The 72,089-nt window shown below is 35.4% G+C and overlaps 3 protein-coding genes and 1 long non-coding RNA gene across 5 annotated transcripts; 1 reads left to right on the top strand and 3 right to left on the bottom strand.

Moving 5' to 3' along the window:
* Window positions 1–20,273: 20,273 nt before the first annotated feature.
* On the bottom strand, window positions 20,274–21,743 carry LOC122606547. Its single transcript, XR_006324937.1, has 3 exons — window positions 21,504–21,743; window positions 20,696–20,757; window positions 20,274–20,292 (listed from the first exon to the last, which is right to left on the bottom strand). It is a non-coding gene; the product is annotated as an uncharacterized LOC122606547 (long non-coding RNA).
* Window positions 21,744–36,215: 14,472 nt separating this feature from the next.
* LOC122607029 (transmembrane emp24 domain-containing protein p24delta3-like) lies at window positions 36,216–40,415 on the top strand. Its single transcript, XM_043779949.1, has 4 exons — window positions 36,216–36,632; window positions 39,138–39,347; window positions 39,772–39,848; window positions 40,122–40,415. The coding sequence occupies exons 1-4, from the start codon at window positions 36,414–36,416 to the stop codon at window positions 40,264–40,266; spliced, it is 651 nt and encodes a 216-aa protein (XP_043635884.1). The 5' UTR covers window positions 36,216–36,413; the 3' UTR covers window positions 40,267–40,415.
* Window positions 40,416–41,065: 650 nt separating this feature from the next.
* On the bottom strand, window positions 41,066–42,000 carry LOC122607031 (protein PHOTOSYSTEM I ASSEMBLY 2, chloroplastic). Its single transcript, XM_043779950.1, has 4 exons — window positions 41,837–42,000; window positions 41,665–41,724; window positions 41,543–41,589; window positions 41,066–41,240 (listed from the first exon to the last, which is right to left on the bottom strand). Exons 1-4 carry the CDS (start codon window positions 41,966–41,968, stop codon window positions 41,153–41,155), a joined length of 327 nt encoding a protein of 108 aa, XP_043635885.1. The 5' UTR covers window positions 41,969–42,000; the 3' UTR covers window positions 41,066–41,152.
* Window positions 42,001–43,153: 1,153 nt separating this feature from the next.
* LOC122607118 (phosphatidylinositol-3-phosphatase SAC1) lies at window positions 43,154–54,757 on the bottom strand. 2 transcript variants are annotated; one of them, XM_043780034.1, is made up of 15 exons: window positions 54,366–54,757; window positions 53,283–53,448; window positions 52,926–53,148; window positions 52,707–52,783; window positions 52,231–52,418; window positions 52,061–52,158; window positions 51,335–51,468; window positions 51,122–51,256; window positions 50,212–50,596; window positions 49,054–49,175; window positions 48,789–48,899; window positions 46,450–46,644; window positions 45,751–45,942; window positions 44,204–44,315; window positions 43,154–43,594 (listed from the first exon to the last, which is right to left on the bottom strand). In XM_043780034.1, exons 1-15 carry the CDS (start codon window positions 54,700–54,702, stop codon window positions 43,346–43,348), a joined length of 2,724 nt encoding a protein of 907 aa, XP_043635969.1. In that variant the 5' UTR covers window positions 54,703–54,757; the 3' UTR covers window positions 43,154–43,345. The 2 variants fall into 2 exon arrangements, with proteins under 2 accessions (XP_043635969.1, XP_043635970.1); XM_043780035.1 differs by having other exon boundaries at window positions 52,926–53,043.
* Window positions 54,758–72,089: the final 17,332 nt, after the last annotated feature.

The following is a 72,089-nucleotide window of genomic DNA, read 5'->3' as shown; positions in this document are numbered from 1 at the left end:
GACAGCTCAAAATCCACGAAAAGAACTATACAACCCACGATCTCGAACTCGGAGCGGTTGTTTTTGCCTTAAAGATTTGGAGGCATTACCTATATGGTACCAAGTGTACGGTATTTACTGATCACAAAAGTCTTCAGCATATCTTCGATCAGAAAATGCTGAATATGAGACAACGGCGATGGGTAGAATTACTCAGTGACTATGACTGTTGTAAGTCCCAACTATTACTAGATGGGTGCTGAAGACACCTCTATGTCGATGGTGAGTGAACTTTGCAACACGATCAATTAATCTGGATGTGACCAGTTTAGATTGATCGTGTACCAGGTTAACTGGAATTAGGTATTAAGGTGACAGAATATGAAAATTAATACATTGCAATAATATAAATGACGAGTATATAAACTGGTGAGACAATATGTAATTTTCAAGTGTATTTTATTTATTACTTGTTTAAATAAAATACAAGGTTGTTGCGGAACCAAGATAATACATGAATGTAAATATCCTAACAACCCATGAATTACAATTGATCTAAACTTGGAAATTCTCCTAAACAATCGAAACACTTAGAGTTGTGAAATGTTCCTTTTTGCGATTGAGAGAATATTGCACAAGTTCACCAATATTGCAGAATATATGTATTTGCAAAGTTGTTGAAAATGCTTGTGCAAGGACCTCTATTTATAGTCGAAGATTGAGCATAGGGATCTCAACTTCGACATACAAATATGGTTGACAGCACACAAAAGTATTGTTAAAATAATCCTTTGTGTGTGTTAAATAAAGTAAGACAAAAGGTTACTTTATTCAACCACTCTACATCTTTGCATCTTTATCCAAAGACAATATCATTGTCCGGTTAAAAGGATGTAGAGTAAAAAGGTCCTCCTCGTAATCAGTGTAAAGCTTTGTAAGAGCATTTACACTGGAGGATTCTCCAGTTGATTAATCTGGTAGATTGTCAACTTGGCTTCGCTGCCATTGCCAATCTCTATCTTCCATTTGTTGTCTTTGACTTCAACTGGAAGGTCTTCAGATTCTTGTCTGCTGATCTCAACTGGAGGAAGTCATCAGTTGCTAAACCTGTACAATGCAACTGGACTTCTAATATTTCGGACAATTCCTCATGCTCTCCAGATGTCACTGGAGAGCTCCAGTTTAGCTTAAACTGGACCTAACAACTGTGAACTTAAATATCATCCCGGTAAACCAAATGTTGTTGCTGACGCGCTAAGTCAAAAAGATAGAATTTCCCTATCTGTCATAACAAGAGCAAGTTCTTATCTTGGCTCATCATTAAGGGATAGAGTCTTAGACGATCAAAGCGAGGCCCTACAGCCAGGGCGTATCGAGAAAGAAGCATTATGGAATGCTGAACGTTTATTTGAATTGGATGGTGATGGGATCCGCCACGTTAAGGGCAGAGTATGGATTCCCAAGTACAATGGACTTAGAGAACTGTTAATGAACGAGAGTCATCGATCTAAGTATTCAATCCATCCTAGCGCTGACAAAATGTAACATGGTCTAAAGGAGTTTTATTGGTGGCCTGGTATGAAAAGAGATGTCGCCACTTATGTCTCAAAATGTCTAAATAGTTCAATGGTCAAGGCGGAGCACCAAAAGCCTTCTGGGCTGCTCCAACAACCCCAAATTCCTTACTGGAAATGGGAAGAAATCACTATAGACTTCATTACTAAACTGCCTCGAACCCTAAAAAGATATGATACCATTTGGGTTATTGTCGATCGATTAACAAAGTCTACTCATTTCATTCCAATACGGGAGAGTTGGAAGATAAGGAAATTGTCTCAAATATATATTGAAAAGATCGTGTCACTCCATGGCGTTCCTTTGTCTATTATCTCTGATCGTGATGGTCGTTTCACTTCACAGTCATGGAGATATTTTCAAGACGCCCTAGGCACTCAATTGAATCTGAGTACGGCTTACCATCCACAAACTGACGGACAAAGTGAACGTACCATCCAAACGTTAGAAGACATGCTTCGGGCATGTGTCATCGACTTTAAGGGTAGTTGGGATACCTTTTTGCCGTTAGCTGAATTTTCGTATAATAACAGCTATCACACTAGCATCAAATGTGCTCCTTATGAGGCTTTATATGGAGGAAAATGTAGATCGCCTATTTGTTGGCTGGATACTGGCGAACGTCGTTTGTACAAATATGGACTAGTTCAGATGACTAATGATCAAACTGTTGAAATTAGAGCACAAATGAAAGCGGCTCAAGATCGCCAAAAGAGCTATGCAGACCGTAGGAGGAAACCACTTGAGTTTCAAGTGGGAGACAAAGTCATGTTGAAAGCGTGGCCTTGGAAAGGCACTGCACGTTTTGGAGTGCGAGGAAAACTTAGTCCTCGTTATATCGGATCATTCGAAATTGTTCAAAGAATTGGTTCTGTGGCTTATAAGCTCGATTTAACGAAAGAGCTAGAACACGTTCACCACACGTTTCATATATCAAATCTTAAGAAGTGTCTGACCGATGAAACATTAGTCATCCCTGTTGAAGAGCTGCGAGTGAACGACTCTCTTCAATTCGTCGAGGAACCTGTTGAAATTCTAGACCAACAGCTCAAACAACTTAGACGTAGTCGTATCAAGTTAGTCAAAGTTCGTTGGAACTCAAAACACGGACCCGACTCGACTTGTGAACGTGAAGACTATATGATGGAACATTATCCTCATCTTTTCTGATGCATCTACACATGATCAGGAAATGGCTGATGCATCTACACATGATCAGCTCCCTTCCTTTTCTGATCAACCCCTACTTCAATGTGACAACTCGTAATTTATTTTCATCGGGTTAGTCTTAATCTCGTTTAAGCTTAGTATTATCATAATCTCGTCTAATTTAGACGGTCTTTGACGTGGAAATTGTTAGACTTTTGGACTTTTGACTTAGTCCAGTTAGACGTATCTTGACGACGTAGACTATTAGCTATCTAGACGAATGCACAGTCTTAAAAATAACTTTAAATGAATATTTAAAGGTTATGCCTTGTACGGAATAAATAGACTGTCTAGACTTAATATTATAAAGTTCACTTTGACGAAACTTTATTGACTTGTCTTAATTTAAATAACACGAGAGAAAATACCTTTACTTTAATTTATAACCTTTTAGTCATGCGGTATTTAATCGTAAGCATTTACCAAGTTAAGGGTACAAAATATCCTAAATTAAGGCCACTAGGCCAGCCCCCCTTTGTGGTGAGAAAAAGAACAACAAAACACCCCCTGCCCTCTTTCTTTTGTCTCGTCGAACACACACACACACACATAGTACCATTCATTTTCACCAAAAAGTCTATTTGCTCTCAATCTCTTTATTTTTACGGTTCATCAGGGGAAATCCAAGGGAAAATTTCTTTAAATTGGCTACAACAAAAATCATTTGGCAAGAAATCATCATCATCTTCCTTATCATCTTTCAAGAACCATAAAGTGGTAAGTAAACTTTTCTTTGAAACTATTGATCTTTCTAAATACAATTTTTATGGTTTAATTCCATTTATATTAGAATGAATCTGTTGGTAATGATGATGAAATGAGTTTTGGGTTTTGATGATAAAATGAGATTTTATTAGAATTAGGTCTTGGAATTTGAAAGTGTTAGGAATTGTGAAATGGATAGTTTTTCAGGTTTTGAAATTTATAGTCATTGTAATGAAAAGGCTTGATTGGAAAACGATCTGGATTGCTAAAAATGGATAGTTTTTCACGCCACAACGTTTACGGTTGTTTGACATTTTCAAAATGCGACAATTTGAACACTTAAACTTGGTTTATATGGATCAGTATTTTAGACTACATTATAATGTCAATGACAACAACATTAGAAACTTGAGTCAAATAAAATGGACATTTAAATCACATTCTTGGTCGTGGCATTCTAGGGTTGATAGCTTAGTAGTTGTACGTAGGATACTTGACGTCGTGAGATTTGATCCTCACCATTGGTACTCATATCCTAGGTTTTGGATAGACGTGGAGACTAGATTGCTTATTCTCAAGTTTTCTCGCCCTTTTAGCTCTTTGATCGCTAAGGTGAGTTTATGGCGCCCTTTTCCTTTTTACTTTGGGCCTGAAAAGCATGTACTACTGTATACACGACTACTTTATAAATGATTTGTCTTTGTCTATGCCATGAGATTTGGCTACTTAAATCATTTGCCTTATGTTTGCCAAGTTGACGGCTGTCTGAAAATGTGTATACATGTCTTATGAAATTTTGTTCTATATGACTTAGACTTGCCATGTAGTCGGCTGACTAAATGTTTATGTGTTTGACAGACTAAAATGTTCCCCTTATGTAGTTATTACCATTATGAGATCCTAATGGTTGTCTTGTCAGCTTTCGTATCTGACTGTCATAGTTCTGGTCCGCACCCCACTCTAGACGGGAAATCCTGTGCGAGGTATATTGGCCTTATTGTTCTGGTCCGCACCCCACTTTAGACGGGAAATCCTGTGCGAGGCATATTAGTCATATTGTCGGACGTAGGTCTGGACTGTCATTATATATTGTGGGATTTTGCTCCCGGTTGTCTTGTCTTAAATAACTACATGTCATTGTATACTCTCAATGACGACTAAACTTTGGTCAAACACACTGTAAACTCACCAACTATTTCGATAGTTGATCCTCTCAAATTTCATGCTTTTCAGGTAACTAACAGTAAGTCTTGGAACATATTTGGCATTATAGGGCCATCTTTTGACTTTGGACGTACAAATAGCAACAGACATTTGAGGACTATCATGTTTTTAGTTCTAATTATACTAGTCTGTCAAAATCTTGAACTTGTATTTAGTGGGCCCAATTCCAAATAAGGATGACTTGTATCCGTATTTTGGGGTCCACCTTCTAAACGATTGTACTTGTATTAGACTTGTATTTGGTATTAAATGGATGTAATTTTCTATTAACTACGGTCAGTACGCAATTAGTTTGTTAACCCTGTATTTTCGTTACAACGGGGTGTGACATTCAACAAGTTTCAGTTTCACCTCCTGACTTCTCCATACTTCAAGAAATTCCACAGTTCGCCTCCAGACAACTACTATCTTCTATGAATGTGCCTAAAAATAGACACATTCTAACACTGTCGTCGCCGACGTACATACCTGAGCATTCTCAGCCTGTACGTCAACTTGAATCTCCTCCCATACTTTCTTCGACAACTCCTCCTGTAGCTTTCAAAACTGGTCCAGTGACACCTTCCCTTCCGTCACTGGATAGCCAGTTTGTATCTTTTCAATCCGATATCCAAAACTTTCTTACGAGGGTGGAAGATATTCAAAAGATACTTGATAAGAATACCAAGTCCCTCTCCAGGTACCAGAAAGAACACATTACAAATGTCAAAGTGGTTGACCTGGGGATCAATAAGTTCTCTGCAAATGAGGACTTGGTATTTAACAAGCTCAACGAGTTAGTCAATTCGTCCAATCAACTGGCAACATCTTTAAAAGAGGCTTTTGAACTGACTCAATCTGGAGTCACATCTTCAATCACCAACCTGCTGAATACAACTGTTAGATCATCAGAGGTTGATTTGAAAGACCTCGAAAGACAGGTTAAGTTGTTATCTGAAAAACCTGGTCTAGATGTGACAGAGCTTGGAAACCAGTTGGCCTCTTCAGTTGGTCAAAAGATAGAGGATATCTTGGCTGCTAGAGAATAATTTTTGGAAAAGGTGATGTCTGAGATCACCAAGACTGCAGCGCCCCAGGTTGATCTCACCCTCATTACATCTGAGATTGATCGGTTGAGGTGCAGTCTGGACACTTTAGCTAGCCAGGTATCTGCTCACTCAACTGCAATAACCAATCTGACAACTCAAGTTGGTAAAGGGAAGGAAAAGAAAGTGGTTAGGGAAGCAGTTGCAACTGGTCTCTCTATAGATGAGTTGAATATTCTTAAAGCAATACAGCTGAGTCAAGACACAACCAATGGCAATGTTTTGGTTTAGTCCCAAGAAATTGTAGATGCAATTCCTGAGCACCTTTTATTGTCCGTCGTAATGCAATTCTAAGGGCTGATTATGATGAAGAGAAGGCATCATCAAGGTCGTGACGATGTCATCATCACCTCGTGATGACGTCAGCACGAGGCAACTAGTTCGTGTGAAGATATGCGCAGCCCATGAACGAGATGGAAGCCCAGCCCATGAAGCAGCCTATATACACTAGAATTAGGTTACAATTGTAGGTTAATGGTTTGAGCTGCAACAGAAACTATTCAACACGCACGGGGTAGAGATCTATACCCTGTGCCAGTCAGATGTATACTGATTTGGTGATTGTAATCTTATGATTAATGATATTCACGAGTTTTACATATGTTCTTATCTTTTATTCTTCATGTAAATCGTGTATATATGTCTTGATTTAATCAGAAACCTCAGAGACGAATCTAAGTGGATTCCGCACACTTAGATGTTGTGGTTTAATCGGTCCAAACCGCACTTTCAATTGGTTTTAGAGCGGGGGGAACGATTTTGTTCTCAATCGCGATCTGAATTGAGGAAATTCTGTTGAATTCGTGTTCAAATTCGTGAAGATGATGAAATTCGCGTGTTACTTCATGCTTATATCAGCACGAAGAGAGTTCTGCTTAGTGCTTACATCAGCATGAACCCTCTGTTTAGCGTGTAATTCACGACTTCGTGCTTCCATCAGCACGAAGTGGATCAAGTTCACTATGACGTCACCACGAAGATGTTTGTTTCGTGCTTACGTCACCGCGAGTTCATGGACAAATTTCGGCACATTTTGGATGAAAAATTTCGGCAATTATCAAAATTTTCCCACAACCTTATTAATAAAAATTTACGTGAATACCAATGTTTCACGTAAATAGGTTTTCCCATGAAAATTTGGAGGGAAGACGAGTATACCCTATTTGGCATAGAGCTTTGACCGTCGTGAGCTCTAAACATTTTGAAAAATCTCAAGAATAGGAGATACAGTAACCTATTATAGGCTGATTTTTACAGTATTTGCAGAGAAAATGGGGGAATAAAAATTTCAAGAATGTTCTTCGGTTTTCTCAGCAAAACTCTGATATACTCGACACAAAGTGGTGATCAAAGTGTTATTCTGTAGAATTAACAATTGACAGCGTTTACACTTTTAAAATGCTCGAGTAATGAAGATCATAGTGTTTTCAGTCTTGATTGACACTGTTCAACAAATGATCTTCTATATAGCAGTTATGGAAACTTTTGTCGAAATATTGGAGCAATGAAGTTGATCACTTGTGGTTGAAGTACATGCAGATTGTACCTTAGTGAGATCTCAGATAGAAAAGACTCTGGGTGATTGATAAAATTGTGAAGATACGAGACATAGTTAAAACTGTGTTGAAGTATTGAAATGATGAAGCTGGTTATTTGTTGTTTGAGTATTTGAAGATTGAACCTATGTATATTCCATGATGTAAGGATAATAATCAGGCAATATATAAGTTTCATTGCGAGATTAAGATCTTTATGTGATTGGCGGTTTATATAACTGAAGGGGAGATCCGATAAGAAAGACTTCAGGTGATTAGTAGAGTTGAGGAGATACAAAACGGAGTTTGATGCTGCTATAGTTGAGACAGGGTCTATGGTATTACATTTTGTGATGTAAGGTGTAGAGTTTCTTATCTTTGTGATAGCTGGTTGATTTGATGCTGATCGTTGGAAATTCAACTTCTCTATTATATGCCGATTAGGCAAGGAGAGCGATGATCCTAAGTGGAAGGTGGCAATGCTTAATTCGGAGGTGGTTAACAGTTGAAGGGGAGAACTACAATGAGATGTGTTGGGTTAGTTGGTTGTCATAGAGGGACAGGGACTTTGCAGTTTGAAGATCAGGATGCGATGTCAGAAGATCGAGTTTCAACAAGAAGACTCGATATCATGAGTTAAGGGAGAGCCAGTGGATTCAGGTTTTTTGGTAACTATTGATTATCGGAGTTCATCTAGAAATGATTGCAACGGAAAAGGGGGAGTCTGTAGATGCAATTTCTGAGCACATTTTATTGTCCGTCGCAATGCAATTCTAAGGGCTGATTAAGATGAAGAGAAGGCATCATCAAGGTCGTGATGACATCATCATCACCTCATGATGATGTCAGCACGAGGCAACTCGTTTGTATGAAAATGTGAGCAGCCCACGAACGAGATGGAAGCCCAGCCCATGAAGTAGCCTATATATACTAGAATTAGGTTACAATTGTAGGTTAATGGTTTGAGTTGCAACAGAAACTATTCAACACGCACAGGGTAGAGATCTATACCCCGTGCCAGTCAGATGTATACTGATTTGGTGATTGTAATCTTATGATTAATTATATTCACGAGTTTTACATCTGTTCTTATCTTTTATTCTTCATGTAATTCGTGCATATATGTCTTGATTTAATCAGAAACCTCAAACACGAATCTAAGTGGATTCCGCACACTTAGATGTTGTTAGATCATGGTTTAATCGGTCCAAACTGCACTTTCAGAAATCAATCATCTATGAAGGACCGTTCGCATGATTTGTGGAGTCTTCAAGGAGTGCAAGAACATGGGGTCGTGGCAGCCTCTAGATCACTTACCATTTAGTCACACTGATTTTGAAGCTATAAGAAAAGGACTAGATGCTGCCAAGGGGGAAAGATTTGTTCATACACCTAGCACTCTTATTGAAACTCCAGGTTTAAGTATTGGGAAAGAATTAGTTGTTGCTGCCAGTACTGATGTTGGTGAGCACATAATTGAAGAATTTGAGGATGTAGGTGATAGGGGGAAGAAGAATAAGGGCAAGGCACTTGAAACTGATGAATGTGCCCAACCGGCCACTAATGTACCTTTAGTGGAAATCCTGATCAACTTCCTCCAGTGACTGAATCTGACAGCAAGAGATTGGTTAGAATTGGTAATGCTATAAATGAAAGAAAGAAACAAAAGAAAGCCACTTTGCTGGTCTCAAGGGTTCAACTGCAAGGATTGGGCATACTAGATGTAAATGATGCCAATCTGTTGGGCATCACACTGGAACAATACAGGAAAGTCAAAAGTGACCCAAGGATAGTGGGACTGGTAAATGATATGATTGAAATCAATCTGGACCAAGACTATCTTGATGATGACGCTGAACATGATGCCAGAAATTTAAACATATCAATGGAGAAGGCCAAGGAAGTTAGAGCTGAAAGGATTCTGAAGAGGACCAAGCAGATAAAGAAAAGTGTCAAACAAGTGTTGAACCCACCCAAGTCCAAGAGTAAATCAAATCCAAAACCCTTGCCAAGGGATGCAAACTTAAGGACTTGGGTGGAACCCAATGAGCCATCCACTGAAGATATCCGAGCTGCTATACAGAAACTGAGCACTGCCCAGATCAAACTGGTCAATGAGTCTGATGCACGTACATATTTAACTGGAGTTCTTCAGCAAAGATATCATCTAGGAAAAATCACTGAAGTTAAAGTTTTAATCAAACCTGGATGAAGGCAATTTGTGGTAACCTTTCAATACTTCAATGGACCACAGCTCACGACTGAGAATCCTGATGTTCATCAGTATGGACATTCTGAGCAGGTTGAGATGTTGAATCTGCTGGAGGCAAGGCAACATAAGAACAAGATTGAGAAAGGTTGGGTTTATGTACTTCAAAGTCTGATCAAGTTCAAAGAAAATGTTGAGAAAAGACTGAACTATGATCTTGAAGATAGACAACCCATCTCTTCAGTTGCAAAGCGAAGGAGAACTGGCGATGGGCCATCTGATTAAATTCTTCTTCAGTTATCTATTTTGTAATTTTATTTATCTTCTTGTAACTGTTGTAATTTTATCATGTATATACAAGTTGCCAGATTGTAACCACAAGATTGATAACAGATTAAATCTATATAAAAAAAAAAAAAAACCAAGGCATTTGATGATCTATAAAAATGCCTTGGAAAACTAGATTAGATTTAGTCATACAAATCTTTCAAGTTCATACTTGTATAGTTACAAGAACTTGAACAGACTTGGCAATATTTCAGGACAAATAGGGGGAATTTGTTAGGACCAGTTTTGACTAAAACTGGCCAGTCTCCAGTTGCATCTAGAGACCAGAAGATTTGTCCAGAAATATATTATAGTCTAGTTGCAGCGTACAGTTAATGCAACTAAAGACTTCCTCCAGTTGAGATCTGATCAGAACTGTAGACATTCCAATTAAAGTCGAAGACAACAAGTGGAAGATAGAGAATGACAATGGCAGCGAACCCAGTTGGCATTCTACTCAGATAGAAACTGGAGAATATCAGTTTAAAGCCCTTACAATGCTTTACACTGTTTACGAGGAAGACCATTTTGCTTTATGCAGCTTTATACAAACAATATCATTTGTCTATGATTAAAGTACAAAAGTGCATAAAGCAGGTTGGATAAAGTAACATCTTGACTTACCTTATCAAGCATTTCAAAGGCACTAGCTTAGTTTCCTTAAATGCTGTCAACCATATCTATACGACAAAGTTGGAATCCCAATGCCAACTTTGTCTATAAATAGAGGTCATTGCACAACAAGAATATAACTTTGTATATTCAGACTTTTGCAATATTCTTGGTGTACTTGTGCAATATTCTCTCAATCGTAAAAGGAAACATTTCACAACTTTAAGTGTTTCGATTGTGAAAGAGAATTTCCAAGTATAGATCGTTTGTATTTCATAGGTTGTTAGGATATTTACATTTATGTATTATCTTGGTTCCGCAACAACCTTGTATTTTATTTAACATCAATAAATAAAATACATTTGAAAATTACAACTTGGTCTCACCATTTTACTTTGTTGTATTTACTTGTTGCATTGTCATTTGCTTATTGTCACCTGTTAAATAATCTAACTAAGGACTTGGTATACATTCACTGTAACTGGTCGTCTCCAGTTCAGTGTTTATATTGCAAAGAAATCTCACCATTGACATAGAGGTGTCTTCAGTTATTACCATCTCTTGAGTTGGGACTTATACCCTTACTACCCCATTTTAACTACCTCACTTTACTACCTCTAAAACAACAAGTTTTATGGAAAAACAACATTATTTTGTTTAGATTTAGCATCAACAACAGAGTTTTTACATCCTAAACATCATCACAAACATCTATTTTACAGATTTAAGGTATAAAATCAAAACCCATTTTTATGCTCTTCTTTTGGTATTTTTCGATTTTTCTTTGAATACACACACTACATACACCAAGTATTGAACTTTTTACATCCAAAACGTTTAGAATCATATACTACAACTTTTCCCAAAGTTTCGTGTGATTTCGGTAACAAAATCTTGAGATATAGAAATTTTTATACACTTTTTATAAACTTTGTTCAAATGGGTTTTCGGGTTTAAGTCCGTTTTTCGAGTTTTCGACTTTAAGGTTGTTTTCCCATCATATTAGGGAGTCTAAAAGTAAAACCTGATGATAAAAATACCTTCCAGATCGAAAGATATGATTAGGGTTTTCTAGAATGAATTTTGGGGAAGAACAGCCAGTTTGCGACCCCGTCGATTTGCGACCTCGCATTTCCAATTACGACCTCGCATTTCTGATTTAGCCTCGCATTTCCCATTTACGACCTCGCGAATCTAGCCTCGCAAATCTCATTTTTGTCTTTTAGTGAAATACTACCCAGATTACTAACATCTTATTTTAGCCTCTCAATTTAGCCTCTTATTTTAGCCTCTCAATTTCATTTTGTCTTTTAGTGAAATACTACCCCAAATTTCAAATAAGACCTCGAATTCAATTTAAGACCCCAACTTTCAATTGAGACCTCGACTTCCGATTACTACCTCGATTTAGTCAACTTTGGTCAACTTTAGTCGTTTTGGTCAACCTTGGTCAACTTTGGTCAACCTTGGTCAACTTTTGTCGATTTGGTCAACATAGTCAAACTCGTAATTTGTTCAAACTTGGTCAAACTTATAAAATGTCATCAAACTCAAACTAGTACGCTTTTGGACAATTTAGTCGATACTTGGCGACACGTTAAGAGCACGTTTACCTATATGGAATGAATACTTAAATTATGATAACTTGTAACAGATTGATTGCGTAACGGTTACTTGCTTTCTGATATCCTTTATAGCTTGATCTTATTGCTGGCATTCAGGTGAGTTTCGTATCCCCTTTTTATATGTTTTCATGCGGCTGAAAGGATACAAATTGCTTTTCTAAAATGTATATGGTGTTCTAGAACTATTTGCTTGGATTCACTTATGATTACATATTTCAGTTACATTTATGATTTCATACATTGGATTACATTTTTGGTTACACTACGTACACTCTTTTATTATCTTGATTATAGACTGTACTGCATGATACCTTGTGTGTGCTTTATAGACTCTAAAGGCTTTGCGAATTGATGAATATCCTAAGAAGTAGCCTTCATCAGCTTTTGCATCAAATTTTCCAAGCTGACTGGCGTTGTTCAGAATATATACTGGACATCCAAATACATGGAAATATCCAATATTTGGCTTTCTTTTTCTGAGAACTTCATACGCAGTCTTCTTGTGTCTTTTAACATACACAGATCGATTCTGAGTGTAACAAGCAGTTGATACAGCTTCAGCCCAATTACATTTTGGAAGACTAGATTCATTAAGCATACTTCTAGCAGCTTCAATCAGCGTTCTATTCTTTCTTTCTACAACACCATTTTGCTCTGGTGTGTGTGCTGAGGAGAAGTTCTGAGTAATGCCAGTTTCAGTGCAGAAGGATTCCAGAGTTGAGTTTCTGATTTCAGTGCCATTATCACTTCTGAGCTGACAAACTTTTCGCTGATACTTGAGTTCAATTTGTTTGATGAGAGAAATGATTTGAGCAGCAGTTTCACTCTTTGATCTGAGGAAATGAGTTCAATTTGTTTGATGAGAGAAATGATTTCGCTGATACTTGAGTTCAATGGCATCCTCAAACGTCCCATAACTGTAGAAATAGGAACTGTAGCCTGAATGGAAATAGAAGAAGGCCTAGCAGCAACTGTTGGCTCTAGCTCTTGACGAACTGTAGACTCCGGAGCAGTTAGGAATCGTAACAGTTGTAGCCTCAATGACAACTTGTGCTCGAGAACCACTTCCTCTGATGATAAACTTGGGTCTCGACCTCTTCTCTCCAACAACAACACCAGCGGAAGTAGTAGACACAGAAACAGGAATCTCATAAACAGAAGCTCTTAAAGCAGCAACTGATGGAGTACCACAAACATTAGGTGCATGAGACCTCTCCATAGCAGCTTGATATGCAGCAAAATCTCTATCAACTTCAGTCTGAGATCCCTGTAATGGCTCAACAGCGTCAACTCCTTTCCCTTGTCTTTTTCTTCTTTTTGGCAATCTTTCTTCTTCTTTTTCATCATCTTCTAAATCATCACCAGCATTAACAGTAACTGCAATTCAGAAGTACAAGCAACATCACCAACTGGAGCAGAAGTAGAAGTAGAAACTCCAGTAGTTGGTGGAACAAGATTTGCGGGATCATCAACATCCTGCATAAGAGCATCCATATCTGGATCATTCTCCAGATCTCCAGCATACAGAGGAACATCATTGAGTCCCTCAAACTGATCAGCTCGCTCTTCTCGAGGATTATATTGAGCCTGATCAGCAGCAGAAGCAACGGATACTTCATTTTCCTAACCTTGTCGAGGAGCAACATAGTTAGGATTAATCAAATGTCCGAACAATAGTGGATTATCAACATGATCCGGAACATTTGCACCCGACAAGTGTTTCATGCTTTCAAGAAACACTTTATGAGTAAGACGACCTAATTTAAACGTAGGACCGTCTTGTGGTAAATCAGCTGCAAAATGTTAAATGATTATCATCACAAATCTTGGAAACAAAAAAAACTTCTTGTCGCTTCCAAATGACCTCAAATGCTTGACAAAATTATCAAATATGTACTGAGAAAAGCTATACGGCTTTTTCAGCACAAGAGCAACCATCTGAGAAGCAGTATAAATGTTCATCGGGTCATGTCCTGTACTCCGGTGACTGATGGACCTCAAAAGATATGTTAGGTCAAAAATCGACCAAGTATAATTTGTTCATAAATATTGATGTTCAGAGAAGATACTTGTACAGAAATTCTGAGACATCCCTCAGAATTAGTTCTCTGAAGCTTCACCTCAGATCAAGATCAATACATCTGAAGACGTTCATTCTGAAGTCAAAGACTGAAGACTGAAGAAGGGAAACTTATGAGAAGCAGAGCTCTGAGAAGATTCCATCTGATTGAAGATCTGAAGGCTCTCAGTGAAAAAGTATTTACAACACTTTTTCACTGATTACGAGGAAGTCTTTTTGCAGCCTTTAACTACCTTTACCCGGTTAATAACTTTATACCTGGTATTATGATAGTTTTAACAAAAGGTTGGAAATAAAGTATGTCAAGTCACATCAAAGAAACTTACATACTTTACCTTAAACAAACATGTTATGGATTTGTCCTACAAATCCATAAATGCACCCAACTATATTTGTACGGCATTTGCCATGTTATCAAGACATGTTTGCCTATAAATATAAGACTTCTCACACTTGCAAAAATGCTTGGAACTTTGGCATTGCAACGTGTGATATATACTCTAAGTATTCTTACGAGTATTTCCTTGTTTAGATCATTTGTATTTCAAGGTTGTTTAGATATTTTCACAAGTGTGATTATGTAACACCCCACCGTTGGCGGAAACATGAGGTGTCATGAAAAGTACAGCACGACATGGAATTACATAGATACTGCTAAATGAAATAGAATATAATAAATATATTCCCAAAAACATAAGTTCAAAGTGATAACAGTGCTAAAATAGCTTATTACAATCAAGTCCATAAAGCAATAAACCAAGGCATGTAGCCTTAAAGTCTGACAATTATTAAGGAGTACTAATCTCCGAAGTCCAGCCTGGCATAGCAGTCCTTATCCCTGATTAGCCTGAGTACCTGAAAAGTATACTAAAACGTGTCAACACAAAGGTTGGTGAGTTCGTAGGTTTTAGTCAAAAGTCTAGTCAAAGAATAAGTCTTTTGTCGATTATTTTAAGTCTAAACCAGTAATAGTTCAATATATAACGAGCAGAGTTACGCCATAATAAGTCCAAAGTCTCAATGTCTCAAAGTCCGGCCTAACGGTACCTGCCTTAGTCCAATGTCTCAAGTCTCAACACACACAATAAGCACGTCCAAAGCACAACAAACAAACACATAATCACACACGTACAACAAGATCAAAGCATGTCAAATGGCACAAGTAACTCTATACGCACAGACTCAATATTGAACATAAAACAGAAACCGACAAAACTGTTTGAAAATAAGTATACTTTCCACCCCAAAACTTGTATAAAGAGGGGCTACGAAACTCACCTGAAAAGTGTTATGATAGTTTAACGAACGAGCACGACAAGCACAATCAAAGTCCACGACAATCAACACCTATCAATAATACATGACAAGTCACAGTGAAAGTCTTTGGTATTAAGTCTTAGCCTATTAGAAATGCCTTTCAGTCCATATGTCTTTATTTAACTTTTAAAACGACGTTTATCAAAAGTGACGAGACTCGTATTAACCGAAAAGAAGTCTGGCTTTGACACCAATGTCCTTTAAGTTCAAAATACATTATTTTATCAATAAAACCTAATTTGAAATCATTTTATAGCCCAGAAATAAGTTTCACTCGAACTTAACCAAAACTAGACGAAACCGAAGGTTTTAACCGAAAAGTTTGCGAAACCGAAACGAATAGAGGTTGAGCTCAACCTAGTGGTTGAACTTGACCTTGTACAGCCCAAAATGTCATTTTAGAACCATTTAATCATAAACTAGTCAAGTTTAAGAACCGATTAAGCGCGTACGGACACGAAAGGCTAAAGAATTCGATTATATGAGTTGGGAAGTGGTCAAACTAGACCATGACAGGTCTAGTTAGACCTGGACAGAGGTAAAAAATGAGTTCTTCCCAATACTTAAGGGTCCGAGAGTTAAAACAAGTCATCTGGAGTCAACTAGGAGTTCAAAATACATTATTTTATCAATAAAACCTAATTTGAAATCATTTTATAGCCCAGAAATAAGTTTCACTCGAACTTAACCAAAACTAGACAAAACCGAAGGTTTTAACCGAAAAGTTTGCAAAACCGAAACGAATAGAGGTTGAGCTCAACCTAGTGGTTGAACTTGACCATGTACAGCCCAAAATGTCATTTTAGAACCATTTAATCATAAACTAGTCAAGTTTAAGAACCGATTAAGCGCGTACGGACACGAAAGGCTAAAGAATTCGATTATATGAGTTGGGAAGTGGTCAAACTAGACCATGACAGGTCTAGTTAGACCTGGACAGAGGTAAAAAATGAGTTCTTCCCAAGACTTAAGGGTCCGAGAGTTAAAACAAGTCATCTGGAGTCAACTAGGAGCTTTACGAGTCGTTTAAGCGACAAAAACCCATGGAGGTCGAGCTAGACCATTAGAGGTCGAGCTTAGACCAGCCTAGGTCGAGCTAAGCCTTCCTAGGTCGAGCTTAGACCAGCCTAGGTCGAGCTAAGCCTGGCCGGATTCGGATTCAAACGCGATTTGTGCAAAAACGAACGATTTTGATGCGATTTTGTTAAAATAACGAGATCTAAGGCTAGCCAATCCATATCCATGAGTCTTGATTGCTCAAAAGTGTCACAAATCAGTACAAAAAGGGTGAAGTTCGACCGATTTCATACATCATGTGCCTGACAATTGCACAACCTTCATCTTGGATGTGAAATCGACTAGTTTTAGAGTCTTTTAGCCAAGTGAAGGATATTTTCAATTTTTGCAGTTGCACAAGATCCAAATTACAAAAGTGCATAATGTATCAAATCAAAGCCTTAATCAAGGTTCAATTCGTTTCTTACACACAATTGTAACCGAAATTGCACAATCAAAAATCAAAGACATGATTCGCTTAACTTTTGATAAGAACCGAAAAGAAAACATATACATATACATATAAAACGACTTGAATAGATTAAGAACAGAACTTACACAAGTTTTGATGTAGAAAATGATAATATTTACTTGTTTCTTGATCGGGGATTGAAGCCTTGATTGATTTGCAAGCTTTTTGAACCGAAAACAAGCGATTTTTGCAAGATAGAATTTGAAAGAAAGCCTTGAGTGTGTGTGTGGCTAGGTGAACGACCAAAACAAGGGAAATGAGAGCAAAAGGCTTGTCTTGTATTTATAGGCATGGCCAAGGAAGGGGGGGTTCGTCAGACTAACGGAACGCCTGACAGTTTTAGTCCTTTTCGCTTACCGGACAAACACCGAAAGTCATAGAAATAATTTAACCATATTTTATGATATAATTTTGAATTACGAACAATACGACTAGTCACATGACCATATTCGACCCACGAAAGTATTTTAAATCTTTATTTAGGCATTTCTATTAGACAACTCGTCTTCCTCAAACATTCGCACCAGGTCTTGAAAAGTCTAGAACACTAGTATACAATAAATATTACATGTCTTAATCATAATGTAATCCATAGAATCTCACGTCTTTAGACTTGATTCGAACGAAAAAGTATAGTCAGACGGACTCTCGGGTGACGGTTGTTACAGATTATCTTTGTTCCGCAACAACCTTTGTATTTTGTTTATAGAAATAAATAAAATACTTTGAAAAATACATCTCGACTCTTTGCCATAATACTTGATTATATATTGTATTTATATAGTTTCAAGCACTTGTTCTTTATTGTTCATATCCATTATCTGGATCGTAATTCTAAACTAGTCTTCATCTAGATTAAAATTACTTGACAGTCGGGTTACTTGATATATTTGTTATCATTGTTATACTTTTGTTATATCTTGTACTCGTCTAACATCTTGTGTAGGTGGACTCACAAGATAATAGGCAAGAAACTTCCATTTGCCTCTAAGATGATTCTTATAGTATGGGTGGGTAATGTCACCAGTGTAACCCATACATCATAGAGCACCATCACAAAAAGCCTCTGAAAACTCTGTCAGACCTTGCTCTATGTCGACATCTCCTAACTGCAAAATCGTCCGTAAGTCTCCAGCTGAGAACGTGAAAGTACACTCTCCAATAGTGGTGCGAATATAAGTATGATCACCCATCTGCACTGGTCGAGCTGAGTTCCAAAACTCTCGAATGAGACTTATCACCAACGGAGGGTTCTCGGTCAAAGCAAATCGAATGCGAGAACGTGCGAGATACTGAAGGACACCGTGAAACTCTGGTGTGCATCCCGACTGAGTAATGCTGAGATCGATCGCAGCATTGTGCTCCTTGACGAACACTCGAGCATTAGCACCTTGTCCTGCTATACCTGCACAAAAACAGACAAAAACGACAAGAAAATAAGGTTAGAAAAATAAAAATTACACAATTTTCTAAGTGTCACGACTTGGTTCGTGGCGACGTCAGCACGAGGTTGAAACCTCTTCGTGATGACGTCAGCACGAGATCCACCTCGTGTACCCAGAAATCATCAACAAAACATCTTCATATTCATGTTCAATCGAGTTAAACAACTTGTTTAGCATGAATCTTGAACTTGTTTTATGAATTACATGCCCAGAAATCAAATATCGAAACGAATTCGATGAACACGAGCCAATTCGTGTGGAGCGTGTTCTTCGTTTGAATAGTGACCGAAACACAAATTCTTCAATTAATCTTGATTTTAGTCATATTAATACGAACTTATGTTAGATTTAAGGTGTACAAAAATCAATTAATCCAATTTTAAGTCCAATTTAAGTCCGAATCATCAAAAATTGAAGATCTAATTCATGGTTCGTCCTAGTTACTGTTCACACAAAGAAGATTCAAAAACTGGGCATTATAACGACTTGTAATCAACGATTTTGATAGTTAAAACATCAATTAATCATCCTAGATTGGAATTATACCAACAAATCTGGATGAAAATCACAAAAGAAGGATGAAATCGATCGAATTTAGGAACGGATGAATAGTGGCACGAAGGAGGCGAGTTCGTGTGGTGATTAATTAGGGTTAATTTTCGGATTAAAGTAAATAATCAAAAGGTTAAACCCATATTTATATTCGGAGCTTCGTGGGCCGGGCCGAACACTTAGTTCGTGGGCTGCGTGATGACGTCAGCGTGAGCTTGCTGACGTCATCACGAAGGACTTCAAATTTTCAGTTTTTAATTCACACGAATTGCATTCCTTAGCCAAATTTTGTCAAATTTTCCAGAAAACTATCATAGAAAATTTACAAAAATTCCAGCAAACATAAACATGTAGATACTCGTTACTAAAAACTTGTATCTGCTCGAATATGCAATCGTAAATCATCCGTACTAACTTGTCATCAAAATAATGTATCAAATGAATCTTACATTATTATCTTGACATAAAATCGATAATTTCTTCATTGATGTTTAACTCAACAAATGCAAACTTACATCAAAACATATTTAATGATAATGCATTACAAATATATCAAATTATCATATCAACAACCTATCACATTACATCTTAGTTTGTGATATTGATAACAAATATAACCTATCACACTAAGTCTTAGGTTATTAAATACAAGGCTATCTATCCTTGTAGCACATTTCGTGCATAGATTATTGTCCGCTGCAATGCAAATCAAAAAGCAAAAAGGAACAATTTCGTCTTCAATCACGATCTTAAATTTTGATGTCATTTACATGTAAAAAGAATTTGTTATCTGTAACCTGCACACTTAAAAAACTTCATCAATGCATCAAAATCAAGAAAATATCATAAATATGCAAAACAATCAAAATCTTAACCTTGTAATCATTACAAGATCTAAGGGAAGTCCAATCTTTGTCAAACATACTTATCAACCAAACAACAACTAAAATTTCAAAAATTTACTTGAAACACATTCAAAAATATTTTGACTTTTCAATTTTCAAAATCATTTCATTTTCTAAATTAGACAACTTATGTATTAATTAATGTCACACCCCAATCTCGTGGTGCGACTTCTTGAGATCATAATAACAATTTATAACAAATGACCTCTAAATAGGACGTTTTTATTTATAAAAACTTCTGTTATTCAATACAAAGTTATTACAATGAGTTCACAATTATTGCAAAAGATTCCCTAAGCAAAGTAAATATGATACATGAAAATCTCCATATGTGCGAATGTGACCCTTAGAGTATGCTATTGTTGATGTACCTTAGTTTCCTGAGAATACACGCTAAAATACGTCAACAATAATGTTGGTGAGTTCATAGGTTTACTATATACAAAATTTTTAGTAAAAATATATAATAGATAATAGAACAATAGTTTTGCATACTATGCCTTGAGTGCCGATGCCTTAACATATTGTTACCCCTTAAGTAGTGTTTCACTCCAACACTAGTTCAAATATTATATGCCCGTTTCCCCAACTAGCATGACTAGCCCGGGCAGGGGTGTCAACCCCGATAGTACTATCCATAATATTCGCACGATGGTTTCACGGCATCAAGTTACCAAGGGGATTTCATGAGTGATTGTTACATAGCCATACATAACTATTAAAGTACTTTTGAGCAATGTATTCTCATCCCAAAAATAGTTTAAAAGGAATCCATGAACTCACCTTATCCCCAAGGAGTATAATAACGACCAAAAGTTAGCCTTGTAAAGTGTTTCTAGCGCATCCTAAATCAAGTAAAAATGATTTACAATTTAATAGTACAATATGATAAATTTGTCATGCTGCTTTTATTAATTATGACACAACATGACTTTCAAACGTGTGGCAGTATACAATAGAATTTTATTAAGATTATTTCTAACATGCTAGTATCTTTATTTTATATAAATTTCATCCATTCTATAAGTCAAATATACAAACCTACGTTTAGAAGCATGACTGAGCACACACCACTTTTATAAAATTGTGTAGCTTTTAAATATGGGTTTGATCAAATTGAGATTTGCAAAATTCATTTCTGTAAAAATTTGTATTATACGTAAATTTTAAACATAAATATTAATATTGTCCATAAAAAATATATATATTTTATCAACTTGTAAGATCTTTTAAAAACTAAAAAGAGGCCATATGTAGTCTAATATATTAGTAATAAATTTATAGAAAGCTTTATGGTATTCAATTTGAATAAATGTACTTTTATGAACATGCTTCAAAAACCCAGATTTCCATTCTCCTAAACTCCATGTTTACGCAGAGAGCAAAAACAAGTATTTGTTAACTTCACAATTTCTTCTTTTAAGCATGATTTTGACAAATAACTACTCATGGCAATTATATAAATTTGATCACATATACTTCTCGAGGAGCATGTCTAAGATAGCAGCTTGTATGTGTTTCTATATTTATCCTAAACATGGCAACTAGACAAAATATAAGATAGTAAATCAAATGGGTCGATGAGATATACCTCCAACGGATGATTACAATTTTTTAACAAAACTTGAAACGAACACAAAGAAACCTTGAAACAACCCAGAATAAACCCGAATAGACCTCGAAATAAACCCGAATGATTTTGAACAAAATGAACCCCGAAATGATTTTGAACAAAATGTCGACCCTTCAGCTTGTTAACTCTACTATATTTCCAGCAATTCCTCCTTAGAAACTTAATATTGATTCCTTAGAAACATGCTTTTAGAACTGGAAGATGAGAAAGATTTGAGGGTGAGTTGAAATGAAGAGATGGAGAGCTTATTTATAGGGTGCCAAGAAGGTGAGGGTGATGTGTTGGAGACTTAGTCAAGAAGGAAAAGGGATGTGATACTTTCTGTTAAGTTACACTTGAGGATGGTGATATGTGTCAACGTGTTCAATTTTTGGTGAAGAAGAATGGCAGTCTAGATGTAGGTTTAGAAGATAACAAGCATAGCTATGCTAGAGTGAAGATAAGCAAGTGACCAAGCAGCTTGTGATTCAAATCTTTTTCACAGCCAATATTTTCAAAGAATAAAAGAAGGGTGCTTTTGTCCACCTACTCATGTCAACCTTTGTCAAGCTTAATTAATTTCTAGTGTGTTTTAATTTATATTAAAAGTTTATTAATTTGATATTTCCAACATATAAATTATAATCATGTAGCATGCTAATCGAGTTTATTTTAGAAATAAAATTACAAGTAGCTAAATTTTAAAATGTCACATTGTAATATACACTATATAGTATATGCATTGCAATTATTTTTGACAAGATATAATATAACCAGTAAACTTTTATTCAATTTGAAAGCATATATTACATAGAGTGAATTTCATATTTCCCTTTATTAAACTCTACAAATATCAAATATACCCATCTCATTTTAAATATATCAAATTTATCCAATCTAATTACTAAAATATCAAATTTCCCCAAATCATAAATTTAATTACAACTAAAACTAAAAAATCAATAATAATTATCTCCAAACCATAAAATTACTACAAAACTCTCTCAAAAGTGTTAAAAGTTCCTGTTTATTTTCATTCTAGTAGCTTACCTGATCAAATCACCAATTATATTCACAATTATGTTAATACTTATCTCTATAGTTTAGTTAATTTTTTTTTTTTGTTATTATTTTCATTAGAATAATTGATAAGTTCTGAATTTACCATTACATTGTCGACCACTGATCTATAATATGTTGTCACAAACATATTTGTTAAAGACGTACAAGATAATTAATTTAGTAGTTTATAAAAGTTTGGGTACAGTCGTGTAGATTTCATGATTAGGCCAACAAAGAGCTTTTTTTTCAATCACATAAACCAAGTATGTTCTCGTATTTGGCATTTCCATAATTATGGATTTTAGAATTCTTTGTATATATACATGGTGCCATTGAAAATAAAGAAGTTGCAGATTTATTATGTTGAGTGTTTCTTTTCTATCAAAATAAGCAGATCGCTTGGCTTTTAACAAAATAAGCAGATCGCTTGGCTTTTAAGAAGAAATTGTAGTAATTTCGTGATTAAAAGATAAATATTATGGATTTTTTATATTTAAATCTAATTAAATTAGTGATTTGGGGAAATTTGATATTTTAATATTTAGGTTGGATAAATTTGATATTTCTAATGTTGAATGGGTATATTTGATATTTGTAAAGTTTAATAAATATGAAATTCACTCATTACATATACCTTAGCTCGACTAGATTAAGCTAATGGTAGTAGCATTGTATCTTATTTGAGGGTTGTTATAATTAGAAAATCCATACTTCAAACATAAATACCATAAGCAACAAGATTCATACAATTTACTAAGAATCATAGTTTTCTACGGAATTATCAGATGCTTATCAAATCTCTCGTACAATAAGAACTAGTTTGACACACAAACTCACACTTATGATTCAAAATAAAAATAAACAAGATAACAACTAAACTACTTTATTTATTTACAAGAAATTTTCAGTTTCTGCGAATTAGATCAGGTTAGCATTTACATAGACGCAAGTGAGAAATAATTCTCTTATTATTAGTTATAAACAGTGTCCCAATCACGATTGTAACAACCGTCTTAGAAATGTTCTAATTAAGTTCTTGAAACGTACTTTCGCCACTTGAACGGCCAGACAGTTCAATTTGATTAAGTTCTTGACGTGCTTTAGACCTCAATTATGTGCTTATATGAGGTCAATTTGATCTTAAATCTTGATTGATATGACGAGTTCATAATTATGTACAATGAAATATTAAAATTCGGTTCATAAACGTTCATGTTCATTAAAGTTCTAGTTCAAAATGTTCGCAAATTGTCCTTGCATTTATTGGGTTCATTAAATATGGAAACGTATATATAGAAAAAAAGATGGAAACCTAGAGAGAGAAGTCACAACACTATTCATTCTCTTCTTTTCTCTACTTTCTCACACTAAAACACATAGTGCAGCCACATTTTCACACACAAAATTCATCCTTTGATTTTGGATTGTTAAATCAAAATCACTTGTACTTTTAGCATCCTTGTGATAATCAAAACTTCTTTCTGGAATCAAATCTCAGGTAACAACAACAAATTATGAGTTTTTGATCAAATTAAAAGTGAACTTTTTATACTTTATGTTCTTGATGATTTGGTCCAATTTTGATATGAAATCGTGTTAATGATTGATGGGTTTATGTCTAAATGTGTCTAATATCATTTATGTGAATAAATTTGGGTCATAACATGCTTTAATTTACAAAACCCATTTGTGAAAATGAAAGGAAACTTGTTCTTGATGTGCTACACCTTATTCATGTTATAGATGGTCTTGAAATCGTCAAAAGTGTTAATGGTTAGTGTTTATGTGCATATATGTACAAGTTTCATGTTCTAACTTGCCCTGGATTCGAGCTAGATCTTTGTGCAATGACCTTGTTCTTGTTTCAGCCGTGTTTGGCACCTAAGACAATCTTGGTGGGACGATCTTGAGCCCAGGATCATCCTGGCCAACCTCCTTGGTTCATAGTTCATGCTTGTTCGATCTCGTGTGGTGTGTGGTGTTGTTGGTACGTTTAATGGGTAACCGATCCTTTGGATTGGTTTAGCTCAAACACTTGTTCTTGAATCGAACTTGTGCCTTGTTCTTGCCCTTAGTATGGGACGATCTTCATCCGTGGTGGCCAAAACGATCTTGAGCCTTACCCATCAAGATGATCTTGAGTTCATGTTTCCTCAAAACGATCTTGAATATATACCTATGAAAAGACCTTAGTTTTGCAACATTGAAGACGATCTTGTGCTTAAGAACTAAGACGATCTTGACCCTATGAGAACCTAGGACGATCTGGAAGTGCAATCAGGACGGTCTTGGCTAGCCAGTGGGACGATCTTGGCTAGCCAGTGGGATGACTTTGACATCCAAAACCCTAGACGACTTTGTTTACTTCTATAACAACACGTACTTGTTCTATATCATACCACACTTGATCCATTAACACCAAAACAAGTTCTTAACAACATTATCACTTGATTAAACACGTCAAAGGCTGATCATTAACATTTAAGATAGATCAAGGTTTGATCTAAGACAACGTACAAAGTGCAAACCCTAATTAAGTACATTTAAGACTATCTTGATTATCAAAGTACGAGTTCTATGAACAACTAAATCAAGTTCTAGAGGCTAAAGTTCATTAATAAAGACATGTTCAACTCATCAACACAATAAATACTTATGTGTGAGATCAAAGACGTTTAGTTCGAGTCCAGTTCATGTACTTAAAGTTCATTTAAAACTCTTTTGAGTCAAAACGTTCAAAGATCTTCAAAGGACCAAATCATTAGTTCATCAAGGACATTTCAGTGATTGAATAATCACATGAACTAATATACGTACTTATTTATGATCTATGATATGTACTTAGGCATTCATCAAGACGTGCTTGGATTGTGATAGATATAACTATCTATCTCTGTACTTGTTCTCTGTACTAGTTCTCTATGCTTATACCAGATCACTGTGAGTTCACTAATCCCCCTTTCGTACATTTGTTCAAAGTTCTTTATCGGGGACTGAAAAGCATGAAAACTATTTTGTACTAGTACATATGTTCTTGAACTATTTTACGTACTATATTATGAGCTTGATCTTAGACTACTTATGATATGATTCTTAAACTGTTTGAAATGGTATTTAAGACTTGAATGGGCAAGATTTTGAATACATCTATAATACTGTACTTGATCTCTATTATGTTCTAGTTCGTACATGTACTTGTTCAGTTCTTGTTCATCTATATTAATTCATGTCCCATGGTTCAGGGAATGAATGTACCAGTTCATATTAGTTCTTGTTCAGTATTTGTTCACTGCTATCAATTCATGTCCCACAGTTCAGTGAATGAACCGTAGGTAATTATGGACAGCGCTGTTTAGGGTAGGCTCACCCTCATTCTCCACAGTTCAGGAGGATGCATATTACTTGTTCTTGTTCATGTCATTGTTCTGACATAGATCTTACTTGACGTACTTGAGTTATACGAGCATACTATTACATTAAGGTTCAGTTCTGGCCAATCGGTTTAGCAGTGACAACTTATAACTAAAGTTTATTATATGTTCTTGTTCTGTTCATACTATTGTAAAGTGCTTGTGTTCAAAGTCCGGTTCTTGACCTAGTTCTTACTATCATAAAGTACTTATGTTCAAAGTGCAGATCTTGATCTAGTCCTTATTATTACAAAGTACATTGGTTCGACGTACAAAACTTATGATCGTGTTCTTACTATACATATATACATATATGTAAACTAAAAGTACAATATGTGAATCTCACCAACTACTTTTGTAGTTGACCTTTTGAACTTACATGCTTTTCAGGCTAGGTTCATAGTTCTTTAGCATAGGAGTCTTCCTTTCTAAGCTCATACTTTTGGCGATTGTTCGAGCGTACAAGTTCAAGAGCTATGAAGATCTTCCTTGCTACATCAGTTCAAGTTCTGTTCTTAAAAGACAATTGTTCTGTCTTCCAGATATTGACTATTCTAAGTTCATTTATGTTCTGTAATAACAATCGTACTTCTGTTCTTTAAATATAGTAATGGCTGTGTTGGAACTTGTACTGTGTGCAATTGTGCTTATCGGTGCATCCCGTATATTCCGCTTTAGCGGGGTGTTACAACGATTACCGGTATATTTATCCTCTTAAACACTCGGTATTTTCAGTTTCCTTTGAGTTGTGACATTTTCAACATACCCTGGCCAAGGACAGTCACCATGTAACCCGAGTAGCCTAATATGCCACTGAATAGTTTGCGAACTTATGTGACCCACATTCAGATATACCTCTGTAATCGATACAAGCACTAAGATAACACTTATTCAATATATATTCAAAAACATCTTTAAACAAACCATGAGACACTTTTTAGATTACTAAATTTAATTACTTTATGATTTAACATTATTTGCTTTTGCATTTCATTATTTATAAGGAACCCGTGATTTTCTATGAGACCCATGTAGCGAACTTTCTGAAAACCTATCCCAAGTTGGAAGCTTTAGGTAGGTTAGGTATACAAAGACACCTCGAGGACATACTTGTCCGAATCTCAAAGACCACATTAGCCCCTTAATTAACATTCATTTCATTTGCATAAACAATATCACATTTAACTTTCATGCTCATGATTTGTAGAGGTTTTTGCCTATACATTGAACAAATCCTATAGTAATGCTAGATCTTTCACAAAATTTAAGGACTGGATCAATTCATTATTGAAAAGCAAGCACTCTCAGCCATATATCTGAATATGTTTCCCACAAGAACATTGTATAAATTAAATTCAGATTAAGAAAACCTTGCTACTTTGTGTCTACCAATATATCCCAAATTGTAATCACTGAACAAAGCAGTTATATTACGATTAAGCAGACTTAAAAGCTAAGTATCCTCACGTCTAATCATCTGACAGCATCAACTTAAATCTCTATCATATTTCTTTTGATTTTCTAATTTTTCACATTTTTATGATTTTTATATGACACTAAGAACTCTTTTTGTATTTTTATGACTCTAGCTATTTACAGACACAAAATTACAAAATCAGTTCTTTGAGAGATTTAATATGAATCAGCATTCTTCAACCCATTGAGAAGAATTAACTTCTCAAACCCAATCTTATCAAATGCTTTGTTATACAGATCAGCTAAATTATCATCAGTTATAACTTTTTCCAAATGAATTAGCTTCTTTTGGGCACAATCACGCAAGAAATGATGTCTAATATCAATATGCTTGCTGACCTTATGCATGACAGGGTTATTAGTAATATCTATAGCTGACTTATTGTCTATTCTAATAGGAGTATCAAGAAAATCCATATCGTAATCACGAAGTTGTTGCTGAATCCATAATACCTGGGAACAACAGCTACCCGCAGCCATATACTCTTCATCACATGAAGACTGAGCAACACATGTCTGCTTCTTGCACTGCCACGATACTAATCTTCCTCCTAAAAATTGACAACCTCCAGTCGTAGACTTCCTGTCATTGTTACAACCGCCAAAGTCCAAATCAGTATATGCAACAAAATCAAACATTCCACCCATAGGATACCATAGACCAAGTCCTTGGTTTCCTTTAAGATAACGTAGAATACGTTTTGCTGCAACCAAATGTGACTCTTTCGGACTAGCTTGAAATCTAGCACATAGACAAACAGCAAACATAATGTCTGGACGCGAAGCAGTCAGATACATCAATGAGCCAATAATAGCACGATAATAAGTTGCATCCACAAGTTCATCTTTCGGATCAAGAACTCCTAAACCATGATTCTGCTTAATAGGAGTACCATATGTCGTGGATTCTAACATTTGAAATCTCTCCAAGATGTCATCGACATACTTAGACTGGTGTATGAAAAATCTATCTTTCCTTTGATCAACTTGCAGTCCGAGGAAGAATTGAAGTTCCCCCATAACACTCATTTCAAATTCCTTTTTCATGCTCATTTCGAACTCTTTGCACATCTTTGTGTTAGATGAACCAGATATGATATCATCCACATAAACTTGTACAATTAGATAATCTCGCTTCCTCCATTTGATAAACAATGTGCTGCCTATCGATCCTCTTGTAAAACCATTTGTCAACAAATGTGTCGACAACTTCTCATACCACACTCTGGGTGCTTGATGTAATCCATAAAGAGCCTTATCAAGTCAATATGCTCTTTTTGGATAGTTAGGATCTTTAAACCCCGGTGGTTGGTGAACATATACTTCTTCTTTCACTTCACCATACAAGAAAGCACTTTTAAGGTCTAACTGATACACCTTTATACCCTTGAAACTAGCATAGGCTAAAAATAACCTTATAGCTTCAATCCTAGCAACTGGTGCAAAAGTTTCGTTATAGTCATATCCTTCTTGTTGTGCAAACCCCTGAACAACTAAACGTGCCTTCTTTCTAGTAACAACCCCCTTTGTCATCTCGTTTGCATTTAAATACCCAACAAGTTTCAATCGGTTCTTTACTTCTAGGCACATCTACTAACTCCCATACTCCAAGTTTTTCAAATTGAGCTAATTCTTCTTGCATAGCTTGAACCCAACATGGATCTTGAAGTGTTGCCCTTCTTGGGTTCTACTTGTGAAATGAAACCAGAATATAAACACTCAGTTATCAATCCAGTGTCTTTCACTTCACAAAACAAACTAGTCAGTTCCTTATTTAACTGATTTCTAGTTCGAACAGGTTCTGTAGCATTACCAAGAATATTTTCAACTAGATGATCCTTATTAACTCGATATTGAGGAACCGAATCAACATTCAAACTTTCTCCTAAATTCGTTTTAATCTGAAACTCTGGAGAGCTAAAATCATCTTCTGATTTTTCAGAAATAGGATCATCATCAGGCAGTGAAACCTTTGATGGAGTAGGTGGTGTAGTATTCTCAGGTTCACAATCATCTGAATCTGTTAGCTTATTCTTGTCCTTACTACCTTCACCAATAACAGTAGACTGAACTTTGGTTGGAGTAGTATCAACAATTTGAGCAGGAGAAGATGTAGGAGTAATGGAATAGTCCATATGATCTCTTAAAATGATCACATCATCCACTGTTTCAGGATCTGAATAAGAAACAATCGTGTAATGAACGAAACACACTGTCATAATCGAAATTCTTGCCAGTTCCAGAATGTACAGTGGGTTTGTGACTGACAATTTTGACATTAGTAACCAAGTCAACTTTGCCGGTCAATTTATTGTAAACCCGTCAAATTGGAGTACCCGGTTTATAACCCATGAAAAATCCCTCTTCAACCTTTGGATCAAACTTTGACTGAGGTAAATATTTCAAGAAAGTACAAGCTACACCAAATGGTTAACTACAAAAACCCTATTTAAAATATGACAAGATGTATTCACTGCCTCCCCCCAAAACATAGTAGGGGAGCCCTGAATCAGCAACCATTGTTCTGGCTATCTCGATTAGAGTCCTATTCTTTCTTTCAGCAACTCCATTTTGTTATAGTTCATATGGTGCACTGAATTGATGTTGGATTCCTTTGGACAAACAAAAGACTTCCAATGTCTTATTCTTAAATTCAGATCTGTTGTCACTCCTGATTCTCTTAATACGAACTCCATAAATGTTTTCAGTTTCAACAAAGAAGTTGATCAAAATCTGTGGAGTCTCATCTTTCGATTGAAGAAAGAATACCCATGAGAATCTCGAGTAGTCATCAGTAACCACCAAACAGTAATACATTCCACCAATACTTCTTACATTCACTGGACCAAACAAATCCATGTGAAGTAGCTCAAATTGGCTGGCAATAGAATTTTCTTGCTTTGGTTTATGGGCAGACTTTTGTTGTTTCCCTTTCAGACAAGGTACACATTTGTCTTCCATTTCAAACCGTTTCATGGGAACACCTTCAACCAAACCATGTCTGACAATATCATTCATCTTTCAGAAATTAATATGTCCCATTCTTCTATGTCATAGCAACGATTCAGATTCGTTTGCTTTCGTCAATAAGCAAACAGACTCCTTTGGATCATCAACACCTAACACAAGGCCATAGATGTCTCTCTTCCTATGAGCTTTTAGCAGGATCCAGTCTTCAGGAATAACATATCCTGGTTTCAAAATAAGTGCTTCTTTCTCAATAAAATGGACATGATTACCCTTGTCACAAATCTGAGAAACACTCAATAGATTATGTGTTAATTATTCCACATAATTGACCTTCTCCAGCATAATCTTCCCATTGACAACATCACCTTGGCCCGAGATGTTGTCGCCCTTGGGACTCGCGAAACTAACATAAGAACCATTTACATCTTCATAGTTGGACAACACTTTCTTGTCCCCTGTCATGTGCCGAGAGCATCTACTGTCAACATACCAAAGACTGATAGGCTTCCTTGGTTCTCCCTGCACATCAGACGATAAGATGGTTAGTTTCTGAAAGGAACCCAAACCTTTTGAGGTTTAGGTTTGCAGAATTCATCTCTAATGATTAATTCGGTCCAACATCCATCGCTCTGTAATGGAGCCTTGGATGAAGATGGTGTCATAGACTGTTTCTTAGGTGAACTGAAACGAGCCTTAGGAGGAGAATTCCTTGGTGAATTAGTACCATATCTAAGTTGACTCCCCAATCGATCATAGAATTTAGACAAACTATTAATTCTAGAAGGGGGTGATCGGTTCTGTTGAGCCATCTTATTCCTAGGTGAATTACTCCTTTGAGGTGTACAGGAACGACTCAGACTTCCACTACTAGTAGTAGTATTCTGTGAAGGTCCCTGTCATTTTGGGGTCTTAGATCTATTGTTATGAGCAACAATGTCTGAGTCACTAGATGCTCCAGAGGACATACCCTTATCTGGACATCTTCTTTTCCTATTAGGACAGCAACGGTATACATGACCTACTTCATAATAATAAAAACATGACTTTTTCGCCCTTGCTTTCTTAGCTTTAACATCAAACTCAGCTGAAGTCATGCCTAAACATTCCTTAAGTTGAATAGTGGCTGACTCTTCTTTTGATAAACCAGTTGACTCATTTTTATCTGAAAAATGTACTTTCTTTTGAGAGTTTTTATGAGTCGAGTATGGAGTTAAAGTGATTCCACTAGATGTAGATTCATCCTTATTCCATACTTTATCAATCTTGTCATGATCAATCTTTTCAAATTCAATTTCAGTGGATGTATAAACAATATCACATTCCTTCATTGTAAAACACTTAATATTCTTTTCATCAGGACAATTTGAGTTCACTTGACTAGACCCTACTAGAGCACTAGCATCATAAACTCCATTTTTAGGATCTACAGGTTTAACAAAAGAACTTCCAAGCTTATGTTTCTTGTTTAGCTCTTTTATCTTATCAATCGATTTTTTAGAAGATTTAAGATCAACATTTTGGTTTTCTGAGACTGGTGGAGCAATTTCATCAACCTCTACCTTCTCAGAAAGTTGTGTCAGAGACTCTGTATAATTATCATTAAAAGGACCTCTAACTTCTTTATAATCCAAACCCAAACCACCCTTATCTTTTGAATCTCGTGGTATAGGTGTTTGCAACTGCATTGATCTTATTAATTCAGATCCTCTAATTTGTTCCAATCTTGTATTAAGCTTAACTACTTCAAGTTTTGCATCAACTAATTCTTTCTCCTTTTTAGAAAGGTCTTCAATTAGTTGAGCATATTGCTCATTTCCTACCTTTTCCATTAGAACCGACTCTCTTAATTTTTCTTTTAAAGCAAGAATATCCTTATCTGATGCACGAATTTTATCTTGATAAAGACTTTCTTGTTTAACAAGGCCAGAATTTTTAGCAAACAAAGAGTCGTTTTCTTTCTTAAAGGCAGAATTTTGACTAGTTAAGTTAATGACTGATTTATTTAGAATGAACACCTCAAGTTTCAAATCTGACACCATTTTACAAACATCAATGATTGAAAATAATGAACATGATACCTTTTGATCTGCAGCCTTGCAATCTACCATGTATGCAACAAAGTCTTCAGTTGTCATACCTTCAGGTATCACAAAATTCTTCATTTGATCTTCAATGCTCTTATTAGACAGGTCATCAACTGGCTTAGTTGACTCCATCTTTTCTTCAGATGTCTTAACAGCACTCACAGCTTCACTCTCAGATCTCACAGTCTCAGCAACTTTTTGAACATTTTCCTTCACTATCTTAGATGCATTCTCTTCACTTGAGTACATAGTATAGTCAATTGTTGAGGCTACCTCATCATAAACTTCAACCATGTAAGCATGATTTGAGGTATCTTCTGATTGTGTATCCCATTGATAAGTGCCATCCGGGCTTTGTACAACAAATGCTTTTGACTCCATAAAATGAGGAGTACTTGCTTGTTGTGGAGAAGCATGTAATGTTATCATGGCTTGAGTTTTCTGACTGTTTGAAGGAGTAATACCGCCTTGATTGTAGTTTTATCTACCAGCAACGGTATTATCATTTCTCTTAGGTTGTTGACACTCTCTAGCAAAATGACCAAATCCGTCGCAATTATAACACTTCACCTTGGATTTGTCAAAACCTTTAGTGCCATTTCCTACAAATCTCCCTGTTCTCTGAGTGAATCTCCTGACCCTAATGGTAAGCATAGCTAGCTGCCATTATAGATCCATTTCTTCCAAATCATCAGGATCTATTTGATTGTAGTCCTCATCGATCAATGCAGGATCAGTAACCTTTCCTCCAATGAATGCTTCATGAGCAGTACAAAAAGCTGAGTAAACACTCATTCTACCTTCTGCGGAACTCATACTCATTGGCATAGAATGAAAGGATTGTACATTGCTCTTGACATTCGAATTTGTATTGTCATAAGCAACATATCCAGCAAGACCTTCTGCATCTACTATTGGTGTAGCTTCAGCACCACTTAGAAATGCATTATTCCCTGAGCTAGTACTTGCCAGATGAACAGAATTGGCATGATATAGAGACGGATCTTGAGAAAAATCTGAGTGAGTATCCTTAATTCTTCTTTTCATATCTCTGTTCTTAAGTTTGGATACTACCATCTCAAAATCCCACGAACTATATTCCTTATCATCTTATAGATGATGAACATAATCAGTCCATGATTTAGGTAGTGAGTCTAGAAACTTATCAACTAACTCAGTCTGAGGATAGACAACCTCAATATATGACAACTCAGTGGTCAAATGACTTAATCGAGTAATAATCTCATCAATAGATTCTCTTTTCAGTCCATTGAAGGCTTCATATTGGCGTTTCAGAAGTTTGATATGATTTTTCTTCAAAGTTGCATCACCCTCACAATATCTTTCGAGGGCGTCCCATAAGTCCTTTGAAGTAGAGTACTTTTTAAACAAGTGTACACTTTCCTGAGGTAAGGCCATAGTAAGAGTAGATAAAGCCTTTCCCTCAACAGCATACCTCTTCCTTTCTTCAATCGGCATATCGATATATGTATATCTACCAATTACTCCATTCTTCTCATAAGTAGGCCAATCCAAACCTTGAGTTATCACAACCCACATATCAATATCAGTTAGACGAATGTAATCTTCAAATCGTCTTTTCCACATCCAATAGTTCTCCATACGGAACAGCTTTGGGGGTGTGTTCCCACGACCAACTTCATGATCGTGCATGATCATCTGACTGATAAGTAAGGCATTTGGAGTGTTTGCAGCAGTCGGTACAGTAGTCATTTTGAAAATCGAAAATGTTATTGTATAATATGGTTCGTGTATACGTGGCACGAAGCAGGTCACACGAAGAGCACGTGGCAAGAGGTACAGCACGAAGTCACACGAATATCACGTGACACGAAGTACAGACACGAAGTCGTGATGACGTAAGCACTGGCCGAAGTCTACTTCGTGCTGATGTAAGCACGAAGTCACACGAAGAAGAGCACGAAAATGCTAGATAACACGAAATTTGCAATCAATAGCAAATCAAACAATCTTACACCTTCTGGTAATCAACCTTAGGGCTCTCACACCACTTGTAAGGTCCTATGGTTGCGTGGATCGTAATAAGACGTGATTCGTTATGTTAAGAGTGAGGAATCCTCTTGAGATAACTAGATTGCTATTGCCTTCCGTCGATTAATGAGCAATTAACCAACCTAAGGTGATGCACGAAGCTTGTGGTTCGTGTAGGAGATCACACGAGCAACAAGTAGCCTTAATTCGTGATTTTATCAACTTATGAACTGAATGAATTTTCTAATTTCGTAGATTAGGTGTGTATTAATACTAGTAGGGTATTGGTTCGCGTGGGCTTAGGCTTTAATCGAAGTAATTAAGCCCAATTAACAATAAACCAATCGACCTCGTGCTGACGTTAGCACGAGGGTAATCCTATGTGATAATGACGTCAGCACGAGGATCGTCCCTTTGGTCCTTTGTTTAACTTCGTTTAACCTGTACATAACATCCAACCATCGTTTAAGTATTCTATGACACTTATAAACCTTGGTTCTATGTTCTTGTACCTGCAAAACAATATATAACACACAAACACAATACAAAACATAAACAGATATAATATTGAAGTTCAAACGTAATCATTAAATACCAACAAATGTTCTTATTTAAATGATTACAAACATAGTTCCTAAAAACATAAACGATAATTAAATCTATGTTGCTATTGTCACACAAATCTGCATCTACATTGGTGATTTTTATTACCGGAGCCATTCATCATATGGAGTTCAAATTTGATCAGCTCAAGGACCCTTGGCAATCAATACTCATAACCTAAGCTATCGGTGCATATTTAGTCATTTTTGTTAAAAGTCATTTGTGTGCTCCTTAAAGGTTTCCTGATTATTGCATTTATGTACTATTTTGCATTTTCGCTACATCTTGTGTAAGATAAGTGGATCAGGATTTTTGAATAACATTGCTCCAGGAAGGATAACCAAATCAACATAAGTGATATTGGGGCTTGTAGCATAAATGGAATCAAGTCAATTCAACATAGCCATGTTATCCTAATTTACTATATTGGTTTAAATTTCTATCATATGGGATGTGTGTGACGAGTTGACACTTGATAAAATATCCTTACAAATAGATGGAGATGTAAAGCGCCAACTTGTTTTGCACCGACTTTAGTGGGTCGTGCATTGCATGGCCAAATACATGCTAATATATATATATATATATTTAGGAATTATGGAAATGGGTAAATTTTTAATGAATTTGAGATTTTTGTTAAAATAATTAATTTTTGGTGAACTTGAATCTGGTAGTGTTTGTTGATAAAAAAGATGATGATAGATACATGTATTTTAAATTATAGTTGATTGCAAGATTGGTCCCTATGGTTTTTTCTTTTTAGCAGTGAGGGTCCTTGTTTTGAGTTCATTAACGATAAAGGTCCCTTTTATAATGTGTGAAAAGACGATATTGCCCCTACACATTATTGCCACGTGCAGACTTAACGGCATCCGCTAACGCTCCTGTTAAAAAAGATCAATCTTGCAAAAATATTTCAAAATAGGAACCCTCAATGAATGATACTTAAAAAAGGACCTCTCTTGCTAAAAGGTATAAACCGCATGGACCAATTTTGCAATTAACTCATTATTTTTGGAAGGGTTATTATTCTTCAAAATCACGACAACTTCACATTTTTGGGAAGTTTTAAACCGTGATTCAACTGGTGACAAACAAAGCCTTGCCTTTAGTTGACAAAAGCAAAGAAGTTAGATAGAAAATCTTAAACTTGTCCTCAGATCTCTCTCAGCTTTCTTCTTTTTTTAGTCTCACGACACACACACAGTAACACATAGTTTATTTCACCTATAAAAGATTTTTTTTAAAAAAGAAAAAGGAAAAATATAAAAATGGGAGGTGGGAAGTGGGAATTGAGATGGATGATAGTGATGGTGTTAATATGTATAACAACAATAACAACAGAAGGAATATGGTTGGATTTGCCAAATTCAGGAACAAAGTGTGTATCTGAAGACATACATAACAACGTTGTTGTTCTTGCTGATTACTCTCTTATTAATAATCAAGAAGATTCTCATCTTCATCCCCCTGCCACTATTTCTGTTAAGGTAATCTTTTGATCTGGATTTTTTTTGTTTTTGATACTTATTCCAAGATCTTGATTTGATTTAGTTAGATGACTTTTTTTTTTATTATTATTTTATGTTATCTTTTGTAGTTGATAAGGATTTATTAGGATGTGGCTTGAGTATTGCAATTAGTGGGTTGTCTGGATTTCAATTATTATTAGACTCGAGTTAATTAGTTTTATTAAACAGATAGGGATCCGATAACCACGGTGAGTCGAGCCAATGGCTCTGATGTGCGCAACCTAACTGGTGTTTGCAGTTTACTGTTTACCCAAAAGAGGCTTTGAACCCTGGTTTGTTCTCAAACCTAAGGGCCATCTTGGAAATGGTTTATTATTTAGTTTCTATTCTTTGTGAGTATTTAGAAATTAGCATATTGGAAGCAACACAACTCATTCCAAATGGTAGAATAATTACTTATGCATAGAAACTTGTTTCCGCCCCTTACTTTATCTACTTCTACTTTTTTGATAATTAAAATTAGAATGTGCCAAGTGATCAACATCATCAAATCATTCGGCATCTCATTTTTGTTACTACGTGCTGTTTAATTCATAGTATTAAATATTTGAATATAATCTTGGAACATACACATCCGCGTGACTCCCCTGATACGAATTGTTTTGTCCGTCTAAGCCTAGCTATATTTGGGATCTTTGTGACTTTGTAGCTATATAAGGAATTTTTGTATCTATTATTTTTTGAACGTTTGAATGGTTAGAGCCTGTTCGTCCCACTTATCGGCACCTAAGTCCTTCGGGAATTTTTTTGGGAATCACGGAGGGAGGAAAACCTCCTATTATTCCGCCAAACGCCACGACGATTAATAGGAGCAAACCTTGCCCCCTCAAGACTCGAAGCCGGGTCTCCCCAAGCCCAATACCCTCATGGGAGGACTGAGATATTACTAAGGTTTTACTTCAATGATCTATATAAAGAATTACTAGTCTAAAATGATTTGCACTAAGGCTAAATAAATGAATGCTCTTTATGTCTATTGTTGAACAAAGTACAATGATTGCATGCCCGTAGAATATTTGAAGAAAAGAAATAAAATAACCGAAGAGATCTAGAACTGTGTCATGTTTGATTATTTTAAGTTCCATTATATGCTTAATGTAGGATTGTAGGTTCAGGTTGTCAGATATAGCACAATAAATGAAGATACTACTACTAAAACACGAGTTTTTTTTTTACTTTGAATAAAAATGGACTTGCTTTGAAGTTCTAATTGTAAATAATTTCAAAATTAATAAATATGTATTGATCGAGAACATCAGGTTTCATACAGTGTTGGAATTTGACTTATACTTTCAGCTTGGTTACAAATCATCTATAAGTTTCAGAATTTATATAAAAGAAAAGGGTAAGTATGCCTAAAATCATAATAATCTGAAAACGTGATCAAAATTGTAAACCGGTAAACGGAGAAGGTTTTCCATGTCAGTGTTACCCGGGGATGGCAGTTCATTTTTTGACTCAGATGTAGTGGCCTAACTGGGATTTTTAGTTTTGTCCGTGGTCAGTTCCAGCCATTACCTGCAGCCCCCAAGATATTTGCCTAGGGCAGGATTCTAACCTAAAACCTCTAGTGAGAAAAGATGACTCCATGTCACTAGACCACTTGGTGATGGTTATGTTCATAATTGTCTTTTGCAAATGATGGAGAGGTTGGAATAAAATGTGGCTTAAGATGTAAATTTCACATTTGCACAATAGTGAGGCATGTCTGGTTCGTAGCTAGAGATTTGACTTTTAGTTAATAATATGTTTGTTTTTGTTTTGGAGTTCATATAACCTGTTAATCACTTTATCTTTCAAAGAAGACTAGCATTGTACCAATGCATGGTGGCAGATACAAAGATGGAAAGTAGAGTTTTCTAGAGTCTTATTTGGTGTCGTTTCACTGATACATGAATTGATTTCTGCCACGATAACTACGATTATGTGAATCATAACTAATGTGGTTGGCAGACTGTTTGGTCGTCCCAAAAGCAGATTTCAGTCATGTCTCTGAGACAATTGAGTTAGTTCTTAGATTCAAGTTATACACTTTTTATATATACAAGAAGAAGCAATGATGTTGGTACAAATTTGCAGGTTTATTCATAGTTCATCTGAACTTTGATATAATTATCAAAAAGTTGATTGCTATAATTGTAATCGTTTTGTGGGAAAATGTTTAGATATGAAACACATACTGATGTAATTATTTAATTATTCACTAAGTTTTACCCTAAAAAAAGAACATACCGATGTAATATCCTAAAAGAAAAGTTGCAAGTGTTCTTTTGGTTTGTACATAATTTTGTAGGACCATAATATTTGAGGTTTTTAATATGAATTTTAAAATTTAAACTAATATTGTTCCACATATACTGTTCTTGAGACCTATATGATTCATAGATGTAGCAAGTACAATGTTTTTCTTGATGATGATGGTTCAAGAGACCTGTGAAATAAACTAAAATGCTAGACTTTCAGGTAACATCGCCATATGGAAACACACTCCACCAGAAAGAGAACATGACTCATGGGCAATTTGCATTTACAACTAGTGAATCAGGAAACTACTTGGCATGTTTTTGGGTAGGTGGGAATCATCAAGGTGGTGCTTTAACGGTTAGTCTCGATTGGCGGATTGGTATTGCTGCAAAGGACTGGGAGTCGGTTGCGAAGAAAGAAAAGATCGAGGTAAGTATACATGCCTATTGCAATCTCGATAATAGTTTGTGGTAGAGAGGGCAACACTGATCCATTTACATGTGAATGAGTCAAATTTGGTTATGTTGTATTGTTGTAATCTCAAAGGGTGCAAATAAATAAAAAATAAAAAAGCTGAAAAGAGAACTGGGTTCTTGGAATTACCAAAGTGTATTTAATGCACACAACCTCCTATGTTGTTTTGTTCAAAAAGTTTTTAATTATTGTATATAGTTATTGTATATATGACTCATAAGTCATTTATCAAAATATTGTGAAAATGGACAAAAAGTGTTTGCGGGTCAGACTCGAACTGTGTAAAACATAAGCATTTTTTATCCAGGACCTGATGCCCAACACATCCTTTTGCCTCTACTAATTTGCTGCCTCACATGCATGCTATGTGTCTCTTTAGGGTGTCGAATTCGAGTTGAGAAAACTCGAAGGTGCTGTGGAAGCTATCCATGAGAATTTGATCTATTTGAAGAACAGGTAAAGTTTTATTAATTTCTAGTAAGATATTTATTGCTTTTTAATAAAATCAATTGTTTGGTTCCCATGCTGAGTATTTTCTGTCCGACTGTCCCTAAGCCTTTGTCAACCCGAAATAAATGAGTGAAACGACTGATCTGCTGCACTTGTTGGAAAACATAACAACTCTTGTTAATAGATAGCGTTTTAGTTATCCCTTATATCACTAACCGAATTACCGAAGTATTGTAGCAATGCTGCTATTATAATTATATATTTGGTTACTATACATAGGGAAGCTGAGATGAGGGAAGTGAGTGAAAAGACAAATGCAAAGGTGGCTTGGTTTAGCATTATGTCTCTTGGCGTTTGCATTGGAGCTGCGGTTTTGCAGGTGTGGTACCTGAAAAGATTTTTCCACAAGAAAAAACTCATTTGAAAATTATACAATTTTAGATTGTATCTCGCACACGGTTAAAAGATAGATTTTGAGATGTGAGAAGACCTGTAGAAATTGATATAATTGTTGTATTGTAATGTACTAGATAAAGTTCTCAAGTAATTCAAGCAGGCCACTTTCGGATTTCATTTCAGTCTCTTTTCTTTATGGTTGCACTTGTGAAGTAATTGGTAGTGTCTTCCAGATTCGCACTCTTGCAGGACCGTTAGTTTGAAATGATTCTGAACATAAGTAATGAGGGGGGTTCTACTGATAGTTATCACTCCTTGAGGAACTAGAGAAGCAATCTTAGCTCTTGAATTTATATGTAAAGAATGTGCTTTACAAATGATCGAATGTGAAAAAGATTGCAAATATTGGACTTCACAAATCTTGGTCTCGTGTCATTAAGTAATGGTTATAAGCCTTTTATAAGCCCTACCACATGGGGTTTTGGAGCCCCTAATGTACAACTTGGATACCATGTTTGGATTCAACTCGGCGAAAGAGTATAAAAGGATACGAGTATGTCCATTGAAAAACACTATTGCTCCAATGATTTTGTCCAATTAGGAGGTTAAGATGAATAGGTGGTCAAGATATGTGTTGATCCGGCGGCCAAATTGACATTGAATGCATATGGTGAAAAGTCAAAAATCATCCAATTAAAATTTTCATGAAGGTGTTGAGAGATGATATATTGACATCAATGGTCATTGATCAAACCTTAACCTCTGTTTTCTAAGGGAATGGATTATTCACTCATCAAACCTAGCTTGTTCAAAAGGAAGATGCAATGTGATGGCTAATATTAATATATTACTCTCAACATGAAACATATATAAATTCAAAAGAAAAAATAATCTCAGAAGCTAGATGTAAATGATCAACGCTCTCCTCTTTGTTCGGGTGTCAAGCCTCCCTTACCGCAGCTTGGGCAACTCCTTAATCCAAAACCTTGGCAATCATAACATCTGTAGAAATATAAAAGTTTGAACTGATCAAGAGAGGGTACAGTTAGAATTCTATACTAGCGACAAAACTTGGTTTAAACATGTCATGTATATGACAAAAATTACTATCTAAAATCTATATTAACAAGATGAAGTTCATTTGTGGTATATAAATACTTAAGTCACGTTTTCCAGACAAGGTTTGATTTTTCTTGAGAAGTTATCAATCACTAATATTTACATGTCATATGTTTTTGTTCAGTGAATTTACATGTGATTAATTTAAATAAAATTTAACAAAAGAAAAGTATAAAGTAACTGACTTCCAACGTTCGAATATGTTCCCATTCTTCTTATTCTTGCCGGTCCCCTGTTGCATACCATAACGAAAACAGTTAGAACATTTCACTATCAAGTTTAACGTTACAGAAAAAAGTTAGAAAACCTTGCATCCAGCACAGTCTATGGCACCTTGGCCTTTGCAGGTTTCACATTTCTTGAATATCTGCAGGCGCATTAGAAAGAGTTGTCACGTGAAATCCGATATAATAATGATCTTTGTATGGTTTGAATACATACATTTGATACCTTACAAAGAGGATTTATAGATTACTTACAGAGTTCAGAGGAAAACCACTTGATTTTGAAGCATGAGTGGTGATGATGCTTCCTCTCTGTATATTTATGAGATTGGAATTGGATTGTGGATACATTTTTATGCAATTCAAAGAGAGAATATTAGAAGCCATTTTGTCCAGGTAAAGTGATAAGTGTTAATTGCAAGGCCTTAAATATTACTCCATTTAACATCATGATACTGCCATTCGCTATGTATGACATTAAAAGTGGATAATGAATTCATGGTTCAAAGTTGCACACCTTTTGCTACCATACACACTTAAAAGGATCTCTTGCATTCTCATTTCATGAAAAACAGTAAAATACTAACTACTTGTATAACCTTGAATGCTCCCGTTAGCATACATAAAAAATTAAACTTTTCATATTAGAAATTCATCCTAGACTTTTATGATAAAAGTATAGTTATTTTATGCAATTTACTAGCAACCTTTATTAACAAATCTCTCATTTTATTTACCATTTTAAATCCACTTTATCATGCATACCCTTTTTATATGAGGCTGACAATTTTGACATGTAACCTGTAACACGACATGACTTATTCTTAACAGGTTTCATGTTTGACCTTAACAAGTATTGTGTCATAATAGGTCTGGACTTGTTAAGACCTGTTATGTTTCGTGACTTAACAGATCAAAACCTGCTAGGACCTATTAAGCTTATACATATATATACAATACTAAAAATTGATATTATGATTTGTATTAGTTAAGATGTTTACGAATGTTTGTAATGTTAAGGATTATTATCGTTATGTGTCAGTTGACATTTGTAAGAGTTTTTGTATCGTGAGGTTTTGTTTTTCAAGTATTAGTCAAGATTATATAAAATACTTGTTAACAAGTTTCTTAACAGATTTTAACAGCTGCACACCTGCACCTGTTAATTTACGTGTCGTGTTCGTGTTTGGAAAAAATACGACACTATTAGTTCACAGGCCGTTTTCGTGTTTAACCTCAATAGAACGTGTCTTAACAGATTTTATGTGACCGGCAACCTTACTTTGATACGAAGGAGATAAATGTAACCACCTCTATTGTAACATCTTGGCAATGATAAGAAAGCACGAGCAACTAATTTACATCTCATAGTATGAACAGATAACTACATCTTATTCCCTATGTGTCCTTTTTTGGCCCAACCAGGTTATCTTGCGACCATTTCCATTTTCCAACTTCCAAGTCACTTCTAAGATTTAAAGATGCAACTACTCGAGCCATGAAAAGATACATCACTTCTGGAAAACCACAAACATTTGGCTTATTGTACAGTCGGTACATCAATGCTCACCATTATCACAAATTTAGCTTGCATAGACAATTCCATGAAAAAAATTAAAATATACATATACTATGAAAACTGAAAAATCCAAAAGGCCAACAATTGTCCAGCAGTGGCAAACAATCTATGAAAAATGACAATTCATGATATACAGTCATTACATGTTTACAATGTCAATCTGTACAAGAAGGTCAACTGTATTCTTAGACCTTGTTAACCTTGTATTCTCCGATCATCCATCTTGTCAAATGGCTAGGGTCTACAGCTAAAGCACTGAACGTCTTGGGGCAAATCCCAAGATCAGACCCAATTAGCTCATATTCCATCAGGGCTGCTTCCATATCTGCTTCCACAGTTGCATCCTCCATGCAGTCGACTGCCGCTGTACGAAGAACCTCAGCATAATACTTCTCTTTATCGGTGTCATTTTGGAAGGGCTCCATCACAGGGCTCTGCTAGATAGGATTAAAAAAAAAACAAGTTATGCATAATTTCACGACTTGATCTATGAAATTAACAATGGCACAATTTTAAAGGTTGTGAAGTGGTGGGTCGGGTAACAAACAGATTTTTATGGATCGGTTAAGTCAGTTTGACTCAATTCTGTATAACACTTGATTTTTCCCCCTAAGGGCTGTAAGTAAATTTTTTTATGTATTAAGCAAACCGAGAATTACCTCTATCTCAACATTGCAACTCTGCCCAGCCAAATGAAAGGGCAGCTTGAGTTTATAAGAAAAGCTAATATATATTAAATGTGATTTTGAATCAAAAGGGGGATATTTTAAGTTCAACTGATGTACCAAATTTTTTGTTTGATTAATGAAAAAGACATTCAAAAAAAAAAAAAACTGATGTACGAAAAATTTTTATTGAACTGTCGGTGTTGTCAAAAATATCTGTAAGTATAATCTATTTTGTGAATAATACTAGATAATAATTATCAAAAATATATAGAGACCTTAGGCACAAAATGTTTTTGGTCACCAACCCACCCCAGCTTGCTCACAAACCATCTCTCAAACTTTCTGATAGAGAAAAAGAAAGGATAACAATCATACCTGGCAGAACTGAGCATAATGTTTATAAACCTCAGTGGTTTCATCTTGCTCCGCAAGCAATGTACCACCATACCATCCACTGGCTTCATCTATTGAAGTCATCGCAAGATATCTACAAAGATGATGTATAATAAAACACGACGCATAATTACAAAGAAGTTATATGTTTAAAGAGAAAAAAAGATTGGCATGAATAGGTTCGTCAACTCACTTAACATGTGCCAAAAACAAGAATACGGCTACTGGCTACATTTCGATGATGAATGAAATAGCATTAAGTTTGTTGTCCAAATGTATACTAATATTGCCATAGATGAGCTATATTCCAGATAATAAGCTAATTGTGTTCAATATTATAGTAACAGCCTAGCATAGTCGGTAATCATTTTAACATGTACCTGTTACACACGCATATGAATCTTAGGTGTTATTTAATAGAACTGATATGGCACCAGCTATCAATTTTATTTTGGGAGTTATTAACTAAGAGTCTAGAACACTAAAGTAAAGCAGAAGAAATCTAACTGAGTCCCATCACTAACCAAAATAGGAATTTATAAACTAAGACACTAAGAGTATGAAGCAGAAAAAATCCAATTGAGTCACATCCAGAGGCGGATCTAGGAATTCGATTGTACGGGGGCAAAAAAATTTTCCGTAACAACTAATGACAAAAATATACCGGCATAACATTAGCTACACAAATTGTCCATAGCGACAACAGAAAACCGTGAAACGGCTACACTGAAATAAAATGAGACAAAAGTAATAAAAAATAGCTTATAGTCTTGAAGTTATTAATAAAAAACACATCATGTAAAACTAAAACAAGAAGTCTTCGATAAATTAAAAAATTATAAGCTACATAACTAATATAATATACAATTAATCTTCAATAAACTCATAATGTGTAGGTGATAGCAAAAGTTATATGCTCTGTTGTGAATAAAAGAAGTCCATAACAATTATATCACAAATTCAAAGTACAGTAGTATAGTTTACATAGTTGTTCTATACTACCATAAATTTGAGATAAAATGGATTTAAAATTAATCTTATGATGATAACATGAGAAAAAAAAATGTATTATATGTATAATTTTAATAATAAAACAAATATTTGATCAGTGCCAAAAAAAAAAGATGAAAAACAAAAAAAAAGTATCAAGACAGTGTGCAGAATATGAAAAAAGAAAACAATACTGGGCATTATCCCACATTGTCTAAGCAACTAAAATTTTCTATATTTCCTTTCATGTATCATAACTATATAAATATATGATTAACATGATAAACTATAAATTGATGACTTTCCAATTTTTTATTCATCACAAAGAGGGCATGACATATTTGTGATGAGGGCATTCTTAATAAACCTTTATGTATAAATGTTTTTGGCATATGTTAGATAAGCTGTTTAATTTTAAGCCATTGGGGGCCATATCACCCCCCCCCCCCCCCCCCTCCCCCTAGTTATTAATTGCATCCGCCCCTGGTCACATAACTAATCAAAATATACATGGAAGAATAAATTTCCAATAGATTCACCTTTGAAATACATCCTCTTCATTAGTATCAGTAGGCGAAGAAATCCAATTTGGGTCACATAAATCATCAAATTTCTTCTCATCTTCACGCCCTCGCCTGGCTAATTCATCTGACGCAACTTTTGCTGTAGAATTAGTTTCTTCAAACTTCTTGTGTCCAAACAGCCAGTTTGGGCTTTTAAGTTGTATCTCACTGCAATTACCTACTATCAGTTAGTAAATGAACATAAAATATAAAAATAAAAAAAATGCTTAAAGCAGCAAGAAAAGCAAGGGCAGACAGGCCGGGTCATGGGTCAAATCAGATGATGATTCAAATAGGTTGTTTTAGTTCAGCTTGAAAACGAACCGGGTTGGGTGGGGCTGAAATCCAATCAATTTTGTCCATTTTTTAGAAATCCAGAAAATATTTAATGTGATAATTGAGATTACAAAACAATAGAATGAAAATTCGAATAAACTGGTTCAAGTGTCGTAGTACATCTCCACTTTCGACCCATTTGACTCATCCACCTTTTGGCAAAATAAAAAATAAAAATGACACGTTTAAGATATAATGACCCAAATCTACCAATTCATGAATAAATTGGAGGAAATTACTAATTCACTTGGTAACGAATCATCACGTAAAATCCATTAAAACAGTAGTTGAGTAGTATATAGTTAAAAGCAAGCACATTCAAAGCAACATGAGACTTACACTGCATCAGGAGCCATTCCAGAATTTCCACTTTTGTGATCTGGTTCACTACAAAGCCTTACATTCTTTATTGCACCACTAGTTCGTTCTATCAGTTTAGAAAATGATGTCAATTTCATCTTTGAAAAGTCCTCTTTGCATGCGGCAATAGGTGACAAAGAACGCCCCATGCGAGGTTCAGCATCAGCCGGTGAACTGCAAGTACAACCACATTTTTACTTTGTATGCATATCTATGTGTGTGTGTGTGTGTGTAAGAAAAGTAATCTGAGATCTAGACTCCTTTTTGTCTAACCAAATATCAAGTAACCCCTTTCTTTCAATCATTTTAACTAAGTACCCGTTCCAATAATTAAAAAATTTTTTACAAAGCAATAAAGTTAAGACTAACCTTTTATTTCCAAAACAGTTATGTCAGTTCCGTACAACTAATGTCAATTCCTTAAAAAAGAAACACAATCTTCTCATTTAATTCCCTTAACTAAAAAGTCTCCGCCAATTAACTAAAAAATCCTCCCAAAACTAATAATAATCCTTAATTTCCCCAAAAACTAGTAATAATTTCTTTTCCTTCAATAAATATCAAACCAAACTTCTTCTTGCAAATAAAGACCAAAAATGCGTCTTTTAACATATCGTTTTGACTTTTACGTTTGTAAAGCATTTTCAACTTATTACTTTATACACATTCTTAGATAACTTTGCAAAATTGCAAGAACTTGTTTAAATGTGATGCCTTGTTTTCTTGTTTGCTATATTTTTACATACATTACAAAATTGCATTTAGAAATTGACTGACCAAAATTTAAAATCATTCACAATTACTTTGAAGTTCTTCTATGAAAATTAGAAATAATTATTTAAAATTACCATTATATGATACTAGCACGGTAACCGCGCATTGCGGCGGTGTTCGTGGCGGGGGCGAATGTTGGTGGTGGAAGCGGCGTTGAGTGGTGTAGATAATTAATGTAAAAGTAATTGATTTAAAGGGTTAATGGGGATATTTTAAAAGGTAAAGAATTGATGGTGTAATATCATTAATGTTAAGGGGATGGTGTACGTGAAAATATTTTAAGGGTGGTACGTGTATTTACATATTTTTCAAATAATATTCAAAAATAAAGTGTTATTTTTTATATAAGATAGTATAGATTATCTATAAAATTAAAAATAATTATTCAAAATTACCATTATATGATATAATATTCATGCAATACATGTATACAAAATATATGAAACTAACATAATCAATCGAGCACTTATAGATATGATAGTAATGAATATATAAAATCATGATGATGAATATATAAAATCTCTTGTCTCATGAAATTAAAGGTTCATACGTATTACAGATTGTTTTATACGTAAACAAAATAATCAATACTCGTTATTAGTTATTAGTTATTTAAGTATTTATATATCGCTACCATACACTCCCGTGTGTACACATAGGTATAAAAACTAGCATCATGCTATATGAAAATACTAGCACTGATACAATTATGCTCATAAATTATGTAGTACACCACCACCTCTAACAAACTGATGATGACAAGAAAAAAAAAAAATTACTGGCATCCAAGCTAAGTAGTCAAGGACATAAATTTCGGTGTTTCGGTCACGAACTGGTATACGAAATATCGTTTTTTTCGGTGGTATTTCGGTAATTCTAATATTATATATTTATATATATATATATTTATATATATACATAAATAAGAGTAAAAGATAAAACCTGGAAGTGCTGAAACAGAATTCACTGAAATTTCGGAAATTTCGGAAAATTCGGTGGTATTTCGGTCCAATTTCGGTCAAAACCACCGAAAATTTCGGTAACGATATCAAAACCGAAATTCAATACCGAAATTATGTCCCACTACCGAAAACCGGTATACCACCGAAATTTCACCAAAATTGATAACATAGCATCCAAGTACAGAAATTTTACAATCTTCACTCTGAGCTTTTTATTGAAGTTTATACGGACAACCGTAGATTTAATATGAAATACTAGAATATTTTATCACATCAGGTGATCACTAAAACTTTGGTATGATATACCAGAAAACATTTTGATTTGTGGGTCTTCAAAGTAAGAGATTTTAACAAATTAAGGTATATAACAGACTTTATTTCTGACTTTTGGGTCCAAATTTACTTTTAAAATATTTTATCTTGTTTCACACTGTGTATTCAAAGCATCTACATATAATTACATCAGCTTAGAAAGCCTAACAGGCTTTTGTCATCATGATTGTTACAGAAGACAGTATCAGAAAGTAACCACATCTACAAAACCAAATAGATTCATAATGGAACTGAGAATTTAAGACTTACTAGCCTTCTGGGACGAGGTCATCCCCTATCCCAGAGACATGAAGATAATAATCGGAATCAAGTTCCCAGAGAGCTGGTTTTCCATCCTGTGGTTGGAAGTAGCCCAAAAATCTGGTCAACACAATAAACACATGCAGTAAAATATAAGAGTCAAATTAAATATTAGAACCCATCAAATTATCGACGGTATTCAACAAGAAAAGGTAGATATATAAATGCCATGGAGTCATAGATATAGAGGCAGTTATGTAGGATAGAACATTACAAATTTATAGCATCTTGTTTTTCACCATCTGTATAAGCATTGCTGTAGTAGCGTTTGATAGATTTTAAGAATTCTCTAGACTGTGTTGTAGCTTTCCACTTTCCTTGCCTCTCTGGAAATACCTGCAGTTCATGAAGTACACAATCATAGTGAGCTCTCAATAATCTCCATCCTTCATCAGAAGCCGTCAATGCTGATGGATGAAAATCATCACAAGTTCAGGCCTTTTGCTTATGAACACATTGATTAAGATTATCCAGTATCATTAACAGGTCAAATAGATCCTGTCAAAAGTTGGCTAAAAAGAAAAAGGGTCAACTTAAAAATTGCCTAATTTATCTTATGCTTAAAGTCCCTTAAAATCGTCAGGTTTTAATAAACTCTACCAATATGTAATACAATAGCCGTCTTAAGGACTTATTGAATAACAATGTATCACCACCCTTTGTGAAAATCTATTGTAGCCAACATTTTTCAGGGCAGAAAAAACCATAATACTTTCAAGAGATATGATTTAAGTTAACTTTATAATAAAAGATTTAAACCTGAACCGGTTGCTTATTCAAAATGATTTAATGACAGCTGACATGTCAATAGCTTTTACCATGTTGACTTTTCTTCCTGTGAGGCGCCTAAACACCAAGTAGCTAACGCCTAACGCGATTAACTTATATGGAAAATTTTGTAAAAACTTGATGTTTTACCGTTTATCTATCCTGAAATAGAAATTTGACCAAGACTAAGGTGTCGAAGTTCCATATCAACCTAAGTACTATCATGAAAGTGTAGGAGTAAGTAACAAGACTCGAAAGCCGCTAAGTGCAGTCACACCTTGTGTGGCCATGCTAATATGCTATTCCTTTTAAGAAAAGCGTTACAAGTTCAAGTTAGCGTGGCAGTGCACTCAGACCCTGATTTAGAGCCATGCCAGTTCACATTGTTACCAGAAGCATTAATAGTCACCACCCTTTTTCATTCAGATCTATTTATAGAAATATAGAATTATAGGAAATAAACAATATACACATTGCAGGTCCAACCAAGATAATGCTAAAAACAAGCCAATCCAGATTTAAACAATTACCCAACCTGTTACCCACTAAATTTAGCTACCACTAGATAAGATGAATTAGACTGTAATTTCACATGTAAACATACAGTGTTGTGAGCAGCGGATCCACCGTATTGCTGTGCAAGAGCATCACCCATACTTTGGTACATATCCATTAAAGCTGCAGCAATACTACTATCAACATCCAACTTGGGATTATCTGACAACCCCATGGCATGGAGTTGACGACCTAAGGCTGCTAAACCATATGCATATTGGGCAACATTTGTACGATCTAAGCAATCAATGCAATTAGTCCTTAAAACGCCACTTTGGAATTGTGGATCATTATTGCTGTTGTTATACTTCTTAATAATTTTACTATGATTCAAATCTCTGTCTTGTTTCTTCAAGTGATTAGAAATATCAGCATTACTCGTGGCAGTTGTCAGATCCCCTGAAGCAGTTCTCAGATCCTTGAGAGAAGCTTCCCTGCAAAAAATTGCACTGCTTACGACAGTTGCCTATAATGTGAACGCATATTTATTTTCATATCGGTTTACGATGAACATATATATCCTTGATAAATCTTCAAGGCATATATTTTAACAACTAATTAGCTACATCGAAAAAACAGTGATCTTGGGGGAAAAAATAGCCAAAACAACAGTGATCAGAAAGTTGCTCTGTCTTTAAAGTATACAACCTTTTTTTAGGACGGCAAACCTGGGCAGAATACAGCGACGCCAAAGACCTTACCAATGGGCCACCAACCCAAATGGCTTTAAAGTATACAACCTCATTATTCATTTTATTCAAATATCTTTATAGTTGTTGGAAATGTGTTTTGTATTGATAATTATTTAAAGAATCGCTAAAGGGTTTCTGTGGTCAACCCAAGCCAACCTACATCATATCTACCCACACAAAAATGACCCCCTTTCAGTCCGAACCCATAGGACCAGTTACCCAACCAATCCATCTTCTAATCTCCGAGACAATGAATAAGTATCATACCTTGCAGTGCCTGTCCGACTGAGTGGGATGGATTTTTTCTTAATGACAGCTGGCTTTCCACTATAATAGAACCCTGTCAAATCCAGTGCTTCACCGGCAACACCACCCAAAACTCCCAAGACGTTGGCAGACTTACTTAAATACATCAGCAACAAAAGAACAGTCAATAGAAGTAGCCGGGCATTTGTTTGACTTTGACAAATAGTACACTACCTCTTTGCAAATTTGTGGAAATCCCAGTGTATAAACCTAAGCTGATTTTCTGGTGGAAGTATCTGGTTTAAATACCCAACCGCATTCGTGAACTCTCTTCGTAACATCATTTCTCGTGGCCTTTTCTCCACAGTCTGCAACATACGTTATTGAGCACCATGTAATGCAACTTAGTGTTGTTTATGCTAATGGTTACTTATAAAGGTGGCAAAATTTTCCCCGTGTATACAAACACACGCATATATGGGTAGTAATGAGTTAGGTTTTTATCTCAAACAGGCCAAATGGGTTAGGCTACTAGACTTGACTGATAAGTATGCTGTGTGAAATGTGCTCAAGTGAGTTAAATGCACAGCCAAAATGCATTCAAAACTTCTAAATTAGTTTTACGATAATTATTACTTTCACGGCATAGCTTTGCATTCATATGTGCCAAAATGCACCAATATAGCTTTGCTATCATGCTTACCGCATGATCTATGTATAAAATTCATGTAAAAGAAAATTGCTAGCTAATTGGAATGGCTATACTTAAGAGTTACCCATTTCGACCCATTCCCAAATATAGATCAAGGATTATAGATAGAGTTGACAAGCAGATATGGAAATAAAAATTTATGTGGATTGATGAAAAGTCAAGATGCTTATGAATATATCTGCTTGCTAAGGAAACTAAAAAATAACATACGATTATTGGACAAACACCAGTAAATGTGGAAAACAAACCTTAATGAGATTAAGAACAATAATTGGATTGTCATATCTCTTTTCCAGATCTTCAAAGTGAAGTTTGGTTGCCTCATATGTAGGATCATATCTTTGCACTAGAACAAGAGGCAAACAATCATCAAAAGCTTATTATTAATAGCATACAAGTAGTGATAGATGATTATTACATATGATATCAGGTTTTGGACTGAATCTAGAAGCTTCTTGAGACCAAAAAAGGGGAATTGAACCCCTCATTTGTACAACAGAGCTCATTTTCCCTTTGCATGATCCAGCTTCTTCATCAAGAACGATTTGCTCTGTTTCAACATCATTTGCAACCCTACCCCGATCATTTACTCCCCGTTTCAGGTAACTGTATCAACAAAAATAAACAATATAGAGTTAACAATAAATGGCTTTCACAATCCAAATTATTTGGTAACAAATCAATGCAAACATCTACAAATACCACTTCAAGTGAAAGCAAGAGAAAGAATAATCAGAAATTTATTCTTGGATAACACTATAACAGATAGCAAAACAAGAAATACAAAGAAAGAAACAAACTAAGTGCAAATTTAGAGTGTTCGGTCTAAGGCATCATATAACAAACTAAGAGTCGATGAGTTTAGAATGATTACAAAAATCATGGAAACCATACCGTGTCCCAGCAAAGTGACGAGATCGTTTAGATAACAGTGCAATACTGAAGTCTTTTCCAAAGACTGATAGGCGCACCTTTAATCAGATATATGATAGCAAGTTAAATCCATAAGAAATGCAATAAGGATACACGGAATCTGTTGCCTAACAATGTAAAAAGGAACTTCAACATAATTGAACAAGAAGGATACTAACAATTGAAGAATTTTTAGCCAACCTGCTTGAAGTTTCCATGAACCAAAGCAATTGTCCAGATAGTGTTATGGCATCGTGATCGAATTGGTTGTGTTAAAAAAGCATTCCACACAAAAATGTCATCATATGGCATCCCTTCACTGCCGTTTGATAAAACATTTTTCTGTAAACTTCGCATAATAGGATATGTGTAACTATAGTAAAAATCTTTTCTCAAATCCACACTGGATAACAGCTTCTTATACCTGCATCAATAGCACGCACTCTGTACATATCAAAATAAATCAAAGAAACCTGATTTTCAATTATTGCAAAAATTATCAGTGTTCACCAAACTGAACAGTAATGAAAAAAATCTTTTAAGTATTTGGAAACATACCTCAATTCGGTTTTAGAATGAGCAACATCAGTCTGAACCGAAACATGTGGAATTGTAAGAATTTGACTATCTTCAATGCTGTAAATTGCATGACCACATATACTCCCAATTTGCTTACGCTTCGTAACCAATATCAAATAATACGACTCCAAAAACCTAATGCAACCTGAAATCGGAACAGAAATTGAACTAAAAATAACAAACAGATGTGATTAAACTATTCAGCCCTAGACTTTTACTTTTGCTAACTTTCATGAAGCAACATATTCATATACCTTTCCATACATATATTTAACCTTTTTATAATGCTTATTAGAGAATAATGCATGTAACAGCAGTACACTTTCAAAAGTGTTTTGTCTTATGCAGTTATGCATTGTACTTTTTAGTATAAACATCGAGTAATTAAACATGTAAATCTGTTCCGTCCTCTGAAGCGTCCAAAGTTTTCAACTGCAAGGGCGGAACATAAATTTGCAAGTTCCAAGAACCAGGATGGCGCACATTCTTAAACAGAACAGTAGTAAAAAAAGAACCAACCAATTTGGGTAAAAGAGACAATAGATTGAATAAAACCGAACAAACTGAGACCATTTTCCCTGATCATTTTATAAAACCTCCGACAAATGAATGTCATAAAAGACGATTTTAGAGACGTACATTTTTCATATCTGTGTTTTAGTCGATCAACCTCTTTTTACTTGTACAATGGGGTAATCATTAAAAGATGACTTTTTGTCCGATTTGCATCATTAAAACTTTACCAAAGTGGGGCATTATATATGTATATACATCCTACATTTTCGAAAACATGTATTACACACAACAAAACAATCTTGCAAATTTGCAATACAAAAATCAAAATATAGAAATTCAACCCTAAGGAATCAGCCGATGGGGTTGGTGGCCCTTATGTAAGGTCTTAGTAACTCACCCCTCACATTTGTTCGATATATATATATGGAAGTCTAGGGTTCAATCCTAGGCATTCGGGGTAGTTTAAGAGTAGAAATATGCCGTTATAAATTAAATAAAATTAAAAAAAGAAAAAAAAAAAAAAAAAGAGAGAGAGAGAGTAGGAACCAGCGATGCCGTAAACTTTATTGACAAAAGAACAACCGCCAGTGGCACGGTTTCCTTCGGCGATCCGTTGAAGAAGGGATTTGACTTCTTGAGGTGGATATACAACAGGGTCTTGGCTTATATTCAATTCAGATGCTTCCATTCTATCTATTTTCAATACACGGAAATATCGCTTATTTCGATCACTCCCAATCAGGTAATACCTGGCCCTTGTTTCGTACAGTTTGAATTTCTCCAATGAATATGAACTTGGATCATCATTTTCTGATCCTCCTCCTCCTCCTCCTGCTGATGATGGATGATCGTCGCTTGGGTGGATTTTTGTTGATTTCGCCATTTCCCCTCTGGTCTTTCTTTACAGATTTTTGGTATATTATATACAGTAACTCACAGGGGAAATGTTCGTGTAGTTAACTGCACGGCAAAGGGTAATTTTGTAAAGATGATATAATTTGTTTTCATATTTTTCTTTCCCCCAACAAAACTAAAAAAGCAGACATGTTTAATGTAGTTAAGACTATACGTGTATATGATTAATTGTTACCCGATGACTACCGCGTACTAATTCATCAATTCATCTATTGATGATTGGTAATTTGGTGTACACCTATATGCGTATAAAACTAACACAACATATAACGGCGGGTGAATATGTGATGATTGTATATAAATTTATGACAATCGGAAATGATATATTGTTTATAAAAGTGTTATATATAAGTGGTCCATGTCATTCTCGACAACTTTTAAAAAACAACAACAATGTTATTCTTTTTAAAGACAAATAATAAATAATGCTTGTATTAGAAAGGAAGCAAGATGCTAGTAACAATAATAATGTATAATTACAAATAGAGAAAAAAATAAAAGCACTAGACCTTCTAAATTCATTTCGGGATTTGAAATGTTTGAACTATAAAATGGGTGGAAAACTTGTATCGTTTAGGCAACAGAACACAAAAAAAAACTCTACCAACGGAAGACATGACATCCGTTTCATTCTGTCGTTTGGTGTAGACCTAAATTAGCCTTGAGGTCCTATACTCGCCTCTAAATTAATAGCTTATGGAAATTGAACCTTTATGTTTTTTAACACCGTATTTTTGTTTAATTCCGATAGTTTTCAATCTAGTCTAATGGTCGCATAATGTGCAATGACGATATGTAATAGTATGAAATTCACCCTCGGATACATTAATATATTTGTAAGCACTAACTTACAAAAAAATTATTACAAAAATCATTGAGAGTCGTTGCAACTTTCATCAATTAACGTTCTCTGTAATACATTTATTAACTTTTAAAATAAGAAAAATTTAATAATTTTCTTATGTATTTTTTTTTGGAAACGGCAATAATTTTCTTACGTATATTTATAAATTGTTACGGAGGATGAGAAAAATTATAAAACTTAAAAAATAATAATGAGTATCCAAAGAAAACAAAAATGGAAATAAAATTTGAATTTCAAATATTCAGTTTTAACTCTCAAACTCTCACAATTAAATATTAAACATCATCGATACATATCGTAGATCAAAGTCAACCAGCTACCCTTTCATGTAGTTCATGGGTAAAGTGACTACCCAAAACTATTTTATTATTGTATCTTATTTTTTTGCGGTTTTACTAACTTGTGCCCAAAGAACATTTGTTAAAAGTATTTAATGACTTTAAAGTTGTCATATAAGTATATACCGTAACATATACTCCACAATCCAAGTATATTATATCTTTGTAAAATACATGCCACATTAACAGAAATACATGCTAAAATACGTTCATAGGCTTTCATGAAATACTACGAGTACCTTGGACCACAAGATTTTTCCGGATGATTATGTTCGTATACAAATACATTAAAACAATTTGAAACTATGTGATGTTATGTCTATGCTTTGAATCGATACTTTAATTTGGATGTAGCATGACGCTCGTATTCAAATATGTAACATCCCAGAATTCAAAAGATTATTATTTATTTATAGATTATTACTAATATTATTATTATTATTATTATTATTATTATTATCATTATCATTATCATTATCATTATCATTATCATTATCATGTTTAGAAGTTATACTAATCTATTAGTTATTAAAGAAAATGTTAGAAAAATGACTAGTTTTGTAAAGAAATAGGACAAGTTATGTTATATTATTGGATAGAAGGACTAAAGCTATAAAATTGATCAAATTACAGGGACTTAATTGCAAAGTTCATCCATAACTCTTAATAAGGATTAAGGAACCAAAATATATCATTTTTTTCATCTTTTTGTCTGTGTTCTTGAAGGTGAAAACCCCCAATCCGAAAATCTAAGAAAAGAGAAAAAGAAATACATCAAATAAATAATATAATCAAAGAGACAACAATAATCATTAAATAAAACCTATTTTTATGGTGGTGGTGTGGTGATGGTCGAATTTAAGAATGCAAAAGGAGGGCAAATAGGTTGTGTTAGGTCTTGCATGGATGATTGGGTGTTTGAATTACATATCTACTTGAAGGTATATATATAATCTTTATTTCAACTTCTTATGAATTATGGTTTTATTGTTATAGATATTTAGGGATTTATGAAATAAATAATGAACCTATTTTGAAAGTTGAATAATAAAGTTAAAATCTCATAATACATTGTTGGCAATGATATACAAAAGTATGTATGTGTATTTTCAAAAAGAAACCAATATTCATTTACATGTGTGATAGGAACTTGGTTAGTGATTAAATTGAGATGAGTTTTGGTTAGTGATTAAATGATGGGTACTTTTAATAGTACCCAAGCTACGTACAACAAAGGCAAAAATAATTAAAATAATTACATTTTGGCACCTTAACTTTTTTACATATCCAAAAATGCCCCCTGATTTTAAGTTGTGTTGTACCTAAGCATACGTACAACGGTTGTATGTATGCTAAGCCCAATAATAATATACTACTTTTTTTGAATGGTGAGTGGAAAGATCGTTCCATAACGGCGGGTGGAAATGTCGTTCTATCGAGTTGAGCAGTGACATCCAAACGGGCAGTATGCTCAGGGTTTGATATCGCCTATTATACATATATATATATATATATTTTACGCGATATCGTTTCTTTTATATTTGTATCATTGTTACTTTTATATACTTTTATACTTAATATATGATTTTATTGGGTTATAGGTCTATGATGAAAGTGGGCTAAATGAATATCATAATTTGAATATTAAAGCCGAGAAGATGGGAATTTGTAGAGACATACTAACATATGTGCCGCGGACTAACTACTGTTATTTGAGGCTCGGTTGGTAATAATATGCGGAACAAGTCAAATATGGTTTATGTATTATATAGTCTCATACATTCGTAATTAAAGAGGTGCTAGTGATTTAGTATGGACTATGAAGTGTGATCCGTAAAGACAAAAGAACTAAAGGCTTTTGGATAAGTGGAGCATATAAATGGGCAGCCCACTTGATCTTCACGTGGGTACTAAAGCCCAAAGGTAATTAAGGCCGAGAAAAGAAAAGAGGGGAGTGGAACAAATACAATTAGAAAGTAAATATATATCATTGTTTCACAAAATTATCACAATCAACTTAGGGAGCAAGCTGTAGGAGGAAACGAAAGCAGCCGCAAGAGCTTTTGGGTTTTGTTTCATTCGACATCACCATCCCAACAGCCACATCTCGTTCGATTTCCCTTCTCTTTTATTGTTATCTTTAGTTGTTTAATTGCAAGACTTTAATTATTTTACAATTATTATTATGGATTATATTTATTTAATGATTGTTTGTCTTATTTGTCTTGTCATGAGTAGCTAATCTTCTTTACATCCGCTTGGGTAGTGAGCATGTCATAGGGTTATTTGATGTTGCTTGCAAGTATTGAACAAGATTTTTATGTTTATTCGTAGATTCACATTTATTTGGGTTTAAACATTGTTTTTATCTTTTATATTAATTGATTGATAATTATAATTAGAAGTTCGGGAGAAATCTATGTCATTGTCAGTTGGTTTATGAAACGGTTAATCGGTCTATAATTAAATTAAAATCGGTGGAGTTCGGGAGAAACCAACGATAAAGATTTTAAAAAATTAAATCCATTTTTAGTGTGTAAACGCTTATGTTAGAGGGATCTGATTAGGTGAATAAGTAGTTCGGGAGAAAGCTTTTTAAGATTAAATCATAAAATTAACTTAGGTTCTTAATGCTTGACTGTTTTGAGTAGAAATTAAGTGCGGGAGCAATAATTATATTTCGAGGAGTTAAAGTTTCAAGTATAACGGGAGTTCATCTTGTCTACCTTTTGAGTCGTTCAACCAATGCAAGTAATGTTTAGACCCGATGTTTGGCATGTAAGTTGATCCAAGTAGGTGTTCCTTTTAAATTATTGTTAAGATTCAACATCAAAATTCTCTTTGCGATTAATCCTACGGGATTACTAACCTTTTTTACTAACTATTTGCAAAGTGGCAATTCGGCCACAAACCCCTTTTCATTTGAATCATTTTATTGTTAACAATTGCTTAATAAGTCCTTGTGTTCGACCTCGATTTACCAAGTTAACTATACTGCATACGAATAGGTACACTGTCCGCAAGTGTGTAGTAGTCAGTCGCTAGGTGATTCGTGTTATAAATTTTAAGACTCAAAATTACACATCAGGGTTCGAGGTGCCTTACACCGCTGGTACCCCCAAAGGGAGCCCATTTTACGCTGAAGAGGTAAATGCCCGAGGTCAATAAGGAATACAAGATTCGATCCCATGACCTCCAAGCCAACATTGTCTCTCACCAAGATACCCAGAAGGTACTCGGCTGGCCATTGCCCCAAAAGCTAGGTGGTTAATAATACACTACTTGTTTGAGCATGGATTGTTGAGCTCAATTACGAATGGATTTAACCATGAAGATCATCAAAATCTCCTCAATATAAGAGTGCAAACCTACTAAGTTCTTCACGAACCTAAGGTGAATGGTGATCTTCCTAAAGAGATGTTTCAATCTTTAGAGGATAAAAATATGTGTTTTTAGGTTTTGAATGATTTATTGTGTTAGTGAATGAATGAATATCCCTCTTTTTTTGTGAGGAATGTGTTCATAAGCCAAATAATGGGCAAGTGAGTGTCCTCTAACTTAGATGGGTAGATCCCTTTATGAGGCCAATGGGTTGGGCTTTTATATTAGTAAGTAAGAGAGTTGGGCTTTTTCACTGCCGACACAAACTTTTCATAAGCATGTGTATATATTTATAATATATATGGTCGACTTGGCTGATTAGCGACATATAATGACTTGTTGTCATTTGTTTGACCAACATAAATAAACTTAGATATATTTCGTTTACATAAATTATATTTTATTAATGTACATATACCATTCTTGTTAATGTATATGTAAATACAAATGTGATCACTACTTGATGCTAATCATGTTGAAAATCGCCCCTAATATGTATATTAAGTTAAGGTTATAAAATGGAAGTGTCATGAACTTGTTAGAGTTAATTTAAGAGTGTTTTTGTGCAAACTCGGATTTGGATCAACAACTTTTATGGAAAACGTGTTGTTTTTAAATCCTCATAACTTTCAAAACCGTAAATCTGTATGAGTCGTGTAAGCTATCGTTTGAAAGGTATACGAGTCAAAGTTTAATATAAAATTTGTTTCATGTCCTAGTTCAAATTTAAAGTAAGTCAAATATGCTAAACTTAGAGCTGGTAAAATCTAACTTTACAGTGAAAAATAGATTCTGTAACTGTTTTTAAAACGAATAGAACTCATTTTATGTCTTGGTCACTAAAGATAAAATTTAGATATATGTGTAATCTTTAAGTGGCCACTCGAACCATGTAAAAAGATTGAGTGGAACTCAAGTTATGATTGTTTGAAGTCAGTTTGGTCAAATATAAAAATGGTTATTTTGGTATGAAAATGAGTTTGATCATATGATAATAATATAGGAGATACATGTTTTGTGAATCAACCAAAGAATAATGTGAGATTATAAAAGATGGGTTGGGTGTTGAAATGCTAATAGTTATGGCTAGGTGGCCTACTATGTGATTGATGATCTTATATGCATTTGTGTTTATTGCTAGGTTGAAAGCTTTATATTTAGTTCTTGCGGTCATCTTGATTTATGATTTTGGTTGTCGCGAAGGAGGTGAGTTTTCTTGCATTCTTTTATATAAGCGTCGGGTCAATTACCATATGATGGCGGATTCCGTGTGTAGTAATCGATTTGCGTTGAGCCTAATTAATGGTCATCTTTATTTACGGGCCTAAGTAGTGGTCATAGACCATGTATGGCATTTGAGATATAGCCTAAGTAGGGCATTGATAATGTTTATTTGAAACTGTAATCATTTGCTTATATGGATCCATGTAATGCATTAGTACAAAGGTGAGTGTATATGTATGGTACGACGGTGTCATAGGCTATATGCAATAGACTTTTGTGCATTGCCCTCCTTCGTGTGTATAAACGTATGCAAGATTATTCACTAAGTCTTGCTTACCTTTTAGTTGTTTACCCTTTTTATAGGTTGTCCCCGAAGTAAAAACAAAGATAAGTGTCTTGAAGATTGAAGTTGAATGTAGATATTGAAGTAATAGCTATTACAAAAAAATGGTATTGACGCTAGAACCCCTAGTAGCCCTCTTGATATTGGCTCATGATATGTCATATTGATAAAGTTATTGTTATGTCAATGGTTAGATTTAAGGAGTTTTTGGTTATTTATAATGAGTCATTTTGTAATAGTAATGTGATGGTTATGATTGAATGCATTTTTAAAACTCATTATCCATAATAGGTTTTTGATGTATATTTTACGAAAAAGTTATGCCAAAATTTTTAATTTTTGTGTATTGTCTTTATAATGAGTATTGGTAATTGTATTTGTCGAGATTTATAATTAAGTACATTCCTTGAAAAAAAAAATCTTATATTTTGGTAGAGTCGAGTTTGGTCATTTTAAAATATTATGTGTGTGTTGAGTAATAACGCGAATATGTCGGACATGAGTGTCAAAGTCAATTAGTAGTATAGTACTACTTATAATATTCACACTAAAGTTTATCGATTCAAGTTCTAGTTGATTTTCAAAAATAATCAAATATGAAGAAGTACAAAATCATACATAATTTACTTGTTTCCATGAAAATAACCAATGTACTCTCATCTTAAAAACAGTTTAAAAAGGATCCATGAAACTCACGTTAACTATTGAGTTAGAATAGAAAGATGAATAACAAGTAAGTCGATTAGCAATATCCCAATATGCTAAATACATTTAGAATTATATTGTACTTTGGCTCATTTCTAAAAAGTAGTTAAAAAGATGATGTTATCTCTATATGCATATATAAAAGGCTATCAGAAAGTGCTCACGTGGCACTCTCTGAGCCTACCATGTCAACAAATTCCTATGTGTCGACACCAGAACAATCCGGGTGACAATTCTGGCTTGCCATGTAAAGACTTTTGCCGGCTGAACTACATTATGTTTTGTTTCTTTTCTCATACCTCACAGTTAATAAATAATCGGAATCCTCAAGTGTCTTCAGAATTTCAAAATTAATATCAATGCATTCATATATTTGATTCACTCCTGTATAATTTAGGAAACAAACAATCCTTTTTCCTTTCCATACAATCAAACTTTTTTTTTTCCAGGTATATATGTTTTAAATTAAAAATATCATTGTACTTATATTTTCATTAATAGGTTTGGATGAATTCATATTTATATTTTAATTTATTGTGTTTTTCTACCCTAATTATTTTTTTTATTATTTAAGCATTTATCCATATCATATTTGTTTGAATAATCGTCAAATACTTTAATCTCATTGTGTAAAGGATTTAAATGATTTTGTTCACCATTCACTGTATTTTTTAGCCGATAGATAAGTTTTTTATTTATTGTCTCTGTCATGGTTAACTTTACAAAAAAAATGAAAGAATTCTAAGTCGGTTCAATTGTAATCTGTTTTGTTTGTTATGTTTTTCTTTTTTATGTCAATAGGTTACTACCGATGAGATACACAATAGATGTTTGATGAAATGCCTCAACAAATTTAATACTCTTATATGATTAAATAGCAATGTTACATATTAGTTTAATTTTACTTACATAGTAACCTTTTCGGGTGTTTCAACAAAAAAAAGCTATTAAATCATCTATCAAGGAGAATGCTTTAGCAATTTGTCCCCCGTTCTTTTACGATATTCACGTCGTCCTTCCATTCAAGAGTAAATTTATTGGTTTTGTAGTTGTCATATTTTCCTATTTTTATTCGACTATTTAGTTTTATTCAAAGATATTTATATACTTTTTTTAGGTCATTGATCATGCCATATATACACCTTTTTTTTGAATAATCGTAATGGCGAGTAACGGGTGAGTTTATTTTATGATATTTTTTTGGGTTTTAATATTTTGTAATGAATACTATTGTAGGATCTTAAAAAAGTTGCAAATTTGCATTATGTTTATCTTAACAAGGTATATCAAGAATGTAGGTATTATATAACTTATCATGGTCAATCATATGTTTACGGAGACCTTATGTGGAAGTATACAATAACTCAAAATGAGATTTTAAAATAATATAAGTCATAAAGTAATTACGTATTCAAATTGCTAAAATAATTTAAACTTCATTATATTTTTATAAAAAAGTAGTGATCCGATTTTTATTTTCATCTAAAGCTTTTTTTAACATCAAACTATCTTACTTTTACTTATGAACTATCGCCAATGACTACGATCAAACTAAAACTTCAAATACACCCACATATCAACTAAGACTTTATCAATGAGCCATCTTTAGCACTAAAATCGTATGTTTTAGGGGTTGCATTTTGGTCCGTAGGTCAAAACAGGTGTAACACCGCCTTACCACAACACAATATTGTCCCCTTTGCCCGCAGGCTCACGGCTTTGTTTCTGGTTGCTCGGGCAAACTTCCCAGAAGGGTCACCCATATGACATTATGGCCGCCTGAGAACTGTGGAGTTTTCCTCTCATCCACAGCCAATCCGCCTAAAACGCGTTGTGTTATGTAAGACCAATGATGTCACTTATACCAAGATTCCCCTTGTATGTTAAGATGTATGCTTTCACACCCCCTCAACACAACTCAACGTCCTCGTTGAGTCGTGCAAGTGCGCCATACACTCTTAACAATCCCAAGGGTTGCTCTGATACCACTTGTAACACGCCGCCTTACCACAACACAATATTGTCCACTTTGCCCGCAGGCTCACGGTTTTGTTTCTGGTTGCTCGGGCAAACTTCCCTGAAGGGTCACCCATATGACATTATGGCCGCCTGAGCATGCTTAACTTTGGAGTTCTCCTCTCATCCACAGCCAATGCGCCTAAAACGCGTTGTGTTATGTAAGACCAATGATGTCACTTATACCAAGATCCCCTTGTATGTTAAGATGTATGCTTTCACACCCCCTCAACACAACTTAACGTACTCGTTGAGTCATGCAAGTGCGCCATACACTCTTAACAACCCCAAGGGTTGCTCTGATACCACTTGTAACACCCCGCCTTACCACAACACAATATTATACACTTTGCCCGCAGGCTCATGGTTTTGTTTTGGTTGCTCGGGGAAACTTCCCAGAAGGGTCACCCATAAGGCATTGCTACCGCCCGAGCACACTTAACTTTGAGTTCTACTCTCATCCACAGCCAATACGCCCAAAATGCGTTGTGTTATGTAAGACCATTGATGTCACTTATATCTAGGATCCCCTTTGTTACAAGTGGTATCAAAGCAACCCTTGGATTGTTAGGAGTGTATGGTGCACTTGCATAACTCAACGAGGGCGTTGAATTGTGTTGAGAGAGTGTGAAAAAATACATCTTAACATACAAGGGGGATCCTGGATATAAGTGACATCAATGGTCTTACATAACACAACGTGTTTTGGGCGTATTGGTTGTGAATGAGAAGAGAACTCCACAGTTAAGCGTGCTCGGGCGGTAACAATGCCTTATGGGTGACCCTTCTGGGAAGTTTCTCCGAGCAACCAAAAACAAAACCGTGAGCCTGCGGGCAAAACGGACAATATTGTGTTGTGATAAGGCGGGGTGTTACAACAGGTTGCCTTTTATTATAAATGGGTGAGATATATAAGAAACAATTCTCCCAAGGATGGGAAATGGGTTCATCTGGTGAGACTCACGATGATCCATCTTTATTGCATAAAACTTTATTAATGTATATATTTTTTTAAAAAGTTATTAACATATATACTTGATTATGTAGTTGATGCGATACAGATGAAATAATCAATTGGTGATTCTTCAGGGAAATTTAATATTATACAAGACTGTCTTAAAGCCTTCAAGACTTTAGGTTGGTAATAGGTTGTCAAAGTTTTTGTGAAGATTGGTGTTGGTATACTTAGCTATAGATTTTGAATTATATATCTTCATATGGAGGAAGAAGTATATTGTCACCTTAATTTTATTACTTTTACCCAATCCTTGCTAATTTAACATGATCGTGATGATAATGTGCATATACTCAAAACCTTCCGTTAATGTTATAAGGTTGAAATATGTTTGCAATTTTTGCTTTGAAATAAGGTTTAATACTTTGATATAAGATAGTCCAGTGCAACGCACGGGTATCACCTAATTATTAATATGCATGTAAATTAAGTAACATTTTCCTATGGCCAACCCACATCTAAATGAATTGGTCATATTAAATCATATTTTTAATTTTCTTTTTCATATATATATATTTCAACGACAATCTATCTTATGCCTATTTTTAAACCACACAAATGTCTCAGACGTAACCTAAAACTTCCAAAATCCGCCCCAGAATTTACTCTCACAAAGAAACAAAATGACACTCAAATCCAAGTGGATTTAACTCAAATTAAAAAAACCATATTAATGGACCATCAAACCCAACACAAATTTTTTTACTTTTAGACTATATATATTTCTTCTAATATATTGTGGCATTGCGCACAAAAAGAATTTGGTATAATGAATTCATAATTCCAGTTAATTCCCCTTTCATATTTTTTCAACTATTTTTTAAAATTAAACTTTATATTTTGTTCTTGTAAATCTTTTATAAGCAAAGAAGAATTGTTAAAAGAGAATAATCCATAAAATGGTAATCTTTTACTCTAAATTCTTATAAGAGTAACCTATTTAGTTTCGTCTATTAAATGATTTCATTTCTAAAAATTTCTCAATAAAAAATAATATCGTTAATTTTAACATCAAACCTCCATTAAGTGTACTGTACATCTGAGTAAATAATCCACCTTATTGTCTTTGACCACTCACAATACAAACAAAACATACACATGCACACTGTAAGTCCCAACTATTACTAAATGGGTGCTGAAGACACCTCTATGTCGATGGTGAGTGAACTTTGCAACACGATCAATTAATCTGGATATGACCAGTTTAGATTGATCGTGTACCAGGTTAACTGGAGTTAATGTATTAAGGTGACAGAATTTATACAATGCAATAATATAAATGACAAGTATATAAACTGGTGAGACAATATGTAATTTTCAAGTGTATTTTATTTATTGATTGATTAAATAAAATACAAGGTTGTTGCGGAACCAAGATAATACATGAATGTAAATATCCTAACAACCCATGAATTACAATTGATCTAAACTTGGAAATTCTCCTAAACAATCGAAACACTTAGAGTTGTGAAATGTTCCTTTTTGCGATTGAGAGAATATTGCACAAGTTCACCAATATTGCAGAATATATGTATTTGCAAAGTTAGTAAAAATGCTTGTGCAAGGACCTCTATTTATAGGCGAAGATTGAGCATGGGAATCTCAACTTCGACGTACAAATATGGTTGACAACACACAAAGTATTGTTTAAATAATCCTTTGTGTGTGTTAAATAAAGTAAGACAAAAGGTTACTTTATTCAACCTCTCTACATCCTTGTACCTTTATCCAAAGACAATATCATTGCCCGGTTAAAAGGATGTAGAGTAAAAAGGTCCTCCTCGTAATCAGTGTAAAGCTTTGTAAGAGCATTTACACTGGAGGATTCTCCAGTTGATTGATCTGGTAGATTGTCAACTGGGCTTCGCTGCCATTGTCAATCTCTGTCTTTCATTTGTTGTCTTTGACTTCAATTGGAAGGTCTTCAGATTCTAGTCTTCTGATTTCAACTGGAGGAAGTCATCAGTTGCTAAACCTGTACAATGCAACTGGACTTCTAATATTTCGGACAATTCTGCATGCTCTCCAGATGTCGCTGGAGAGCTCCAGTTTAGCTTAAACTGGACCTAACAAATTCCCCCTAATTGTCCTGAAATATTGTCAGGTATATACACAACATTTACAAAAGAGTTACAAGAAAGTAAACAAAATTACAAGCAGATAGTTAGAAGGAAAACTTAAACAGATAGCCTTTCGCCAGTTTTCCTTCTTTTTGTAACTGATGAAATTGGCTGTGTGTCCTCAAGATCAAGGCCTAATCTTTCTTCAATGTTTTCCTTGAACTTGATAAGATTTTGCAATACATATTCCCAGCCCTTTTCAACCTTGTTCTTCCTCTGCCTACCTTCCAGCAACCTCAACATCTCTACATGTTCAGAATGACCATACTGATGGACATCCGGGTTCTCAGTTGTTCTTTTAGGTCCACCAAAATATTGTACCTCAACAACAAAATGCTTAGCACCAGGCTTGATCGAAACCTTAACATCAGTAATCTTGCCTCTATTGTGCCTTCGACGCTGTACATCTGACAAATATGTGCGAGCTTCAGATTCATTTGTCAGTTTAATTTTGCTCGTGCTCAGCTTTTGTGTAGCAGCTCGAATATCATCAGTTGTGGGTTCAGATGGTTCTACCCAAGTCCTCAGATTTGCATCCCTTGGCAAAGTCTTTTGTTTTCTTCCTTTGGACTTGGGTGGATTCAATACTTTGGTGACCGCCTTCTTTACCTGCTCAGTCCTCTTGAGAATCCCTTCAGACCTAATCTCTCTGGCCTTCTCCACCGACACATTCAAACACTTTGCATCCAGTTCAGCCTCATCATCCTGGTAGTGTTTGTCCAGTTCAACTTCAAGCATCTCCTTCAGTGCATTGACTATTCTTGGATCTTCTTTGATCTTCTTGTATTCAACAAGTGTCAAGCCAAGGAGTTGAGCATCAGTGATATCAACAAGAGGGGTTGGAAGATTTCTTCTTGATTCGAATTGATTTACCTTCATCTGTTTCTTCCTTTCCTTGACCAGGTATCCCACTCTTGCTAACTTCTGACTCTCGCTTTCAGTAACTGGAGGCAACAAATCAACATTGCCAGTTTCCAACATTGGTGCATCGGTGGCTGGTTCCATAGATTCATCAGCAATGGCCTTTCCCTTATCAACACTCCCCTTCACCACATCATCAAACCCTCAATCTCCTGCTCACCAGCCTCAGTACTAGTAGCCACCACTAACTCCTTCCCTTTTCCTGAAGTCTCCACAAGAGTGCGAGGGGCATGTACAGACCTTTCCCCCTTGGCAGCATCTAGTCCTTGCCTGATGGCTTCAAAATCTGCATGACTAGAGGGCAAGCAATCTAGAGTCTTGCACTCTTTGAAGACTCCGCAAATCATGCAAACTGTCCTCCACAGATGATTGATCTCCTGAGACTGAGTCATAAAATTTCCACTTGTCTGCTCTTGACTCTTTAAGATCTGTTTGAGTATTGAGAGATCATCTGGAGAGAGCCCAGTTGCAGGGACTTCCTTAACACCTTCAGAAACAGCCTCCCTTCCTTTGCCAACTTCAGTGGTCAGATCAGATATAGCATTTGAATATTCAGACACTTTGCTGGCCAGTGTATCCAGACTGCACCTCAACCGATCAATCTCAGATGTAATTGGAGTGAGATCGACCTGAGGCGCTGCAATCTTGGTGATCTCAGACATCACCTTTTCAATTAAACTTCTCTCACTGGCAGCCAAAGTTTCTTCAATCTTGAGACCCACTGAAGAGGCTAACTGACTCCCAAGCTTTGTCACATCTAGGCCAGGTTTGTTACATAAATCTTGCACCTGCCTTTCCAGATTCTTAATATCAACCTCTGATGATCTGACAGTACTGTTCAGCAGATTGGATATTGAAGATGTGACTCCAGATTGAGTCAGTGTGAATGCCTCCCTTAAAGATGTTGCCAGTTGGTTGGAGGATTCCACTAACTCATTGAGCTTGCCAAACACCAAGTCCTCATTGGCAGAGAACTTGTTGATCCCTAGGTCAACCACTTTAATATTTTGCAAATGGTCCTTGTGGTACCTGGAGAGGGACTTGGTGTTTCTGTCCAGTGTCTTTTGAATCTCTTCCACCCTCGCGAGAAGGTTCGAGAGATCGGCTTGAAAAGACACAAATTGGCTTTCCAGTGACTGAGGGAAGGTGTCACTGGACCAGCCGAAAAAGCTATAGGTGCAACTGGACGAGGTATGACAATATTTGGTTCTCCAGTTGCAGTAGCATCAGTTGATAGAAGAGGAGGGGTTGTAGAAATGAAGGGAAGAGATTCAAATTGTCGTTCATGCTGAGAATGCTCAGGTGTGAACGACGGCGACGGTGATGTTAGGATGTGTCTATTTCTAGGCACACCCATGGAAGAAAGTAGTTGGCGAGAGGCGAATATAGGAGGTATATCTAAGCTTTGTACATTTGTTGGGGAAACTGAAACATGTGGTTCTTGGGGTTGACCAAGGAGAGAAGGGAGCTGATCAAGTACAGTTGCATCAGCTATCTCCTGGTCAGATTCCGTCTCAGAAGAGTCCGAAGACACAAGCTGAAACTCACCCTCATTTATGCCAAGATCCATAAATGTTGGGGGTGGCTGAACAAGTTGTTCAGACTCCTGATGACCATTTGAGTTGCCTCAATGGTATCATCAGTTCTGGGATCTGTTGCCGAAGCATCTTCTCCCTGGACAGAGGTGACTGGTGCCTCAACTACAACTGCTTTATCCTCAGTTGCAGTATCACCGGCAACGGCTTCAGAGACCACAGTCACAGATTGTGACTGGTCAGGTGCAGCAAGTCCAGATCTGGATCTCCTTCTGCTTTTGGAAGATCTCCTTGCTTTAGGAATTGCCTGGACTCCCGCTTCTGCCACAGTTACCGCACCAGCAGACGAACCGGTGGGTCCCTCATTATTTTGAGGCCCGCCCAGTTGCCTTTCTGACTCACCAGATGGTGGTGCATCAGTTCTAGAGAATGCAGAGATCATTCTCGGGGAAATCTGGACTTCATCAGAAGTGGACACCAGGTTGTCCAGATTCCTTAACAGTTCTGGCACAGAGAACAAGGATTGTGTATTGTTGTACTCTTCTCTGCCCAGAACTTGAATGAAACAAAGGGACAAGAATCTTGAAAAAGGGATACAAGGACCCTGTTACCCTTCAGCTTAAACACCAGACTCTGAACAAGATACCAGCAAAATCCACCCTCAGTCCATTCCAGAGGCAGTAAGCCATCTCTGCCTGGAAGGAGTTTATCTGGTCCAATCCACCAGAACTCCCTCCAAACTTTCCACCAAGTGGACCATAAAGAACTTCCAGGATGGTGAAAGCCCTTTCATTGTAATGGACCCCTTGGTCTTCAAAACATCCCCCTCCACCATCTCCTTATTTCCCATGTCAAGGAAGACCTGGCGGTAATTTATATTGGAGGAGATCACCACTGGATTTTCATTTGTCTCCAGTAGTTGAGGTTAAGGGCTTCCCTCAACGTTTCAGTGGTGATGGTACACGGGACTGACCCATCCTTTAAAGAAAAGGAGATGGATGAGCAGTCCTCAGAAAGAGAAGCAGTGTACCAGAACTCGCACAAGTAGTCGTGAAACAACTTGTTTGGGTTCAAAGAGAAGGCATCGCTGAGGGGAGAAATCCGGAGAAAGGATTGGATTCTCCCTATAAGAGAGTCAGCGGCCTGGTGCCCTTGAAGAGATGCCATTGGATTATTTGGATTTAATTTTATTAGTTTTGAACTAATGGGAGCACCAGTGGCACGAATCACATTTTGTGATGGATTGTACTCAGAAGTGAGTAGATTCACATCACGAGAACGAGATGAAGAAGAAGATGATTTAGGAGCCATTTGTGAAATTTGATTTAGGGTTTTGGACTTAAAGAAAAAAGAGAGAAAGGGATCTCGAATTGTGAATGATTGGAAGAGTAAATGAAAGGAATTTTGAGTGAAGTAAATGAGACGGATATTTTTGTGGGGGTATATATAGGCAGTAAAATATTGCCAAGATATATACGAAAAGATATTTTTAGTCCCCAAAAGTTTGAAATAATTTGTAAAAAGTGATTTTCTGAAATTTTGAGAGTTCAAAAATATTTAATACCTCCCATCAAGCATTTAATGCTACGACGGCTGGTATTCCCACTCACCCACTAACTTCATCAATACCCATAAAAAGTGCAGTACATTCACCAAAAAGTCTTGACACGTAAGACATGTCAGGTGACGTTTGTGAGTGCGAGGTTAGCACTCGAGTAACATCACGTGTCACAAGTATCCACCAAGTAAAACATAACGTTATGAAATCTGGCTGACCACCATTTTGAGACAAGACCAAACTAGCAAACTGGAGAGATTTTTCAGATGCCAGTTTCAACTGATGACTTTCAGTTGCATTTTTCAATAAAAACAAATTTTTTTTTTGAAAAATATTTTGAGTCTTTTTCCCCCTAAAAAAATGATCCATTTGATCAATGACTCTTTGAGTACATCAAGGCGTTCAATCTCCAACCAATCAAGGATCACCTGGACCATCCTCAACTGAAGGCCTCTCCAGTTTAATGAGGATTTAACATACCCAGTTCACTGATGAGATGTTTAAAAGTTTTCTCATCAAGAGGTTTTGTAAAAACATCAGCTAACTGTTTATCAGTGGGGATGAAATGTATTTCAATGTCTCCTTTCATAACGATCACGAATGAAGTGATACCTGATATCAATATGTTTGTCTTTGAGTGCATCACTGGGTTGTGAGATATAGCAATTGCACTGGTGTTGTCACAAAAGATTGGGGTTCTTGTGAATTTCATACCATAATCAAGCAACTGTTTTTGATCCAGAGAATCTGGGCACAGCAACTGGCCGCAGAAATGTATTTGCCTCAGCAGTAGACATTGAGACCGAAGTCTGCTTCTTACTGGTCCCACTCACCAGTTTTCCCCCTAGAAGTGACATCCACCAGTTGTGGATTTTCTATCAATCTTACAACCTGCATGATCTGAATCTGAATAACCCATTAGATCTACCCTGAGCCTTTGGATACAAAGACCAAGGCTAGGGCACCCTTTCAGGTACCTGAAAATGCGTTAACAGCATGCAAGTGTGATTCTTTTGGATTTGCTTGAAATCTGGCACATAAACATGTTGCAAACATTATATCTGGTCGACTGGCAGTTAAATACATCAGTGAACCAACCATTCCACGATATTCTTTTGGTCCACTGGTTTGCCATTGGGTCAGAGTCCAAATTTAATGGAGCTGAAATAGGTGTGGTTTTTGATGGGACAGAATCATATTTGTATTTCTTAACAATCTCTGACATATTTTTCTTGGTTAATAAAATACCATCCATGGTTTGTTTGATTTGTAAACCCAAGAAAAATGTTAATTCACCCATTAAACTCATCTCATATTCTTGAGACATAATTTTT

Source organism: Erigeron canadensis, chromosome 7, assembly GCF_010389155.1.
Source record: "Erigeron canadensis isolate Cc75 chromosome 7, C_canadensis_v1, whole genome shotgun sequence".
Lineage (NCBI taxonomy): Eukaryota > Viridiplantae > Streptophyta > Magnoliopsida > Asterales > Asteraceae > Erigeron > Erigeron canadensis.
Note: the sequence above shows the minus strand (reverse complement) of the source record. Positions and strands in the feature narration are given on the sequence as shown.

What these genes read in the sequence shown, in the direction of transcription:
- LOC122607029 (XM_043779949.1), top strand. Translation starts at nt 36,414, where the DNA reads ATGGGAGGTGGGAAGTGGGAATTGAGATGGATGATAGTGATGGTGTTA. An exon ending in CGAAGAAAGAAAAGATCGAG is followed by an intron (nt 39,348 to 39,771) that starts GTAAGTATACAT and finishes GTGTCTCTTTAG; the next exon opens with GGTGTCGAATTCGAGTTGAG. An exon ending in TTGATCTATTTGAAGAACAG is followed by an intron (nt 39,849 to 40,121) that starts GTAAAGTTTTAT and finishes TACTATACATAG; the next exon opens with GGAAGCTGAGATGAGGGAAG.
- LOC122607031 (XM_043779950.1), bottom strand. Translation starts at nt 41,968, where the DNA reads ATGGCTTCTAATATTCTCTCTTTGAATTGCATAAAAATGTATCCACAA. An exon ending in GTGGTTTTCCTCTGAACTCT is followed by an intron (nt 41,725 to 41,836) that starts GTAAGTAATCTA and finishes ATGCGCCTGCAG; the next exon opens with ATATTCAAGAAATGTGAAAC. An exon ending in AACATATTCGAACGTTGGAA is followed by an intron (nt 41,241 to 41,542) that starts GTCAGTTACTTT and finishes ATATTTCTACAG; the next exon opens with ATGTTATGATTGCCAAGGTT.
- LOC122607118 (XM_043780034.1), bottom strand. Translation starts at nt 54,702, where the DNA reads ATGGCGAAATCAACAAAAATCCACCCAAGCGACGATCATCCATCATCA. An exon ending in TTCCACAAATTTGCAAAGAG is followed by an intron (nt 51,257 to 51,334) that starts GTAGTGTACTAT and finishes GATGTATTTAAG; the next exon opens with TAAGTCTGCCAACGTCTTGG. An exon ending in AAACAAGATGCTATAAATTT is followed by an intron (nt 48,900 to 49,053) that starts GTAATGTTCTAT and finishes TGTGTTGACCAG; the next exon opens with ATTTTTGGGCTACTTCCAAC.